Here is a 72,089-nt window from a genome sequence, read left to right on the forward strand (position 1 = left end):
GATACTATATCATATGATTTTTATGTTACATACTCCCCAGCTTTTGCTGCTGCTCATTATTGTTATATATCTACTGCTTTGTCACTTGCAACACTTTTGATCTTGTACCTTCTTTATGGAAGTATATTCTCTCTTCTTTTTTAAAATACCGCAGGGAAGCCCCGCCCTTTCACTCTGTGAAAACCTGAATCTAGGTCAGATTGCTCCTTTTCTGGAATCCCACAGTTCTCCGTAGTTTCCCAATCAAAGCTGTAACTTTGTAAGTGAAAGTGCTTGACAACAGAAATAAGAAAGTATGACTTTTTACTGACCAAAATCCATCATAATAACTTCTGTATAAAGTAATAGTCTACTTGATATATATTTCATATACTATAACAAATAGCTTACATCTGTTACTTTAATTTCTGTTCACAATATTATGAACATTTTTTCTTTCAATTAAAGCATTGACATAAACAATTCTTCCAATACTATAAAATTAGAAGAAAGAGTCTATAAGTGGGATGCTCATTTTGTTTGAAACCAGAGATGAAGTGTTAGTTACCATGTTACCCCTTGTATAAAAGGTTATTAAGTATGCAATATTATCAGTAATTCACATGACACATATAACATAACACCTCCACTATCAAGTACTTTCCATAATTTTAACCTACTATATTGTAGGGGGGTGTTTAATCAGAATTAGCATCTATTTCATGCCTTTGCTCTTAAAGTGCCTTCCTATTATCTTTGTCTCATTTGATTCTCAAATATACTTATACAACAGATGAGGAAATTGAGGGTCATATTGTCACAGTGATATCCTGAATGAATGGAGATAGGAAGGAAATAGCAGAATGAAGTTTCTCTCCTCATGTTACCTAAGCTAACTTCATGATATTTGGTCCACTCTTAAAACTTACTACAGAACAGTAAATCTTTTATACTAAACTACCTGGAGTTCTTGATGAAAATAATTTCCCAGATTCCATTCCCTTTCAACTACTCATCAAAAACCTCCAGGATAGAGTGATAGAAATAATACTGTTCTTTGGACAGTCCTCCAGTGATGAATCTTCCTGATTTAGCAACCATAGCTTTAACTTTTCTCCCCTTAGGGAAAAAAAAGCGTTCTTGAGAAGGCAGTCCTGGAACTTCAACTCAGATCATGGATGCTATCTTTGAGCTTTGTTGCTCAAGGCTAGCACTCTTCAACTTCACAACTCTACATTCAGTTCTTTGTTTGTTAAATGGACTCTCTTTTACAGGCTAACTTTGGATTATGATCCTCAGGTCTGAACCTCCTGAATAGCTAGGATTACAAGTGTGAGCCATCTGTGCCTGACAAAATAATTTTGCTTTACTTTTTTAAATATGTGGAATATATATTTGTATTCTTAGCAACTTCAAACATTGCATACTATAGTCCAGTATTCTATAAAATGGGAGTGTTTTGTTATGTTCCTAAATGCCATTAAATTATAAATTGACAAAAAACAGTGTAGCATAGCTCACTAAGTTTTTACACAATTCCTATACAATTGCATTAGTTTTTATTGTTTGAAGAAAATATATGAGCATTAGAAGGGCAAAGGGAAACCCTCATACTTGGAAGGTTCAGTGAGATATAGTGACAGAAAATAGAGTAAAAACACTCAAGAATAGCATATGCAAGAAGGAAATCACTGTGCTATTACCCGCCAGACCACCATGAGCCAGAAATTTATATGCCCTCTTTTCTATAGGGGAGAAGGAGAATGTGAGGTAACAAATATAAATGATTTAGAAAGCTCATTGGATTTGGAGAATATACAGTGTCCTGGGAAAAGTCTGTTTGTCCCCAGAAAAGACAATGGCTTGCAAATATTACCCTTTTGGGCATAAACAGTGGATAATGGTGTAACAAAAATCTATCTGGTGTACTCATTGACTTCTGTCTTCCTTCTCATGCTATGAGTTTAGTAATTTTCTGAGACACATTCTTATCAGGATGATTGATAATCTTTCATGAGTTCCTAGATAAAAGGAGAGTCCTGGGCTGGGAAGGTGGCTTAGTTGTAAGAGTGCTTGCCATGCATGCATGAGGCCCTGGGTTCGATTCCTCAGCACCACATAAGCAGAAAAAGCCGGAAGTAGCGCTGTGGCTCAAGTGGTAGAGTGCTAGCCTTGAGCTGAAGAGCTGAGGGACAGTGCCCAGACCCAGAGTTCAAGCCCCATGCCCCCAGCAAAAATAAAAAATAGAGAGAATCCTTGTTTATGGATGTGGAGGTGATCTAAATCTTCATTAAGACTCAAGGATGTCTGCCAGTTGGCTTTCTCTACCTAGAATGCACATCATTTAATTTTTAAGATTGCACAGAAGATAACTTTTGGAATATAACACAAAAATAATGAAGTTGTTCTCTTAGAAGCAACAACTCTATTATATATATATATATATATACATATATATATATAGTGTATATATTTTGTGCCATCAAAATCTGTTTTTAATTTCCAGATTTCAAAAGTCTCTATTGGTAGTATAATATTATGAAATTAGTCAGACCCAGAGAAACATGTTGCATGTTTTCCCTCATTTGTAATAACTAGAATGTGCCTACAAATCTACAAGTAAACACAATGGAGAATAAAAGACAAAAATTTACACTTGGACATGATAAGTTAAGCAGGACTGTAAACATTCAAACAGTGAGACCAAAGGAGGATATGTTTAGGAGAGGATCACAAATGCTCAATATCATATTTGCATATGATCATATCAAATGATGCTTATCAAAATGAATTCCAAGAAATGGAAACAAGATTTTTTTATTTTACTTTTTGTGTTTTTTTTTTCTGTTTTTCCCATTTTGCCACTGTATTTTTTTTTTCTGTGCCTTTGTCTTGTTTGTGAGTTTATTTGATTTGAGGAATGTAGGGGGAAGTATGTAAATTGTGAGACAAAAGGTAAACTAACTCAGCAGTGGTACTAGAAACTATGTTGAAAATGAATAATACAACTTGTGGAGGAGTGGAGTTGGGAGAGAAAAAACTGGGAGCAAACAAGGGAAGAGGGAACATTGTTCAAAAAGCAATGAACTCATTATCTGATCTATGTAACTGCAACCTCTCTGTCCATCACCTTTACAATAACATTATTTTTAAAAATCTAAAAAAAGAAAAAAATTAATGGATGTAAATCTATCCTTTGATTATAAAATGCAAAAAAATATTCACAAAATTGTTTGTTGAGAACAAATATATGTTGTAATGTCTTCAAGGTAAGTAGAAAGTACTTAAGTTTAAGTGATTTTTTTGAATTTTTAACACTAAGGAGTGATATAAGAAATAAAATACTAGCCATGTACTGATGGCCCATGCCTGTAGTCCTAGCTACTCAGGAGGCTGAAATCTGAGGACTACAGTTCAAAGCCAGCTGGGGCAGGAAAGTCCATGAGCCTATTGTCTCCAATAAACCACTCAGAAAACTGGAAGTTGAGCTGTGGCTCAAGTGGTAGAGTGCTTTCCTTGAGCTGAAGAGCTGAGGTACAGTGCCCAGGCCCAGAATTCAAGCCCCAGAACCAACAAAAAAGAAAAAAAGAAAAAAGAAAAGATATAAAATACTAGAGGCTAAAAAAATGTAACAAGTTGTTGGTATATATATATATATATATATATATATATATAATTTTTGTAATTTATCTCCATGGAAATATATATATATGCAAACTTAAAAAAAATTATCAGAATGACATTAACTATTAAATCTGCAGCCCTTGTGCTAGTATTAGTACTTAGGTATGTTATAAAATACATATTTATAGACTTCAGAAAAACATAAATCAGTAGCACTATAATAATTTAATAATTCTAGTTATAGACTTCAGAAAAACATAAATCAGTAGCACTATAATAATTTAATAATTCTAGTTAACATTACAAGGTCTGTAGAAGGAAAGAACATTTTTAGAAAACACTTTAAAGATTTAAATTACATATAAGTGATAATTTTTCTATGGTCATGCTAATCAAGACAAGATTAGCCCAGTCCTTACAGGGAAATGTGGCTGGAACAGAAAATTGTTCGAAAAATCATCATTTGAACCTGGTTTTTTTTTTTCTTTTCTATGTGTTTCTGCCTTCTCTAAAGTGAAGGAGTCAGCTAGTTGTTTTCTGGAGATCATTTACACCAAAAGTCTAAGCATTAATAGTGGATCATTTCTTTTTCTTGATGCAAGTACTTCATTTTTAAGCAGGGCTTCAAGGACAATAAGAAGCTTTATCTAAGGTTAGAATCAATAGTAAATGGAATGAGAAAACTGATTTCTGGAGAGGTAGACTATGAAGACCAATTTTCTACTTTTGTACTTATTAACTCTGCTTTTGAAAGAATGTGGTAAACAATCACATTAGCTCAGTATGAACCGTGCTTCCATGGCTAGTAACCTTGGACAATGTGCAGAAACCTAAATAGGTGATTTTTTTTAACTTTATTTTTTGTCTTTTCTTTTTCTTTTTTTTTTTTGGTACTGGGGATTGAACCCAGGACATTGCACTTTCTAGGCAAATGCTTTGCCACTGAGCTATATCTCAGTCCAATGATTTTTGACTCTGGGAAACTGATTCATTCTATGGTTCACTCCAGTTGCCAAGTGACCATTGGCTATACATCACTGTTAATATTTAGAACAGCTTTTGGGACTTTGGGTAAGTATAGTTTCAATGTCAATTATTTTATTTATGTATTTATTTATTTATGTATTTATTTATTTATTTTTACTTATTTTTGGTCAGATCTGGTACTTGAACTTCGAGCCTGAGTGCTGTCCCTGTGTCCCTGGGTTATTTTTTGCTTGAGGCTAGTGCTCTACCAATTGCTCTGCCAATTTAAGTCACAGCGCCATCTCTAGTTTTCTGGTGGTTAATTGGAGGTAGGAATCTCAGTTATTTTCCTGCTCTGGCTGGCTTTCAACCACCATCCTCAGATCTCAGCTTCTTGTGTAGCTTGAATTACAGGCATGAGCCACCAGCACCATATACCATTAATAATTTTCAGAAATAGAATGTAAATTCTTTCATAGGCACATATTGTAATGTAAGTTGTTTTTGTTTTTATTTTTTGTAATCAGATCCTGTATTTTTAGTACATTGTCCACATTGACATATGACATTCAATTCAGAAGACACAAAGCTTTTATCTTTAACATACAACATCATTTGCTGTTAGATTAGATAGAAATTTATAGAAGCTAACATCGTATGTCATGCTTTGAAAATAATTCTTTTCTTCTCTGGCCACATGTCTGACAAATTGCAGATCTGCAAGTGTTGATTTCCTGCCATTTGGTCTGTGTTTTGCTTGCATGTTTCTATAAAACTGTAAATTTTCTAATCATTTTAAGGAAGTGGGAGCTTTGAAAAGTTTCTTGGCAGCACTGATTCATATTTTGTTTCTTTTTTCATATTACTAGGTGTTTTGATCCATGTTTGGGGTTTATCAGTTTAATTAATCTAATCTCAGTCGTAGCATACACGCCAAATGAAATGATTTCCAGCAATGTTTTGTTGATCTCTGTGTTTGTGAGCTGCCTAAACACAAAGACGCTGCTTCCTACAGCTGCCTTCCTTATCTGTGAAGTATACATCTGATGTCTGAGATCACCCTCCTCCAACACGCCATCCACAGCACAATTTTAATTGGAGTTGCAATTCACCTTTATGATAAGGTCAGCATTGCATGTTCATTCCTTGACAAGAACATGCTTAAGAGATTCAGAGGAATCATTTCTTGTTATTAGAGACTGCTGGAGATACAGCTCTGTCTTTTAAAACTGATGATGAGGTTTATACTACTAGAAACTGACAGGTTGTGGCTGAAGTTGATCCAAGACAATCTCTCCCTGGAAGTCCAGGTGACCTTGTATTAAGGCGGGAAGCTCACAGCCCAAAATGTCAGCGATGATGAATGTATTTTTCCATATAAGGCTATGTTAATAGGATATTATATAGTACTGAAGCTTGGGGAAGAAAGTGTAATGGTCCTCTTAAAAGCTTTGTGCCTTTTGTTTTCTGTTCAAGATTTTCATTTATCTAGGCCAAAAATGAATTTCTTTGCAATGTCTTTTTTCCTCTGTTTTCAATAAAATGTGACCTTCATTCTGTGTGACCTGTTTAATGTTACTATAGTGCTTGAAAATATCACTACTTCTTTCCCAGAGAAAAGGTCAATTACTCACAACATCCCTCTTTCTTTAAAATGTCTTTCAAATTTCATTTACACAGCAAAAAGTCAAGTGCAGATTCAGCTTTCTTGGTTTATTGAATTGATGTCCATATAGCCAATAAAGATAAGGTACTGTCGAAATGTAGGTACCTTCACTAATATATTAGCAGTCACTTCTGTAGTCTTCATTCTTTTACAATTTAAATGAATGCTAAGACTTCTGGACATAACCTAGCTTTCATTCTCTTTTTGGTGTCACTGAGCTTTGAACTCAATGCTTTGTGTTTGCCAGTCAGGAGCTCCATCACTGGGCTATGTCCCAGCCCTCTCTCCCTTCATTATTTTTTTCTAGCAGATTCTACATTTGTGCTTTGGCTAGCCCCCTGGACTGTAATCCTCTTGTTCTACATTTCCTGACCAGCTGGGATGACAGATGAATACCACTGCACTTACCTTTTTATTGAATGAAATATACTACCATGAACTTTTTCCTGAGCTAGCTTCTAATTACAATATTCTTTCTTAGACCCCAAATCACGCACCGGAGTCACCATTGCTTCATTACCTTTCATTCTTTTGTGTCCTTTCACCTTTCTTTAGTTAGTTTCTACTAGTTTCCTTATCATTGGGCTGACACCACAGTTTACAATAGCTTTAAAATAGATCTTTAATCCTTATAGATCCTCTATATTCTTTTTCTTCAGCAGAGGATTGTCTATTTTGACATTGTTTTTCATGGAAATATTAAAGTCTGGGTACTAAGTTCCTCAAGCACTGTTAAAACAGAGACTCAACTGGGTATAGGTAGTTCATGTCTTCAATCATAGATGCTCAGAAAGCTGAGATGAGTGGATTGTAGTTGGAATCCAGCTGTGACAGGAAAGTCCACGAGAATTTAATCTCCAATTAACTAACAATAACATTAAAAGACTGGAAATAGACTTGTAGCTCAATTGGCACAGCACTAGCCTTGAGCAAACTGCTCAGTGAGGGTGCCCAGGGGCTGAGTTCAAACTCCAGGATAAGCACACACACACACACACACACACACACACACACACACACACACACACACACACACACACACACACACACACACACACACACACACACAGACAGAGACAGAGATAGAGAGACAGAGAAATATATGATAACTTGAAATAACATATTAGAATAATTTTAACGTGTCTAATATTAAGTTCTAATCAATGAAGTTTGCAAATATTCATGTATTTAAACCTTCTTTTAAAGTTTTTTTATCTCATTTAATCTTTTTCTCTGAAATGATCTTATATAGCTTCTAAAATATTTATTCTCAGTATTTGTTAACTATTTCACATGACACCTTCATATTATTCTGTTTTGTATTTATTAAATTGTTATCCTATACCCTTATTCATTAGTGAAATTGTTCTGTAATTTTTCCTTTAATATGTATGCTGACTATGATAGCAAGATAAATGCTAAACTTATAAGAGGAGGAAGATTTAATTCTCTTTGGAACAATTTATTTAGCTCAGAGTTGTCAGTTTATTTAATGTTTCCTACAAATTTCATGTAAAACTACTTGGGTGTGGTGAATTTTTAATGACTATATCAAATCTTTTAATGTCTTTAAATTTCCTTTTAAGCCAATTTTGCTGAGTCATAATCTTCTTGGCTATTCTTATTTCCTTGAACTTTCCAATTTAATCTTCTAAATTTCTTTATTTTTCATGTTGGCATGGTAAAACTCAACTTAAAGTTCAAATTGGATATTAGTATTACACAGATATACATAGTGTGGCATAGCTAACACTTCTTAGAAAGGGTAGGTCTGTCCTGGCACTGAGTTTGCTATATGGCATTCTGTGTGACAGACATCTCAACCGAGATTCAGTGGCTGTAATTTAAGTCCTAGCCTATTTCTTTGAACAATGAAATACATTTAACACAACGTTTTCAGTCAGGCACCAGTGGTTCATGTCAGTAATCTTCGCTACTAAGATGCTGAGATCTAAGGGTAAGGTTCGAACACAACCCAGGCAGAAAAATTCATGACACTCTTCTCTCTTCTCCCTAATTAACTACTAAAATGCTAGAAGTGGAGCTATGACTCAAGTGGTAGAGCACTTGCCTTGATCACAAAATCTCAGTAACAGCACCCTGGTCTAAGTCCAAACCCCAGCATGAGCACACACACACACACACACACACACACACACACTCATCTCTCTCTCTCTCTCTCTTTCTCACACACATACACACATACACACACACACACACACACACATACACACACACACACACACACACACACACACAAAGGCAAAATCTGTAGGTAGCTACCAGAAAATAAAACACGCACTAACATTTCTTTAAAAGATTTTTAAGGAGGTTTTAAGAATGTATTTTAGGTTATTGGTAAGCTTAGGTTAAAAGCAGAAGTAAATAAAACAGTGTATTAATAAATACATGCTAAGGATGTCTAAGGATAGGATTACATAGCACTTTCAAATTTACTCTTTTCTCCTTTGCTTCTCAATCATGTGTGCTGTGACTTGCTGCTCTATATGATTCGTTAAAAATTTTTTGTCTCCTTGTTGAATTTTTTACCTAAAATGGCACCCTGTAGATTTATTTGTGAGTTAACTCCACCTTGCTGTTATATATGAGTAGACAAATGGTTTTATTTGCTTACTTGTTGAGTACGATGTACACAGTGGCCCACAAAGTGGTGTGGCAGTTATAGAGGACACCCTACTTCTGAGAGTCTAGCTTCCCACTCTATCTGTCAGATCCCATCAATAGTTCAAGACTATGTACCCTAGAATCTTTCCTATAACCTGTAGCCTGACTAATACTTTTACATTTTATTAAAGTCATTTCAGCAGATTTTAGATTAGTATATGTAATATGAGTGAAGGCTCTAGACAAGAGAAAGTTGAATAGTGGCAAAAGAGCACATAAATACAAAACAAAACAAAACAAAAACCAGAGGCTATAAGCTGCATGACAGTACCAGAGTCCTTCAACTGTGTTTTACCCAGAGGGGGAAAATAAAAGAGAACCCAAAGTAAACAAACAAACAAAATCCCCTTATTTTGGACTTTTAGGAGAAACAAAACTCTATACGTTTTCCAATAAAAGGTAGATCACAAAACTTTAACATGACTCACACTCCAAATCCTTTTCAGTTTTGATATATTTCAGATAGGGTTTGGTGCTTTTGCCCAGGACAGGTCTTGAACCAGGATTATACCTTTGCTGCCACATAGCTGAGGTAGGTATGATATACCAGTCCGGGCAGATATATAATTTCTTGAATATTGACTTAAATTCTTTCTAACATCATTTTTTCTGAGGCAGACATGACTCATCACTTCTCTAAAGTCTCTCCTCTCTTTCAAACTGATGTGAAAACTAACTCCTTAGAATGTTCTCCATCTATTCTGGAAATCAATGTCATTCCTTGCAGATTAGCTCCATCTTGGAAAAAGAAACATCATCAGGTTGATAGATTGTTCATGGGAACTGATAATCCATGTATCTACATTGGAGATCTGGAACATCTGATAGAAAGCCTCAGGAATAGATGTCCATTTACTTGATGTTAGATGTCAAATACTTGTTAACTTAGAAAAAATGGATATTATTACTGTCCTTTATTTTATGTATTAGTCACCTGGTTAATGAAATATTTATAAAGGCTTTGTGTTTAGAAATGTATATGGACACAATATCTCAAAAGAAGATTCCATGTAGCTATTTATAACTTCTCAGTACCTTCTTTTAAAACATACAGTGCTCTACCTGTCTGACATATATTTATTTTTCTAAACTATGAAAGTTAAAGGAAAAAAAGGCCAACTGCGGTTTAAGTACACATGGCACTGGCACTTGTAGAAAATCTGTGGTTGCTTGGCAACCGAGGGTGCCTATTTAGAGAGCTCAGAGAAGCACACAATGTGACTTTGGGATAGATGAAGGGCAGCAGTGGGCACTGAGTCCCTGAAATGAATAGAACATGGAAACAGTAGTCAAATAACATACATCTTGGTATGTGATTATTCCCAAGAGATAATAATGTTGCTGTTCAGCTCCCCTCTGCAAATATAATAAGAACAGGAAGATTTCAGAAACAATATAATCTTGGTTTTTGAGTTTTATGCTCATGAATATGACTTGTGCAGTCAGGATGCCTTTGTAACCACTGAAATAGAATGCTAATAATCAGAGTGTTTAAACCTCCTTGGTCAATGACATGCCAGTAAGAAGGATTTGATTTTGAAAAGTCTTACCATCTCTAATAAAGATCAGCAATCATTAAAATTAACCACATGCTGATTTAATCAACATATAGTTTTGTTAATTACTAGTTTTTTCTCCATGTCCATCTGTTTTGAAGATTTTAGTAAACCTGCTCCAGATGTTCATGTAAATATAATGAACTGGTTTCCATGTAAATATAACATTTTCAAGTGTGTTACATAATAGTTTCTCAATTTCTGCATACTGTGGTCTATGACTTCTCTTTAATGGCTTAAATATAAAACTGATAGAATATAAAACAGTTGTGTGTGTATGTAAGGGGAGATGGAGGGTGATTGGTGGTTTGATACTCTTTAGATCCTTAAAATATAGTTAAGTATTTAACAGTGTATAAGAATATCAACAGTGTATAAGAATAGTGAATCAAAATTATTCCATTCTATCACAGTTAAGCAATACTTAAAAATCTTTCAAATTCCCAAGTGGAGTGTGATCAATTCACATTGAATGGTGGTGGTGCTCAGTGACTTCTACATGGAGATGCTTTGCTTAGTAACTCTCAGAACCATCCCAGTCCAGACTACAAGCAAAACTCACTTATTAAATCTGAGGTGGTCTTGTTTCTTAATAAAAATTACATGTTATTCTTAGAATTGTTCAAACTGAAAAAAAAATAATAGACTTGATTTATGAAAAGATTGTAAGGATGGCATTAAGGCAAAATTTGGACTTTCTGAAAAAGAAAGTGCATTTTAAAAATACTGCTGGACACTACAAGCTTAAAAATAAATTTAAGTAGCAAACATTTTTATAGCAACTAAAACATTTGAACCCAGCTTGTTATAGACATAACAATGAAATAGAATAGAAATTATGAAGTCTTCTGAAAAAGAATTCAATTTTAAGAGCTTTACATTAAAGAGAAATCACAAAATTAGTATTATTCCCCAGAAAATTCCTATTTTACCTGTTTTTCAGAGATGGGTGAATTAAATTCTCTATTAAATCTATTGGTAGATATTTTCTAGAAAATCAAAGAAATCTGGGCTGGGAATGTGGTAGAATGCTTGCCTAGCATGCATGAAGCCCTCACATAAACAGAAAAGGCCAGAAATTGTGCTGTGGGTCAAGTGGTAGAGTACTAGCCTTGAGCAGAAGAATCTCGGGGACAGTGCCCAGGCATTGAGTTCAAGCCCCAGGACTGGTAATAAAGAAAAAACAAAAGAAAAGAAAAATCAAAGAAATCAGATCTGTGGACTTTGTAAAAGGAAAATCCATATAGTTTTTTTAAAAACTTATGTTAAAGGAAAATAAAATGTAAGAAGAAAGACCATCGCTTTCTGATATTACAGAAATTAAGTCAAGTCACTCTTAGGTTGTTGCTTCTATAAATCAGAATAGTCAATATCATGGGCCTAGAATGAGAATTTAACATAGAAGTAAAAATAATTAGACTACTCAAAACAAAAAAAAAGCCAATAGCGGCACCGTGGCTCAAGTGGTAGGGCACTAGCCTTGAATTCAATGAGATGCAAGAACAGAGCCCAAACTGATCAGTTCCCAGGACCAGCAAAAAAATAAATAAAAAAATAGTGAACATGGATATTTGCTCACATATTTCTCACTATTATATTAGTTCTACCTATCTTTAATTTTAAAATGAGAAATGAATTCTTACAGCATAAATATGTAAAGAGATATTTTTCAAAAATTTCCCATCACCTTTATCTTTTCATCTCACATTCCTGGCTTTTAGCAACTGAACACATTTTACCACTGCTCTTATTTTCCCAGGTATTTTTCCAGACTGTATCTGTGTGCATAACAAATACAAATATTTGAATAAATATTTATTCTCGCCCCCAAACAACCATATTTGAATCACTAGAGTTTGTTATATTCCAAGGACAAATAGATGCTGACGATAGAATTCAGGCCACAAACCTACAAAAAGGGAAGATTGTCTTGGATTATTCTAATTGACCCAATATAATTACATGAAGTCTTAGAAAGCAAAGCAAAGGAAAGAGACAAAAGACATGTAACCAGGAAGAAGAGAAAACAAAGATTGAAAACATGTTAGGGATTTGACACACCATGGATGCTCTTGAGTAAGGGGGAAGCAGGCCATGAGTCAAGAAATCAAACAACCTCTAGAAACTAAGAGTGGCTTTCCAAGGATGGACAGAAAAGAAAATGTCCTACAAATACAGGAAAACAAATTTTGCCAGCAACCGGAAGAATATGAAAATCCTTTCTAGAGGTTCCAGCCTCCTGATAGCTTGACTTTAGCATAGTAGACTTCGTCAGATATGACTTATAATATTCTGAAACATATTTATATAACAGTAAGCTAGGTGAAATTGTGATAATTGTCAGAAAAAGAAAAAAAACTAAATGTATTCTTATAGATATAACATAATCTTTATCTTGCTTTTTAAATATTATCTTTAAGTAGTGGTACACAGGGGTTTCAATCTATGCATTACCTTTTAACTTGAAAATAGATTTTAACATGTTCCCATGTCAGTCTGTTAACAACATTCTTATTCTGCTTTTGGTCATCTTATTTAATAATTAAATGGCAGCAAGGTAGTGATGGATAGATACTGTTTCCAGACTATGGTGTTTACAGCAAATAGCATCAATATAGTAAATGCAACATGATAGTTGTGCAAGATTTCCATAAAGTGGAGTTTGCAGAATCAGAGGATATATATATATATATATATATATATATATATATATATATATATATATATATTTGATAGATATACAAAAATCATGCTAGAGGTGTTATGCTAATGTGAACTCATCAATGATGAGTGAAAACACTAATTTTGAAACTGACAATTTTACTAGTGTGGAAAATGGACTATAGTCTCTCTAAACTTGAATTTCTCATAATGTGTGTAATTAAACAGATGGTTCTGGTTTAAGCAATAATTTACATGGTTATTGTAAACATTTATGGAACTATTATATTTTCTATCACTTTCTCTACTTCTTATTACTTACTCCCTCCTTTCCTTTCCATCCTTCCTCCCTTCCTTCTCTCCCTCCTCCCTCCTTCTCTCACTACCTTCTTTCCATCTTTTTTTCCTTTTCATTCTTTTGAGACAATGTCTCAAAATTCGCAGGACCAATGTCTCAGGACCAGGCTGGTCCTGAATTAACAATTTAACCTAGTCTGGCTTGCCCTCTCACCCCCAATCACTTACATGGGCTGAGTTGCTGCAATTAAAGGCTTGTTTCACCACACCCAGCATTTGCTTCTGACAAAGAAAATACTACACGAAAAATGATGTCTGTTTTCAAGATCACATAATAAAAAAATTATGATTCTGTCATTACTCCCTCTGTGTATGTGTAAATTTGTGTGTGTCACACATGCGCAGGGACACACCAAGACACACATGAATATCACTCTCTTTAGGGAATCTAGCTGTCATTTTTTGTGAAGTGGCATTTTGAAGAGCACCATATGACTTGTATGGAAGTGATCTGAGTTCTGCTAACAACCACATAAGTGAGCTTTCTTGGAAATAGATTGCTATCAGTCAAGTTTTAAGATGGAATGCAGCCCTGGTTGACAACTTGATTATAGCCTCTTGAGAGACCCAGAACCAGAGCTACCCAGCTGCATGCTTACTGAATGCTTGACTCATAGAAACACTAGATAAATAATTCTTGACTTAAACTGCTAAATTTCAAAGTAAATTATTCTTAATCAATACACATTTCATAGAGATTACACATAATTTAACTATTTAGAGGGTAGGAATAAATCATTGCAGTCTTTAGAACTTGAAATACAAAAAGGAAAATAGCTAGAAAATGAAATTGTAGTATCTGTATCCCTATGTTTTGCAACAATGAGATATAGAAGACACTATGTTGAAAAACGAACTTTACAATTTAGGAGTGTAGTTGTGGAAGTAGGAGGGAAGGGATGGTAGGGGAAAAACAAAGGAGGAGGCAACAATGCTTGATAAGAAATGTACTCATGACCTTGCTCATGTAGTGTAACTCCTCTGTACAGTATTTTCACAATAAAAAACTTATTAAAAAAGAAATTGTAGCATCTTAGAATAAAATTGTATTCTTATTTTCTAGTTCCTTAACTTCAAAAATATTTTAATTGTAAAAATTCTTTATTATACAAGAATTATTATTATTTTAAATTTATGAAATTGAATGTAAATAAATAATTGGAGAAGATAATGCATTCATTTGTATTTGATAACTTTTCTTGTTTAGGATAGCTTAAGCAAATAGATTTCATGGTCAAATTTAAAGCTACTATGTAATCATCTCAGATTAAACTATCATTTTAATTGAAGCCATAGAAAATTCAACATTGCAACTGATTTTGAAAATTTTAATCCTTTATTAATTGATATAATAATTCAGAATTTAAAGCACTATCTTCTTCCAGGAGTAAACATAGGCCTGACATGATACCTTGCCAGAAGATCAACTTAGTAATATAAATATTGTATTTGCAAAATAGCTATGTAAACAAGAAGACTTTTTCAATGACTCTTCTCCCTGCTCCCTTACCTACTTTTATGGCACTGGTAAACTCAGATTTTCACCATGAATAGGCACTTGGGCCTATCTTAGCCTTCTTTTGTTTACCATTTTTTCAATAACATCTTACCCTTTTTTCCTGGGTTAACCTTAGACCAGAAGTCTCCTGATTAAGTCATGTACCTAGGAATTCAAGTATGTACCACCATGTCCACCCCATCTTTAAAAAACATTTTTAACTTGGAAGCAATTCTCCCTCCCTCCCTCTCTCTCTCTCTCTGTCTCTTTCTCTCTCTGTGTCTCTCTTTCAATCTCTCTTTCTGTCTCTCTCTCTTTCTGTCTCTCTCTCTCTTTGTCTCTCCCCTCCTCTTTTTGTCTCTCTCTGTCTCTGTCCCCCCCCTTTCTCTTTCCATCTTTCATCAGTGTTGGGCTTGAACTTAGGGCCTGTGCACTGTTCCTGAGCTGGCTTTGAACCACATTCCTCATATCTCAGCCTCCTGAGTAGTGCGAATTACAAGTGTGAGCCACCAGTACCAAAAGATAATAAAATTTTAAATATTGTTAGAACACCTATTATATGTACAGAGCAATAATTCTATACTGTAAAATATTTCAGAGTTCCCATAAGCTCCGCACATTTATTACCAATAGTTGTTTTGTCTCAATTGATAAAACAATATTGAGACTTGATTATTGGCTAATGCTGCCACAGATAAGGCAATACCTTGTACTTTATTTTTGAGGGTCTGGAATGTTTTGGGAAGTGCTTATCAGATATGTTTCAAGATGTTCCCTATTTTTTTCTTACACTTTTCCTGATGACTACAGTGTTTTCATGTATGCTTAGAAGGAAAAGCACAGGAGCAGTTTACCATTTTATGCAAAATATTCAGAACACAATTTATCCACATGACTATACAATATCAGTGTTTGGCACTAGCTGGATGATTCCAAGAGTACCTAGCTAAGGCTCTGTTTCTCAGGTTTCTCCATTCTACAGGTAATCTCTATGCTCAACCTCTATCCTGCACTTCCTAGGAGTGGTCTACATATGTAGTCCATGCTTCAGGCCAAGAGAGTTACCATGTGACAGAGAGAGAGAGAGAGAGACAGAGAGTCAGAAAGATAGAGAAACAAAGACAGAGACAGAGAGACAGAGACAGACAGAGAGATAGACAGAGAGACAGAGAAACAGAGAGAGACAGAGACAGAGAGACAAACAGAGAGAGAGGGGCCTTTATAAATAGTGTGTTTTTTTTCTGGTAAGAAGTTTGTCTATGTCTTTCATTTAATTACATATTTGAGCAATTATTTATATTTCTATGGATTCATAAATGCATTTCACAGAACTTCCAGTATTTATCACTATCCATATCTTGGAACAGAACTCAAGTACACAGTGAAGTTATGTGTAATGGAAATATTCTGTGGTTCCTGCTTTCCATTTGGTTCCTGTAGCCACTTCTGTTTGATATGATCTCCAAAACAGAGGTTTTGAAAGTATATTTGTTTTGCTGTTGTTCATATATGAGAATAACTTGTAGTTTTGGCCCACAAGGATATACTTCCCTTTCAAAAATTCCTAATAGAATTTCAGTAGAAATATGACACTATCATTCCTCACTTTACTCTCTAAGTATGGATAAGACTTTAACCTAAGAGTCATTCAGAGATTGTTTCTGAATAAGGAGTATATTATTAATTATTCAGGTCTCTTTAGAGAAATGATGTAAAGGTAAATTGTGATACTCTTCAATATATACTCTTGGACTCTCTTGGTCCAAAGAAATTTCAATTATTGAAAGCCGTGGTGGAGATATAGAATCTAGAATTTTGAGTAAGATGAATATGACATTTTAGAGTCTTTGAGTATAACAGAGTAATCTGTGAGAGGTTTGAAAAAGAAACAAGATAGTTAAAATTGTTTTGGTTTTGATGTCACAACTAATAAGTTTAAATCAAGAATTTCAGTGACATGCTCCCATGTGTTGAAATCATTTGTTCAGTCCCTGACACAGCTCAGCACTGGACAAATTTTCAATGGCTTTCCTTTTCTACTTGATTGCTTCCTTTGAAATCTTTGTAATTTATTCTTGACTAATTAGTATATAATTACAAATATGATAAGAAAACAAACAGTAACAAAAAGATTAAAAGTTAGCAAATTGATGCCTTAAATAGATTTCTGTGTTAAGAAACAAACATTAATATAATAGGATAAGGGATGTCATACTGCTTCATTTTCCAGTTATTGTAAATGTTAAAAATATATAACATCACAGATATGAGATTTATTCTTACTTTAGTGTTAGATTAATAAACAGGAGAGACCACTTTGGTGTTTGGCTCTACATAGAAGTGATGGGTAGCATGGTCTTTGCTTACACTAAGTTTTTCTTATAAGAACATTTGAAAGGGAACCAATTATATCTCCAGAATTCAAAAATTTCTCATATCGTTTGTTGCAAAAGGTCAGAGAACTACAAACTGAAATGCCTTACTGAATTCATCTTAAGATTTTTAAGCTGCCTTATATTCAATAGATTTACACAAAAATCTATTTACTTTTTCATGTTTAGAATCTAAAGTATTCTGGATGCTTAGAGAAATGAGTATATTATTAAATACTGTCCAAGCTTTCAGGGCATGCATTTAAAAAATGATTCTAATTCAAATTTATTTGTATTCACTTGTGATGACCAAAATAAATAGCAGTTAAGTCAAGTATGGCGGTAACTCACTCCTGTGAGGATTTGAAAAGAAGTGGTCACATTGAAAGGGAAAGCCATTTAAGGTTTGTCCAGTGCTGAGTCCAGTCAGGGATTGCATAGTTTCTACATATGGTAGAATTTCACTGAAATTCTTAGAATAATTCCAGTTATATGGCTGGCAGAGATAGGAGGATGTCAGTTTGAGGCTAGTCCAGATACAAAGTGAGTGAAGTCTGAGGCTGGCCTCTGGACAAAAGCACAATACTTTATCTGAAAAAATAACCAAAGCATAAAGGAGTAATATTTGGATTCAAGTGGTAGAGTAACTGCATAATAATCTATATAAGTGCAAGACAGTGACTTCAAAGCCAGAACTACAAAAGGGAAGGGACAAAACAAACCAAAACAAAAGCAGCAATCTAGTAAACACAGACAAGCTAATTTTGGTCATGGCCACAATAAATATATAGAATGTTTTTTTAGATTTATGTTCAAAGTACCTTGTTTTGATATATTCATCTGTAGAACTAAGCAGCAATTAATCAAAATTAATTAAATCTGTGTGTACATCCACTGAACATGACAAAGGCACATGAGTGAACCACACATCCATTATCCAAGTAGTAAAACACAGAGAGATTAAATGCAATTTTTAAAAGCCTAGTTAGTTTTTTTTAATTTACCCTATAAGACTGAATCCTTAAGAAGAAAGTTATTCTTCAACTTTATCTGACCAAGAATGAGAACATAATTTTTATGTCAGGATCTATAGCTTCCTGTCCACAGTTTGATAGAGTATGAATGAGCATAGAAAGGAAACTTTCACAACTCAGTGAACAAGTTAGGCAGGTATAAATATCCCTGTTAAAGAACTTGGGTGTGTATGTATTGATATGATGGTGAGAGATCACTTTAAAACCATGGGCGTCAGGAGTTATACTTGTTCCTGGAAACGGAAAGGTAGGCCTGTCTAAAACACTGATTCCTCTGTAAGCAATTGCTTTCATATTTGTAAAGCCATATGTGGTACACAGGGTTTATTTAAGGTAGGTTCAGATACAATTTCTTCAGTATTTCTAAAAGACTTAGAGGAATATTTGGAGCATCCATTTTCAAGAGGCCATGAAGCCAGGATTTATGGGAACCAAAAGTTTTCCTACTGGAAACTAGCAATAACAAAAGAGAACCTAAGTCATAACTCATTACTCAGAGACTGGGATGGGAATGTTATCATCTATTTAAGCTCACACATGCCTTATGTCTTATAGTTTTCTTTACTGAGCCTATGCCTGAGGACCTTGAGACTTATTCTGCTACAAGAAATGACCTGTTGAGACAGGCATTGTGGCCACCCCTGTAATGTAAGCTATCAGGATGGCTAAAATCAGGAAGTTCATTGATTTGAGAGCAACCTGGGTAATAAAATGTTGTGAGATCCTCAGCTCAAAAGAAGACATTCATTGTAGAGTGTGAGTGTCATGTCAGCTACAGAGGGAAGATTAAATATGATCGCAGCCCAGGCTGGCCATGCAAATGTTTGTTCATTTAAACAACCAATGCAAAATGGGCTAGAAGTGTAGCTCAATGGCTGCAGCATCTACCTGGCAAGTGAGAAGCCCTGAGCTCAAACCCCAGAGAAAATCCCTACTACCATACTTGAAGTTGACCTTTCACTCTCTTTGCCTGTTTTAACAGCTCCTAAAAGTGATATTCAGTCTGTAGTTTTATGTTAGGTAATAAAACTAGGTAACTGGCACCAAGGGTCAAAAGACTCATGGGTGAGATTATTTACACACTGGAATGTTGAGTATATGTTTGAAAATTTGAATACTTAAGCCAGATGCCAGTGGTAGTTCATGCTTGTAATCCTAGCTATTCAGAAGGCTGAGATCTGGGGATCATGGTTCAAAGCTAGCCCAGGCAGAAAAGTCTTTGTGAGACTCTTACCTCCAATTAACAATTCAAAACCTGGAAGTGGAGCTGTGGCTTAGAGTGGTAGAGTGCTAGCCTTGAGCTAAAAAAGCCCAGGGACAGCGCCCAGGCCCTGAGTTCATGACTGACAAAAAAAAAAAAAAGATTATCTTTAAAAGAATATACCTTAGCCTATTCATAAATGTGTGCCTTATCATGGAATTACACACACATATCTACAGAAGATAAATAGAAATAAAACTTATAATAATCATTAATTAAAATAAGACATATACAGCTTCGAGGAGCTTTTTACTCTAACAAAACAGTTTACTCTGTGGACATGCCAGAATTTATAGTTCTCTACAAGGTAAACCTTTGGAAGTTCTGCCAATTGTTGAAGAAAATGACACGAGTCTGCTTTTGTTTATTCTGCATTCCAAATTGTCTTTATCTCCTACACAAAGTTACTTAGTTGAATTAGAGGAGTAAGATGCATTAAAGAAAGTGTGATAACTGAATTTGAATTAGTATCCCAGATTTTTTAAATACTTCCTAGCTTTCATTACTCCATTTAACGCTGGAAACTTCAAACACAAGTTGAATGTGTTTATTTATTTTTTCTTAAGTTGCTGTAATTATCCACTGATTTTAAGCTCAGCTTCTGAGTAGTGCTTTAGGTATTTAGAGATCTCAATTATATTTTTATTTGTGATTTTTAGCGGAGTTTGAGGGACATGGAGGCTGGCATCAATCAGCCTTTTGGGAAATAATTATCTGAAATTGAAAATTTAAATACAAATCATAAATACAACCGGATTTTATCTGAAGCAGCTTTCCTTGATTTTTCTCTCTTTTTAACTGCATTGTGACATTATCTAGCAATCTGCACTTGCATTGTATTAACATTTATTCTAAATAAGTTCTTCCCTCAACTATGAATTTGTTGAGTGCTAGCACAGGTTCTAATTCTTTTCTGATGTCACATTGAGATGAAGCCAGCTATGATAAATTATTAGGACAATGAAAATTAAGCAAGAGAGAAGGCTACAATTTGAAAAAGAAAGAAATCTGCAACTTATAGAAAGAATTGTGGCTTCGAAGATTTATCCTTCCTTTTAGAGTTGCCTGTCACAGAATGGTAACAGGAGACAACAGATTTGAACAATGGCTTCCAAATCTCCTCAGAGACATTTCTAAGGGAACAACTTTTTAAGTGTCTCTGAAAGCGGCTCTTGTATAATATTAATTGCCATTATCTGAAGCATCTCCTCATAGTAGTTCTGGACTGGAAAGGTAGGAACAGACTAATTTGTCAGTTGTGTGACGACATAATGAGTAAAAAAGTGTGAAATACAGGTTGTGGGCTGGGAGTGCATATGGAGCAGTAAAGGGCAGGACAGGAAATCCCAAGTTCTACATAAAAGAGGCAATAATGTATTATTCCTCTTATATCTTTTCCTATAAAAAATTAACTGATTTTCAAAAAGTAAGTTTGAATATGAATTTCATAAAGAAATGATACATATTTGCAGAGATAAATATAATCTACTTATCTTGAACATTATACAGGTATCAAAATATCTCATGGTCCATTGTAATTATTTATTATAACTTATTTATTTTACATATTAGTTAAAATTTAGAATGCCAGATTTTGGTAGCTTGTACCTGTAGCCTAGCTACTCAGGAGGCTGAGATCTGAGGATCATGATTCAAAGCTAGCCTGGGCAGGAAAGACCTTGGCACTCTTATCTCCAGTAAACTACCAAAAAAAAAAAAAAAAAAACCCACCAGTAATTGAGCTGTAGATCAACTGGTAGAGCACTAAACTTGAGCATAAAAAAGCTCCAGGACAGTGCCCATGCCCAAAGTTCAAGCCCAAATATCAGCACAAAAATAAGTAATTAAATATAATAAAATAACAAGGCTACTCTCTCTACAATCATGACTTAGGTGGCAATTAAGAGAGTAGTTTCCAATAAAGATTAAAATCTCAAAATAAGATAACATAAACATATATGTATGTTCTAGTAAATTTGTTTTTGGTATTTGTTTGATCATATATATGCATGATGCATGCATACATGTACATATATAGATAGATAGATCTCTATCTATCTATCTATCTATCTATCTATCTATCTATCTATCTATCTGCATTGCTGTTACTATGGTTAAATTCAGAACCTCACAATTGCTCACCTTACTTGCTCATGGCTAGTGGTCTACCATTTGGACTATATCTCCAGTCTGGCTTTTGCTAATGGATGGAGTCTCCTGGAGTGTTCTGCTTGAAATGTGAACTTCCGGATCTAAGTCTCATGAGTGCCTATAATAATAACTGGGAGCCACTGGTACCTTGCTTACATTTATTTGTTAGTTAGTTAGTTAGTTTGTTTGTTTGCTGTTGGTTTGGGGGCTTGAACTCTGGGCTGGGCGCTGTTCTTGGGCTGGCTTTGAACCACAATCCTTAAATCTCAGCCTCCTGAATAGCTAGGAATACTGGCATGATCCACCAGCACCCATTAGATCTTAAGTCTCCTGAGTGTTTAGAAATAATAGGTGGGAGTCCACTGGTACCTAGCTTGCCTTTCCTTTTTTTGTAGTTTACATTTTATTTTTACTACCTTTGTCTTCTAATAGGTGAGTTCATAAATAGAGAATTTCAATTAAAAGCAGTGTGAGCCTAGGGAATTTTAACCCAAATGGAGGAGATGTACCTAGAGTGTCTTCTAAATAATCAGTCTTGTCCTAATCATTTGTAACTCATATATCAGCCTCCTCACTTCACAAATGAGAAAATGTAAGTTCTTGAGAACTTAAATAATATGATAACAATTCTGCCATTACAAAAAGATGCTATTATGATTAAACCCATGGTCATCTAATAATTTTCTTCTAATCCAATGTAGTGTTTTGCCACTCAGGCATAAAAACATTAATTTTGATTAATTATTGATAAGCACCAGAATTCCTTCATTTAAATTCTAGATTACAACATGAGAAATGTCTTAGTCATTCCATGCCCACTTTTTCTTGTAGTATAGGCCTTAGACATGTGTGCACTGATTTCCTGGGGAAGGGTATAGATAAAAAAGATAGGGAACAAATATGAAATCTGCAAACAAGATGAAGCCAGAACTTCTGTGAAGAAAAATAGAGCAGGGCTACTCTTTTTGGGCACGGTGGTTCTAATAGGCATAATTTAGTGTTATAGATTTAATATGACAGATCTCAACATAACAGAGAGGTGTTGCGTGCAATCATTTTTATCTCTGCAGAAACAAGGGCGGAACATAAGGACATAGGCTTGCTTGTAAAATGGAGTGAGTTGAGGATGTATGTGTGAGAGAAAGATAATAATGAATCACAGAACATAAGTTGAAAGAGAAGAAAAAAAAGGATGGTGACATGAAGGAAGGAGAATGATGGCTAAATTAATCCAAGCTCACAATGAAATTTAAGAGAGTTGGAATAGAGGGCTAGAGGGATTGATCTAGATGCCAAATAGCACTGAGCTGGAAACTGTCTAGGGCTTCAGCAAAGGAACAACAGTATAGAAAGTCCTGATATTCTTTTTTTTTTTTTGTCAGGCATGGGGCTTGGACTATGGGCCTGGGCACTATCTCTGAGCTCTTCAGCTCAAGAAGAGTGCTTTGCTACTTGAGCCAAAGTGCCACGTGCAGTTTTCTGGTGGTTTATTGGAGATGAGAGTCTCACTGACTTTCCTGCCTGGACTAGCTTTGAATCACAATCCTCAGATCTCACCCTCCTGTGTGTCTAGGGTTACAGGCATAAGCCAGCGGCGCCCAGAAAAATTCCTGATATTCTTAAAAAGAGATTCACATTTGTCAAAAATAAGTTGATAAAATACTGATGTAAATGTGGCTGTAGAAAACTTAATTCACAGGCTGGGAAGGTGGCTCAGTGGTAGAGTGTTTGCCTTGCATGCATGAGGCCCTGGGTTCGATTCCTCAGCATCACATAAGCAAAAAGAAAAAAGCCGGAAGTGGCGCTGTGGCTCAAGTGGTAGAGCGCTAGCCTTGAGCTGAAGAGCTGAGGGACAGCGCCCAGGCCCAGAGTTCAGGCCACATGACCGGAACCAAAAAAAAAAAAGAAAACTTAATTCACTTAATTACTTAATTGAGGAATAATAGAGAAAACAATGAACTCTATGGTTTTTATATTGTGACTCCATGAAAGGAAAATAAATTGGATCACAGTTTTCTTGTGTCTCATGGAGGCAATTTCAAATAAAATGAAAACTCATAGCAAATAATAATTAAACCTGTGCTCATGAGTAGTATTTTAGATTTCATTACTACTGGGAACAGATGAGAAGTTGGGAGTTTTTCTAACAATAGATGTTACAAAGATATTTTTGCCATATGTTACGCAGAATATTTAGAATTTAATTCAGCTATGTTTACTCAGGTGTTATCTCTGACCTAAATAATTTCACAATTTAATAAGGAAGAAAAATACATTCCAAAATTAACAAATTATACAGAGTTGAAGTCATCAAAAGATAAGTTTAAACATAGTACTAGAAACATACCAAGAGACATAACTAGTTTGATTTATGACTGAAGGAGGAATCTTTTTAGGTATGTTTTGGAAGCTAAGTATTATTTATAAAGACAGGTAGGGATACAGGAAACAGAGACATTTGGAAAAAATGTTCTAGGCTAAGGAAAGACAGAGCTAAAGTCCACTGGTGGACTTTATGATCAGACTCACGAATAGAATTGTATGGTTATCACAAAGTTACTGGGTGTGTAAACCAGTGCCCTACACTTTGTTATTGTTGAATGTATACAGTGCTGAGACAGGAGAGACAGCTAGCACTCCTGCAACACAATAACAACTTTATTTTTGAAAAATTCAAGGAATGTGTCAATGTTCTTTTCTGTCAGTGACCCTGAAATTTGTGTAATTTGAGTCTGTTAGAATCATTGGTTTGATATAAACATGGGAGTAACCCAGTTACAATAGTTTTTTCCACTATATGTTAGTTGTAATCTATATTATTTTTGAAAATTATACAAGATGTATTTGACAGAATTCTAAGATATTGGCTAAAAATAATGATCAGTTTATAATGCATAATGAATTGTTTTCAATATTTATTTTATTACAAATTTTCTATGATGAATCTATTTGAATCTTTCTTTCTGGTAGACATAAACCATATAAACAAACTTAATTTTATGTGTTTACATTATATGCTTATATTTATGTGGCTATATTAGGATAATTTTGGTTGTATCATTATAATATTGCTTATGTTGACTTAATAATGTTTATTTTTAGTGTTTTATTGATGGTTAATATTTTCTAGAGTACTGAAGAGAGACAACATTCTCAGTTTTATTCTAAAGGCATTTAAGTATGTAGTAATATCTGAAATCATACTATGATTATGAACTCTATTCCTACAAGTATTTGTTCAGTATATTTTTATCATTAGAATTTTTTTTGGTTGGTCCTGGGGCTTGAATTTTGGGCCTGGAGTTTGTACCTCACTTCTTTAGCTCAAAGCTAGAGCTTTACCACTTAGGCCACAGTGCCATTTCTAGTTTTCTGGTGGTTAATTGGAGATAAGAGTCTCACAGACTTTCCTGTCTGGGTTGGCTTTGAACTGCGATCTTCACATCGTGCCACCAGCACCCAGCCTATTTGAGTTTTGAAGTACATAGAAGGGCTTTTTTTTTTTATCATTTATGATTTTTATGAAGGTTCAAAGATAGACAAAATATAAGAACCTTGAGTTTTTATAATACAATAAATATAACCTTGGCTCTTCTGACATACATTTTGAATTCTACTTACTCACTAATCTCATCATCTTTCAGAACAGTTACAAAATAATGGTTAAAGTTTTTGGTTGAAAATTTGTGAAATAGCTGGGCACAGGTGGCTCATGCCTGTAATCCTCACAGTTCAAGGGGGTGAGATCTGAGGATCATGGTTTGAAGACAGGCCAGGCAGGAAAGTCAGTGAGACTCTTATCTCCAATAAACTACTTAAAAAAGCTGGAAGTGGAACTGTTGCTCAAGTGGTAGAGTGCTAGCTTTGAGCAAAAGAAACTTAAGGACAGTGTCAAGGCCCTGAGTTCAAGCCCCAAGGATAGGAATAATAATAAAAAAAAAGAGCACAATATTTGTCTCTTAGTGAATTCACAAAGGGAAAAACCTAGATATTTTTATTGTTTTTGTAGAGTGTGACAGAGCACCTGAATATTCGGATTGTTGATAAGTGTGCTGGTAGTAAGCTCATGAGCAGTTCTGTGTTGCTTAATCAGTTTTTTTTTCTTTCTGACATATACATAGACATGATATTCTTTCTGGTGATATGGCTTTGGCATTACTGAGGATCCACAAAGGAATTAATGCACAGAACTCTTGAAACTCTAAGGAGAGTTTCCCTTGATAGAAGTGCTTAATGTGTAGAGCAGAAATCTGAGACATGAAGTAAATCAGTAAGACCAAATATGTACATTTGGTTTATATCTATGGTAAGTAGTAAATATATACATGTATATGTATATTTACAACACAGGCTAAAATGCAGTACATTAGACTCTCCTTCCAATTCTCTTATGTGGCTATTAGGAAAATATTTTTCCACTGTGAAATAGAACTTTGAGATTTGATTGTACCACTCTCCCCTCTCTTCTGTACAATTTCAGTTGATGAACAATTGTGGTTTTTATTAGTTCTATGAAGAGAAATTTTCAATTGGGAATAACTTCTTTATGGTATTTATTACCACAGAGTAATTCTCTTTTGACTTATATCTATAATGAATGCTCATGTTAGTGCTTAAAACCTATCCATTCTTGAACTAAAGCAACTGCAAACAGATATGAAGAATTGAAAAAAAGATACAAACAACAAAATAAAATTATTTTTACAGCTTCTATCCTCTTTGATTAAAGTTCACCAGAAATTTGTATGAGAGACTAAATTATTATAATTAGTGCTGAGATCTATTAAGTGATTTTACTTGTCTGAACAGAACATTAAGTCTTTAAATACATATATATTCATACATACATATTCATTTATACATATATTTCCTTGCTTATGAAAACATATTTTACTGGCTAGACAGTGCCCTATATTCTCCTTATGTCTGGTTGTTTTCACATAGATAGCATTAATCTGCTATTTGTGAATGTTTTCAACATCTTAATTTTTTCCATATATATTTTTTATTGTAAAACTACTGCACAGAGGGGTTACAGTTACATGAGTAGGGAAATGAGTACATTTCCTATGGAACATTGCTACCTCCTCCTTTTTTCCCTGCCAACCCTTCCCTCCCCAGCCCCCCAACTCCTTCCCCGCCCTCCCTGAAATTGTAGAGTTCGTTTTCAACATAACGTCTTGTACATCTCATTGTTACAGTGGGTCATCCTGTTTCAGCATTTTGCTATTTCCCTTCCCCTCCCCAAATTAGAAAAATGTATATACAAGATGCAGGGAACCAGAGTCAAATACAGTGGAAACATGGTAACACCATGGAGGAAGAACATACAAAAGAAACAAAAATATCACATGATATTTTATAAATATATTAAAAACAACAGTAAGAAAAATAAAACCACTTGTGTTCCTATCTTGGGGTTCATTTCACTTAGCATCACCTTATATGGTCATATGTACATAGATATATACTACTTGTCCTAGACATACACTTTGTTATTACTAATAAGGGAAACCATGGGACATATGTTTCTTTGGGCTTGGCTTACTTCACTTAATATAATTTTTCCAAGTCTTTCCATTTCCTAACAAATGGGGTGATGTCATTCTTTCTGATGGAGGCATAGAATTCCATTTTATAAATACACCACATTTTCTTGATCCATTCATCTACAGAGGGGCATCTGGGTTGTTTCCATATCTTAGCTATGGTAAATAATGCTGTGATAAACATAGTTGTGCTGGTAGCCTTAGTATGGCCATGTTTGTGATCGTTTGGGTAAATGCCCAAAAGTGGCATTGCTGGATCATAGGGGAGCTCTATGTGGAGTCTTTTGAGGAACCTCCATACTGCTTTCCAAAGGGGTTGAACAAGTTTACATTCCCACCAGCAATGCAGTAGGGTTCCCTTTTGGCCACATCCCCTACAGCATCTGTTGTTACTAGATTTCCTTTTTAATAAGTTTTTTATTGTGAAAATAGTGTACAGAAGGGTTACAGTTACATGAGCAAGGTAATGAGTACATTTCTTATCAAGCATTTTTGCCTCCTCTTTTGTTTTTCCCCTACCATTCCTTCCTTCCCACTTCCACAACTACACTCACATCCCTATTTAAACATTTTCTTTTACCCTTCCCCTTCCCAATTATACCAGCATCAAATACAGTGAAAACAGGGGTTATACCGTGGGGGAGGAACATACAAAGCAACAAAAAAATCACATGGTATCTTATAAATGTTTTAGAAACAATAGCAAGTAAAAAAAAAAACAAAAATATCACATAGTGTATTACAAATACATTAAAAACAACAGTAAGAAAAATAAAACCACTTGTGTCCCTATCTTGGGGTTCATTTCGCTTAATCTCATCTGTTGACCTTTTCTGCTTTTCCCTGACATATACTAGTTATTGCAAATAAGGAAAACCATAGGTAAGGTGGAATCTCAATGTTGTCTTGATTTGCATTTCTTTTATGGCTAGAGAAGAGTAGCATTTCTTTATGTTTAATAGCCATTCTTATTTCCTCTTCAGAGAAGTCTGTTTTTAGCCCACTTATTAATAGGGCAGTTGTTTCTTTAAGGATTTGCTGTTGGAGGATTTAATTTTTTGAGTTCTAAGTATATTTTAGATATGAGACCCTTGTATGTTGTATCTCTAGTGAAGAACTTCTCCCAGTTTGTGGGCTTACTATTAATCTTGCTTGCTATGTCCTTTCCCATGCAGAAGCTCTGCATTTTCGTGCAATCCCATTTGTCCAACCTTTCTTTGATTTGTTGTGTTTCTGGGTCTTTATTAAGAAAATTTCTGCCTGTGCTAAGGGGCCCTAGAGATTCTCCTAATATTTTCAGGGTGTCTTCTTTTATTTCAAGATCTTTGATCCATTTGGAGTTGATTCTGGTGCAGGGTGATAAATGCAGATCTAGCTCTAGTTTTCTACAGGTGTTTAGCCAATTTTGCCAGCACCATTTACTGAAAAGGCTCTCTTTCTTCCATTCTATTTTTTTAGCTTCCTTGTCAAAGATTAGGTGACTGTAGGTTTGTGGGTTCATTTCTGGGTCTTCAATCCTATTCCATTGGTCCTCTGGTCTGTTTTTGTGCCAAGCTGTTTTGATTACTATGGCTTTGTAGTAGTTTGAAATTTGGTATTGATATTCCTCCAGCAGTGTTCCTTCTGCTAAGGATCGTTTTTGCTATTCAGGGTCTTTTAATGTTCCATATGAATTTTTTGATTGCTTCTTCTATTTCATTGAAAAATGAGGTTGATATATTGATAGGTATCTCATTGACTTTTTATATAGCCTTTGACAATATCGCCATATTCAAGATATTAATCCTTCCAATCCAGGAACCTGGGAGGGTTTTCCACTTCCTTAGTTATACTTTAATTTTCTTTTCCAGGATTTTAGTGTTTTAATCATAGAGGTCCTTCACCTCATCAGTTAAGTTAACTCCTAGGTATTTAATTTTTGTGGGCTATTACAAAAGGAGTTGCTTTCCTAATTTCAGTTCCACTCTTCTCGTTATTGGCATACAGGAAAACCTTCATTTCTGAGGGTTAATTTTATACCCTGCTACTTTGCCAAAGTTTCCAATCAGCTCAAGTAACTTGGAAGTGGATTCCATGAAGTTCTTTAAATACAACCATGTCATCCGCAAAGAGGAAGAGTTTTACTTCATCTTTCCCAATTTGGATGCCCTTTATGTTTGTATCTTGTTTTATTGCTCTAGCTAGGCATTCTAATACTAAGTTGAAGAGGAGTGGAGAGAGCGGACATCTTTGTCTCATTCCTGAATTTATAGAAAATGACTAGCTTTTCACCTTAAGTATAATGTTGGCTGTAGGTTTGTCATACCCAGACTTTATTACATTGAGGAATGTTGTATGGATTCCTAGATTTTCCAGAGCTTTCTTCATAAAGGGGTGTTGGATCTTGTCAAATTCTTTTTCTGCATCTATTGAGGTAATCATGTGGTTCTTATCCTTGCTCTTGTTGATGTGATGAATTACATTAATTGATTTACATATATTGAACCAAATTTGCAACCCTGAAATTAATCCTGATTGATCCTAGTGTATGATTTTTTTTATGAGTTGTTGAAGTTGATTGCACAAAATTTTGTTGAGAAGTTTTGCATCAAATTCATCAAAGAAATGGGTCTATCATTTTTTTCTTTGATGAGTCCCTGCCTAATTTGGGGATGAGGGTTATGATAGCTTCATAGCAAGAGTTTGGTAATAAATTTTCGCTTTCAATTTCATTGAAGAGTTGGAGAAATATTGATGTGTGTTCTGCTTTGAAGTCCTTATAGATTTCAGCTGTAAATCCATCTGACCTGGGCTTTTCTTGGGTGGGAGGTCTTTTATTGCTGTTTCTATTTTGATGCTTGATATGGGTCTGTTAATTTGGTTTAAATAATTTTGGTTTAATTTGTGCACGTCAATATTTGCTAGAAATTCATCTATGCCTTTCAGATGTTCAAACTTATTAGCATAAAGGTTTGAGAAGTATCTTGGCTGTTTCTGTAGTGATGTTTCCCTTCTCATCTCTGATTTTGTTTATTTTGGTGTGTTCTCTTTTTTTCTGTAAAGATCATTAATGTTTTCAAATAACCAACTCTTTGTTTTATTGATTCTTTCCATACTTTTTTTGGACTCTAATTCATTTAATTCTGATTTAATTTCAATTATTTCCTTCCATCCACTATATTGGGGTTTAGTCTGTTACTCTTTTTCAAGGAGCTTTGAGTGCTTCATTAAATTGTTGGTTTCAGATCTCTCTAATTTGTTGATGTAGGAACTCAGAGCTATAAACTTGCTTCTGAATACTGCCTTTGCTGTGTCCCAGAGAAGTTGATCGTTTGTATTTTTTTTTTTGTCAGTCGTGAACTCTGGGCCTGAGTGCTGTCCCTCAGCTCTTCAGCTCAAGGCTAGTGCTCTACCACTTGAGCTACAGTGCTACTTCTGGTTTTCTGGTGGTTTATTGGAGATAAGACTTTCACAGACTTTCCTGCCCGGGCTGGCTTTGAACTGTGATGCTCAGATCTCAGCCTCCTAAATAGCTAGGATTACAGGCATGAGTCACTGGCTCCCGGCTGTGTGTTTATTTTTGTTAAATATCATGAACATTTATTTCCTTTCTAATCTCTGCCAGGACCCTCTGGTAGTTCAACAGTATGTTTTTCAGCCTCCATGTGTTACAGGTTTTCCTTTGGTGGCTTTTGGTGTTGAATTCCAATTTTATTCCCTTATGATCTGAGAGAATATAGGGCATGATTTCAATGTTTCTGAATTTGGGCAAATTTGCTTTGTGACATAAACGCAGTCTATTTTGGAAAACATTCTATGTGCTACTGAGAAGAATGTGTATTCTGATGTTGCTCGGTGAAATAGTCCATTGATGTCTGTTAAGTGTACTTGGTCTATGCAGTTGTTTACATCTGAGGTTTCTCTGTTGAATTTTTCCTGGGTTGACCTATCCAGCAAAAAGATTGGCGTGTTAAAGTCCCCAACAATTAATGTCTTTAGATAGATCTGTGATTTTTGGGAAAGTAGTGTTTCTTGGATAAATTTGGTCACTCCATTATTTGTTGAATAGATATTTAGAATTGTAATATCCTTCTGAAGGACAGATCCCTTAATTAGTATGTAATGACCTTCTTTATTCCTTCTTTCTAATTTTCATTTGAATTCTATTTTATCTGATATTAGGATTACAACTCCTGCCTGTTTATGGGGGACGTTTGCTTCATAGATTTTATTCTAGCCTTTCACTTTCAGCATGTTTATTTTTGTGGGCAAGGTGTGTCTCTTGAAGGCAGAAGATAGAACGATCTTGCTTTTGATCCAATTAGCTAGACTATGTCGCTTACTTGGAGAGTTAATTTCATTAATATTGAGAGTTAGGACTGAGAGGTGTTTGGTAGTTCCTGCCACATTATACACCTTCTTTGTAGCTGTGCCAAGTGGGTTCTTCTTATGCTTCTTGGATTCTTTGGAGGCTGTTTCTTGGCCTTTATTGTACTCTGGTTGGTTTTCTATAGGACATCTTTAAGTATCTTTTGTAGGGATGGTTTGGTGGAGATATATTGTTTCAATTTTTCTTTGCTGTGGAAAGTTTTTTATTTGACCTTCCATTATGAAGGAAAGTTTTGCTGCATACAGTATTCTTGGTTGATAATTGTTTGTCTTTAGGCCATGGCATACATTATTCCAGGTTCTTCTTGCTTTAATTGTCTCTGCTGAGTAATCTGAAGTTATTCTGATTGTTTTTCCTTTATAGGTGATTGATCTTTTCTCCTTGACAGCTTTCAGGATCCTTTCTTTGGTCTGAATTAATCCTGTGCAGATTACAGTGTGAAAGTGGGATGTCCTGTTCTGGTCTGGTCTATTTGGGGTTCTAAATGCTTCTTGTATTTAAATAGGCCTATCTTTTTGCATGTTTGGGTAGTTCTCTGCTAGGATCCTGTTCAATAAATTTCCTAGACCCTTAACATCTGTCTCTAGGTGCTCCTCTATACCCGTTATCTTCAAATTAGGCCTTCTGATGGTGTCTTCTAGATGTTGAATAGATCTATCATATTTCTTGGATTTGTCTTGAATAGTTTGTTTTTTCTTTATAATATCTAGGCTGTCTTCAATCCTAGAGATTCGGTGTTCTTCATGATCTAACCTACTGTCAAGACTTTCTACTTTGATTTTTATTTCTTTTCCTTTTAATTGGTCAGATTTAATGGCTTCAAATTCTTTGTTGGAGTTTTATTTTAGATCTTGTATGGACTTCTTTACTTCCTTAATTTGGTTTTCAGTGTTCATCCTAAAATCCCTTAGTTGATTGGTTATGGTTTCATTGGATTCCCATTCCTTCTGTTGGGCTTCATTCAGCATTCCTTTTGTGTCCTCCCTGGATTCCTCCAGCTGTCTGTCTGTAGATTCCATGAATGCCTCAATTAATTTTGTCTATTCTCATCCCGCTCATGCAATTCCTCTACTAATCTTAGATTAGCCTCCACATGCTTGTGATATTCTTGTATTAATCTTTTGTTAGCCTCATCACACTCACAATATTCCTGTATTAATCTTTGGTTAGCTTCAGCATGCTCACACATTTCCCTATCATGCTCAAGTGAGCTTTACAGGCCTTCAAACTTTTCATTCAGCATGTTTACCAGTAGTGTTTGTAGAGCATTTAGGAACTCTCTGGGTCATTCATTGACTGCTCTGTTGCCTGATTGTCATGAGCAGGAATTGAAATACCTGGACTTGCCCTTTTTCTTTTGTTTCTGCTTGTTCTTCCCATTTGGGTATGATAGCTAAACTGATTCTGAGCTAGAACACTATTTTCAGGCAAGCATCAAACAGAGCCCTGTCGTTGCACAGATTGTTTGATCCAGTCAAAATGGGTACAGATACGATCTAGTTTAACAGATACAATCTAGTTGAACAACAAACAGCTAGGGATCAATGGACCAAGAAAAATCAAGTAAGGGTTCTGCAGATCAAAAATTAATACGTTTAGGGAGAATTATGAGGAGAAAATAAGATTGGAGGAATGTAGGGGGAAAAGTAAGAGAGTGATTCAGAGAAAGGGCAGGGGTACCAGCAAAAGAGAAGAGAGATAAAGAGGAAAAATAAAAAATAAAAAATTTAAAATGAAACACTTAAAAATTATATAAGTATAAAGTAATAATTCTACAATTAATGGAGTTAAGGCTGGAAATTTGTGAATTGAGTAATCAATATCTGAATTAAGTATGCACACAATAAAAGATAAGGTCTAATAATCAAAGACAGGTATATATCTGGGGATGAATGGAGCAGCAATTAAGTAATGAAAAAAAAAACTCAAACCTAAAAGGACCAAAAGGGAAAGTAATATAAAGAGAATATATATATATATATATGAAACAACAAAAATAACAAAAAACAAAACCAAAAAAATCCTAAAATAAAAATGAGAAAAATAGACAAAAGTTTAAAAAAATTAGGTAGAAAAAGGTTCTTAGGAAAAAAGCTGGGGTATGGGGGTAGGGGTAAGCAGGGGTGGTTCTTGTTCTCCCCTGTGTCCATAGCCAGCCTCTTGGTGGTGGAGTCTCTGGTTTGCTTGTGGTGTTTGGATGTCCTGTAGCTTGGTTGGTTTCTTAAACTAATTTGAGAAGGCTGAAGGAAGCTCTGACTCACCTGTGAGTTTATGTCCCTCTTCCCAGGCTAGTTCAATTGGAGGGTGATCTACTTTGAGTATCACAAAAGAGCAAAGTGTCTGTTTCCTCTAGCTTGGAGTTGCTGTGAGTGGTGCTAGTTTGTAGGTTGGGCTGTGGCCTGTCAGCAATCAGTAGCTTTACCCTGATGGACTAGCTCCTGAAACACTCTATCAGCCCAGCCTGGAGCCAATCTCAGGATTTATGTGTAACAAGTTTCCAATTGCTCCATAGCTGGCATTATTTCCCATGCAGCAGCTGGGTAAGGGAGCCTCTGGCTCTGTTTACCCACAAAGGAGATTCCATAGAATATGTTGTGACTCTTATGATATGAAGTATTAGGCCAGGTCTCAAGTATTAATTGAAATACTATTTTAAATGCCTATTACATATTATGCATTTTTTATTATTTCTAATTCTTACTTCAAGCTTAAAAAATACTTAGGATTGCTATGTTTTCTATACAAGAAAATTAAGGCTCAATGAGAATAAAATTTGCTTAAAATTGAGTATGTAATATTGATGGATCTCTGCCTTTCATTTGGGAATAGCTGTTCTTTTCTGTCAGGTTGAGGAATTTCATCTCTTGGATTAATATAACAACACCACAGGCTTGAAATTTTTAATTGTGAAAATACTGTACAGAGGGGTTACAATTACAAGGGCAAGATAATGAGTACATTTCTTATCAAGCATTGTAGCCTCTTCCTTTGTTTCCTTATTGAGTATAAATTTCTTGGTTTACAGCTTTGGAGATTTGAGAAGTCTAAGATCAGGATGACTGAGTCTAGGGAGGATGTTCTTGCTTATCATCACATGATAGAAGGTGGTAGGGCAAGCAGGTAAGACAGAAGTCCTATTCTATTGAGCCCTGGTTCTAATGACATTAATCTGTTCTCATAGGATGAATACCTTGCACTGAGTCATATTGGAAATTAAATTTTAATGTAGTAGAAATTCAAACCATGTCAGAAATTTTTTCTCAATTTGCCCTCAAATGCAAAGCATAGTATTGTATTGCCAACATGGATCACTAGCTTCTCATTTTGAAAAGACTTTAAATCATTTTATTGATTATAGTAATCTGATTTGGTGAGAGACCATGGGCAATATATACTAAATACAGATCATCTAATCTTACACATTTTTGATACATAGTTCTTCTTTCTCTTGTTATACATGTTTTTTAAATAAGTTTTTTTTATTTTGAAAATACTGTACTGGGGGTTACAGTTACATGAGCAAGGTAATGAGTACATTTCTTTTCCAGCATTGTTGCCTCCTCCTTTGTTTTTCCCCTACCATCCTATCCCTCCCACCTCCTCAACTAAACCCTCCAACCCCCAACCCCTCCACCCCCGCCTAAATTGTAAAGTTCGTTTTTTTCAACATAGCATCTTGTACATTTCATTGTTGCAATGGGTCAATCTGTATCCCTATTTAAACATTTTATTTTTTTCCCTTCCCCTCCCCATATTATACCAACATCAAATACAGTGAAAACAGGGGTTATACTATGGGGTGGGACATACAAAGCAACAAATAAATCATGGTTGCTTTGTATTATACATATTTTGTCTTTGTGGTAGAGGAGAGAACTTATGTATGCCTCTAGGTCATTGCTCTTATTTATAATTTCAATATTAAAATAACAGAATTTTATTTTAGGTGGTACTTCATTATTAAAATAACAGAATTTTATAGTTAGGTGGTACTTTATGCTTTCCATATATATATTTGTATATAATGTATCATTTGATGTCAAAATCACTCTAGCAGTGGAAACGTAGACTTTGGTGATTTGTAAATAAAAGAATTGCTTTATCGCTTTATAAAATAAAAGCAATCATTTTATGAGTGCTTAATATGACATAAATGTTGTCTTAAGCATTTTGTAAGTATACAATATTTTCTTTTAATAATCATGCACACATCTGGTCATATATTTTGTTATTTTTCTAATTTAATTCAGGAGAAAACTAAGTCTTAATGAAGTGAAAAATTTGCTTGGGGACATAGCAAGAATGAATGATAGAACTGGCCAAGAATAACATCTATCTGACTTAAAAGATCTTGCTTTTTTCCAACAATATGTTTTGTAGTACTACTTTCTGACTACAGAAAGGTGTTCTGCATTAAGAGTACTCTGCTAGGATTAAATTCTTTGGCTCTAGGAATAGAATTCACTCTAGGGTTCTTTAATGTATTGAAATAATCTCAATATTGTAATAGGAAAAATAGTATGTTTTGTAGAAAACTAAATTAGTCTTTTACTTGAAAAGCAATTTAATATGATCAACTTACCTTTTCTTCTAACAATACTGTTTTATACATAATGTCCTCTTTGATGGTATTATAAGCTCTATGACTAACATGCATTTAACAAGATACATACATTCAGGTAAAAGGATATTGATAGGATTCAAATGGCTAAAATAGCAACTATGATGACGCAACTCTTCTTTGGGTGTTTTATTCTGATTGGCAAGCATGTCTTTTCCTTGTATTTGACAATAAAAATTAACAATGGATGTTTTTCACTGGACTGTTGTTCTTTGATAGTGTAACTTCCTTCTTTCTAAGTACTAGAAGGAGCCTTTTCCTTTTAGTGAAAAAATTGGATGTAGAAGCAGAAAACAGAAGGGTTCATGCCCTGGATCTACAAGTACTACTTGAGATGAGGAGAGTTCTTTCATCTTTCTTTTAGGTCACAGTGCTTCTTTGAGCACAATTGAACAAATAACTGGTAGTCCAAACAGGCAGAAAGAAGTCAAGACACAAAGAGATTCTGTAAGTGAACTTGTTTACCTGGTTAATCTGTGTTGAGCAACAGAATTTTTATTGTAATAGTCACTGATATATACAGTAGTCTTAGATTCACAATTGAACATGAAAAACAAGAACTTAAATGTGTCTATATGTACAATGATTTTCAAGAATATTCTTGAATAATTATTAAAGAGTCTTGTGTTAATACTCGCAAACTTAGAACATGACACATCTTTCCCACTAACTCCAAAATGCACCTTATCATTAGCCTTAGCTTTTTGGATAATAGAAGGAAATGACTTTACTTACCTTTATTCATTTCCTGACCTGTTCATGGATTAGAAAGATAAAGGCAGAAAAATCTTGTTTAAAGGATATACTTTAATTTTGAATGTTATTTTGATATAAGATACTTAAACATCCTTAAGGTTTTCCAATGTTAAATCATCACTGTATTCTCTTGAAAGTTAAATAACAGATAGTCTCTAGTTGTTGAAATTTGTCTGAATCCCTCTAGAAAACTGTAGAGAACTTTTCTTGTATTCACAAATAATGTAATACACTAACAGGGAGGTAAGATATAAGCAGAAATTTTAGAATAGCTAACTATGATAAATACATCTGAGGCTCTTCTTGTCCAAGTTAATAGCATAAAATGATAGACAAAGGACTAAAACCAGTAACAGTCCACCTAAAATAAGGACACAATTTCATAATAAATTCTAAAGGGGAGAGTTTTTAATTAAGGCTTTATCCTAGGAAATAAAACAGATGATAAAAGTAACTTTATATCATATTTAAAAATTCTGTGTTACAAATTGCATTAATCATTAGTTACTTAAATAGAATGCTATAAGCATTATATATAAATATGTATATATGCACATGTATGCATATCTATTTATGTGCATATGTAACATTATGCAAAATAATAGTATGATTGTTGCATTGATCGTATAAACTCTAACACTGAAAGCAACTAATGAAAACTATTAATTTTACAACCAAAAACTTAGTTTTGTAAGTACTGCTCAGTCATGTTTAATCTTTTTTTTTTTTTTTGGTTAGTCGTGAGGCCTGAACTCTGGGCCTGGGCACTGTCCCTTGGCTCTTCAGCTCAAGGCTAGCACTCTACCACTAGAGTCACAGCTCCACTTCCGGCTTTTTCTGCTTATATGGTGCTGAGGAATCGAATCCAGGGCCTCATGCATGCAAGGCAAGCACTCTACCACTGAGCCACCTTCCCAGCCCCGTCATGTTTAATCTTTAGAACTCACAGCTTTATCATTTGATGTACCTTGGAAATCAACAAGCTTTTCTTCCATTGTTAATGGAAATCCAGCAGTTGTCCCAAGACCACACACACTAATTCTCTGAACTTTTTCTTCTCCTAATTTATTTTTGGAGGTCCAGTCATGGGGCCTGAACTCTGGGCCTGGGCACTGTCCCTCAGCTCTTCAGCTCAAGGCTAGCACTCTACCACTTGAGCCACAGCGCCACTTCTGGCTTTTTTCTTTTTTGCTTATGTGGTGCTGAGGAATCGAACCCAGGGCCTCATGCATGCAAGGCAAGCGATCTACCACTGAGCCACCTTCCCAGCCCCTCTTCTCCTAATTTTTAAAACACTTAATATTCTTATATAATATATATTTATTTACATTTATTTTATTACAAATAAATAGCTGATGTGATGTCGAATAGAGTTTTTATTTATATCATGAGGGACAGATACTTGAATGCTAGAAACTGTAGAGATTCATGGGACAGGTAGAAAATACTCCATTTTAACATATTGAAAAGCATCAGGATTTAATTTTGGATTACTTTTAGTCATTGAGTGATGTTTCACACAGGTCAAAGGAAACAGAATATCCTGAGCTTATATTGGTAGTCATTCTTTGAAACTGCCAAGTCTCACCATTAATGAAAAGGCAAATACGTAGATCAACAACTAAAAATGCCATAACAAAATACCTCCTAATTTCCATTCCCAACTCTCAGCAATATGTCTTCCTTAATACAGGATTTGGGGGAGGGGGTGTCTCAGCTGTCACTGAAGGATTTTGACAATGAAACTTCAAAATCTTACTTTTACCCCTGTAGACAATTATGGAATGGAATGATTTTTTTTAACCACTCCCTTGAGTAGGATAAAATAAGAAAATCGGTGAACAAGCTTCTAAAATGTGTCATATAGCTTCAAAACCATAGCTTTTCTGTATATTGGTTGTTGGCAAATCCAATGTCTAGAAATCCTAATTAAATGGTTCCTTTTGGCTTCTGAGGGAAGGCATAATTTATCTGATCCTTGAAGAGTTAGTGGTTAGTTATACACTGAATTGTGTTATGCATGTATTCCACTAAGGGTTTTGAATTTAGATTTACATAGACTAATTCATCTAAAGGTAGACAGGAAGTGCCTGTATAAATTCAACAGAAAGGAGCAGAGAATAAAATAATGTGACATGATGAACACTTTTATTGCCATCACTTTCTTCTTTCTCAAGAATATTATTGTGTCTTCTTTTTTTTTAAATGCACACATAATGCAACTTAGCTGTATCTTACTCTTTCTCTTCTCCTTTTTTTCCCTTCTCCATCTTTCCTCTTTACTGCTCCCTGCGCATTTGTATTATAATATTTGCATGTTTTCTTATTTTAGTAATGATCAATACGGGATCATCTCTGAGGCAATTTCTTGTAGTAAATTATACTACTACAAATTCCAGTCCAACTCTTCCCACTTTTTGCTTGTAGTTCCCCTGAAAATTTAATGCGTATGTTAAGAATGCAATATCCAGACTGGCTACAATAGCCATGTTTTTTTGGTAGCCTCCAGTTAAAACAGGATATCTTATAGTATTTTATGCCAGTATGTCACGTGACACCTTGGAGATTAAAATATAGTGCATGCTACATTCTGAGATTCCTCAATTTTGGTGCAAATAAGGAATATGCAGGTACTGAAAGACGTACTGGAAAACTTTGTGAGCCTTCTGAGGATCAGCTTTCGATAAACCCATGTGTTGTTGTTGTTGTTGTTGTCCCTTGATTATCTATAAGCATGATAATCACTGTCAGTGATCAGTGTGTTTGTGTGTGTGTGTGTGTGTGTGTGTATTGTTACCAGAGTTAGATAATCTGTAACCAGTGCACAGAGCACATACTTCACACAACATAGGAAGTGGGTTTTGTAATAAGCAACCCATATTGTATCAGTGAGAAATGGGTATAAGCCTGGGTCATACAGATTTAATGGTGTGAAAGCAGATTTCAAGATAAGGTAATGTGGCCCCAAAATATTAACAGTTACATCATACATTCTCTCCCAGACTAAAAAAGTACTGTCATGTCTTTTACCCAAAGACGTTCACATATGGGCACAATCTTGAAAAAATATTATTTCCCATAAATTTTAGGTGATTAGGAAAGCTTAGGAATTGGTCTCCTAGGTTTAGTTCTGTTCATTGATAATTACAGCAAAGTAGCTAATCTTTACTTATTTACACATTAGTATAAACTCTTTATAGGAATCCTCAAACCAGTCATTTCATTTATGCGGACAAAAGTGCAGCTGAGAAATCTAAATATGTATCTAATTTCCTGAAAATTATTATTATTTTTTCCACTAAATAAGCCTTCTATTATTCCTCAGGAATTTCTCTTTTTTCATATAACAGCTCTTTTGTTGATGAGATTTTCCTGAGTTATTCATTGACATCTGCAAAACTGCTTTGCCAAGTTAAAAATGAAATCTGTATTTTGCAAGACACTTATTTGTTAAACATGAGCTGATTCATTTAGTTGCCTATTTATAATAGTTCTTTAGAAGTATAAGTTTAGGAATATATTTTTATCTGAAATGTCTCTTATATGTTCATAATAGCTTTCCATGTTTAGGATTCTATTCTTTTCATTTCTGAAATATCTTCTGCAATTACAAACCAGAATTGACTCATTTCTAATTTTTATTGTTTTTGTATATTGTGTTGTCCATATCTTTACAGAATTCTCCCCTGACTATAGTGACATAATCAAATGAAAATTATCTACTACAAGCCAATTAGAAGTTCAGCACGATGGTTAAAACCCAAAACATAGCATTTCTCAAGCACTGCAGTCCTGCCCTAACATGCCGCTTTCATTTTGTGTTTTTCCTTCCTTCTTGAAATAAGTCTTTCTACTCTAATCACCAGCACTACTTCTCAATATTCTCATATTGAATTTCAAAAGAAATTCAATATGAATATGCTTAATACAGGGTGGGCATATTTATAAATGAATTAATGATTAATAATGACATTTACCACTTAGTAAACTTTTGTTTATTGAAGCTACTTTCATATTCTTCCTTTCTTTTCCCTTTCTCTCCTCCTTAAAACCGTGACTAGAATAATTTTTACACCTATGCATGTACACATATGAATATATAAAAGGTTTATACACATATATATGTTTATATATAACCTGATCATATTTAATATTTCTTACTAATATGTAAATATATTGTGTTCATTTGTATGTTAAAATATTCAAATGCAACACAGAATCAATAAAATTATTACATTAAGAAAACCATCTATGTGTGACATAAAGACAAGGTAGAAACATTTAATACAGTATCTGTTTCTTTGGTAGGATTAGAAGTGTGCATGCTAAACAGCCAAGTAGAATCTGAAAAGAATCATTATTGTGTTTTTTCTCTTTACTGGTTTATATCAATTACACTGGGGAAGGGAAGATTTCATTGTTACATTGCCACACATGAAAACAGTATTTTCCAGTTGATCCCATCCCTCCATGCTGTTTCTATAGCATCCCCAACAGAGTTTATTTTCCATTTTCATTGCTAAATAGTCTATTTTTGATAGTCTTTTTTTAATAAGTTTGTTATTGTGAAAATACTGTACTGAGGGGTTACAATTACATGAGCAAGGTAATGAGTACATTTCTTATCCAGCATTGTTGCCTCCTCCTTTGTTTTCCCCCTACCATCCCTTCCCTCCCACTTCCACAACTACACTCCCTCCTCTCGCCCAACATAAATTGTAAAGTTCGTTTTTCAAAACAGTGTCTTGTACATTTCATTGTTACAATGGGTCAACCTGTATCCTTATTTAAACATTTTGTTTTTTCCCTTCCCCTACCAAATTATACCAACATCAAATACAGTGAAAACAGGGGTTACACCATGGGGAAGGAACATACAAAGCAACAAAAAAATCACATGGTGCCTTATAAATACGTTAGAAACAATAGCAAGCAAGAACACAAAACACTCGAGTCCCTATCTTGGGGTTCATTTCGCTTAACATCATCTTATCTGGTCATATGCACATAGCTTTTGACCTTTTCTACTTGTCCCAGACATATACTAGTTTTTGCAAATAAGGGAAACCATGGGACCTATGTTCCTTTGGGCCTGGCTTACTTCACTTAATATAATTTTTTCCAAGTTTTGATAAATATACTTGTCAAGATTTAGATTTATTTAAACTGGATACATTTGTGAAATGGTCTGAGAAAAACATACCAAACTTAATTTAGTTATTGTCTGCTGTAGAATTTCTGTCTTCCTTGTCCTCTAATTATATCAAAGTCAGAATGAGTAAATGATTGCTTTTATGCCAGTGGAAGTACTGGAGATATGGACTGGCTTAGAAGGGCAAAGATGTTGTCCATAAGGTGGATTATCAATCTTTGGGTCACTAATCTTAGATTGATCTTGGGGCCTACAGTGATCAATGACTCCAAATTATCTTACAAGAGTACATTAAGTTTTGTTGGATTTACAGTATTTTGTGAGAGCCTGAGTATGTAAATCATTGTTGTAACCACAGTGGCTGCCCTCTTTGCACTTTAATACATCTGAGTAGGATCAAGTTGTTTTTATCATGCTGTTATATTTAGATAGAAAATTTGAGTGACATTCTTGAGTATGTCTAGTAATGCTGTTAGCTTGACAAGACTCTGGATTAATTGAAATATTGACCATTCCAAAAAGTTTCTTCTTGATCTCTGCATAAAATTCTGTCTTTGTTAAAATGATACTTTAAAGTTAATTAAGGCTTCAGTAAAATCCATTATTTATATATGGAAGGAGATGTAGTCAGGCTTCTAGAAGATTGAAGGCTTTGAGTCTAATGATCTATCCCTTCTCCCAAACCATCTCACTTATCTAATTAATTCAATAGTGACCAATCTCCTTTCTTCTGATCCCAAGAACTAAGGTTTGGGACAAGAAATAGGTCCAGACAAAAAAGAAATCATAGCCATGTCTCAGTTTATCCATGTGATTTTGACCTACCTTAATCCTTCTCACATCCTCTACCTCTGTTTCTAACCCCATGACGATCATTTGTTCAGAAGTGATACACTTGCCTTTATGATGACAAATCTTACCTCCTAACTAGCCTAATATTGGTACTGAGGTAGAATAACTCAGTAGAGATTGTTAAGCACTGTAAGCTCAATAGGTGAAGAAAGTTAATGTGGATTTGAATCCCTGTTTCCTGTCTAATTGATTTACTGTAAAGAAAAAAAATGTCTGAAGCTGAATCTCCTCTTTTGTAAAGTGAAGAGAGTAGAAATTCTGAGTAAACTTACATTCCTAGACATAGGGGATGTTTTGCGACCAAGCCACTGGAAGAGAGAAGGTAGGGCATCTATGGCTTGTTCCTGATAGAAGGAAACCACTCAGGAATTTATTCCCAAAGGAGCTTGTAAAACAGAATCCAAGACCCTTGAAGGCTTGGAGACATGGAAGATTCTACAGATCTTCTGGCCTATAGAGATCTTAACTGTTTGAAATGGTGTTGGGAGATGGATACTAATGTGCTTGTGGTTTTAGTCCTTATGCTTCATTAAGAACAAAAGCAAGAAATTGAAATGTGGGCTGAGTTAATCCTTGTAAGTTGGATTACTTCATAGTAAATGAAAATTTCCAAACTAATTAACTTCTATGTTTAAGTCACTGAGATTTCTGAGTTTGTCTCTCACCAAATGTGAGCCAAGCCACCCTGGCAAATGTTGACATTCTCTCTTTGAATTTGAGCAGGCTTACTAGATAGACTGTTTTCTTTCTACTATTCACTTGAGAACCAGGGAGCGATATCCATGAACAAAACTTAAGGAGTTTTATAGAAGGATGATATTACTTGACCTGTCAAAGCTTGAATGTAGTTAAGGGTTCACAAAGTTAAGCTTCTGTTGTTACACTGAAATTAACTTGCAGGTAGAGGCTAGTTCATGGTAGAGGCAATCTGTCATTTCCTCTTCTCCTCTCTCCAACTTCATCTCTCTTCCTGTCTGTCGGTCTGTCTGTCTGTCTCTCTTTCTCTTTCTGTCTCTCTCAGTGCTAGCCTCATTAGTGATAAGAACAAGTTAGGAGCAGTGTGTAGTGTTGTCTGCACTGTTGTTTTGAAACTTTGCTGTCCAAGGAGCAGAGCATGCCATTCCACCTTCCATGCCTTCAAACTGGTCTTGACACACTAACAACCTTCCTAGGATGTTCTAGAGAGCAGCATCATTTGAAACAAAGGTCTGGTTTGTCTGAAGTATTACTCACACTTGTAAATTCTAAGAATTAATTCCAAGATACTTAGTTTTTTAATCACAATCAATTAATTATTATTATTTTCTTTTGATAAGTCTTGGGGCTTGAACTCTGTGTCTGGGCATTGTCCTTGATCTGAGCTCAAGGTGAGCACTCTACCGCTTGAGCCACAGCACCACTTCTGGTTTTCTGGTGGTTAATAGGAGATAGGAGTTTCATTGACGTTCCTGCCCAGGCTGGCTTTGAGCTGTGATCCTTAGATCTCAGCCTCCTGGAGTAGCTAAGATTACAAGCGTGAGCTACCTGCAACAAGCTTAAGTATTTTTAACTCTACATAAAGGACCACAGTTTAGAAAATTAGACATTTTAGTAGTTGCTTTTAGATTTAACACCACTGAGTGTACCATTTATGAATTATTCTTCAGTCCTGGCAGCCACCCTATTTCTAAAAGACATCCTATTTGGGTGTAATTATTACTTTTTAATAAGCAAAGTAAACTTTCCAACTCACATCCAGAATTTTATGTTTAGTTCAGAAATTGTAAGAAAAAAAAAGAGCATTTTTTAAAAAATGAGTCAAGAACAACTGTCAGTTGGGAAAATTGAAGTCAATTAGATCCATTGTTTAAACAGTTGGTGAAAGATCACTTTTAAATTTCTTCTTACATAGGAGATGGAACAGAAATTAATCTTTTCAAATAACTGTAACAAATAAGCATTCAGACTCTTGCCCTTTTTGAAAATTCTTACCTTTTGGTATCCCATAACTACATAAGGTTTATAAAAGTATTTTAATGCATTGTCTCAACTTAGACCTGGTTAATAATGAATTTTTTGGTCTCTCATTAATTTTATATATTAGATACCATGTAACTCATGGACATTTCATGAAATGTTACCCAAAGTTATAGGATTTTTAATCTGTCTGAGTTGCCATTATCTGATCCATGATAAATTTTAATCATCATAGATATTGTCCTATTTATATAGCAGTTATGAATTTTCACTTAGATTAGAAATGTCACATTGGTTTACTTTTTCTAATCAAATTAAATCTTACTGTGAAATTACACTGACCAAGGTGATGTAAATTTCAGATTTGAATTTGGAGTTATTCTTTCTTTCTTCCTAGCATTAGATAGATATCCAAAGACATATAAGAGGTGACCAGAAAAATGGAAAAGAATGAATAACTAATTTTTAGCTTATCATAGTTAGTACTTATTTTCTGAAATCATATAGTACATTTCACAGAAAAAAATCAGAATGTCTATTCCAGCATTGAGAATGGCTAATCTTTAGTAAGGTGGAATGTTTGATGAACAGAAATTTCATACTGGAAAGCTGGTTTCCTTGAAGTATTTTGAAGAATGACAATGATAAGTTTCATTAAGGAAGTCTAAGGCTCAAAGATATGTTTTCCTTTCTGGCTTGAGGAATGAAACTTTTATTCTTTAAGAACCACTCTAGCCTTAGTAACCTCTACTTTTATTCATTTGAACAGTTCTCTTTATCTTCTTTCTCACTAGGGAAAGAGAGAAGAGAAAAAAGGGTAACAGTTTGCTGGTACTTGGGATAATAAAGTAAGAGTCTGGTGCTATCCATAGCTTCAAGTGCTGAAGCAGAAGGCATGTGTAAGAATGGTGAAAGCAACCAGGTGTCATACTTTGTGTGAAGAAAAACTTGAAAACTTGTCAATAGAATTGAGAGTACAATGTTTAGCTCAGAGTTGAGATATGAGGAGAAAACAGAGGGCTATAAATACTTATTTAGAAGAGTGCTAGAGTAAATGGACAATGTACCACATGTTTTCCTGGGAGAATTGTTTTGTGGGTCCAGTTATGGTTCCTTTTTCCTTACTCTTACTACGTTCACTTTAAAAGAAGAGATATTAAGAAGGAAGAAAGACAAATACAGATTTAAGAGTATGAAAAATACAGAAGCAAGGCACTCAAAAGCATACATACCATGACTGGTTACAGTACTGAGAGTTCTCAGAAGATGTTTGTATTTGTATGTATCTATGTTTGTATTTATGAAACACATATGTACATATGTCTTCATGTATCTTTTCTATCTATCTATCTACCTATCTACTTACCTGCCTACAGAAAGAAGTATTGCACACACACACACACACACACACACACACACACACACACACACACACACACACAGTCCTAAGGAATTGACTAACATAATTGTATATTTTTGTTATCTATCTATCTATCTATCTATCTATCTATCTATCTATCTATCTATCTATCTATCTGCTCACCTGCCTATATGGAAAGAAGGATTGCACACACACAATTGTTAGGAATTGACTAACATAATTGTATATCTACCTATTGATAATTCTATCATCATAATTTTACTTATCTACCAAAGGAAGGAAGAAATACACACACACACACACACACACACACACAGAGTTGTACACAATTGACTTACATGGTTATGGAGGCTGAAAAGACCGGGATCTATAGGATGACTAGGCAAGAAGATGACCCAGGATAATCAGTCTTTTAGTTTGAGTCTTATCAGACAAGAGTTGTGGCTATTGCAATTGGATGAGATCCATCACTTTACAGAATGAAATATACTTTGCTTCATTTACCAATTTAAATGTTAATCTCATCCAAACAACTCTCACAGGTCCTGTGCACTCCATGGACCAATTAAGTTCACACATAAAATTTAACAACTATGTATAATGAAAAATGTAAAATTGATACTATAAAAATCATGTTAGGATTAATGTATTCAAAGGAGATATATATATATATCTATATCTATATATAGATATAGATATATATATAATGTATTCAAAGGTATTTGTAGAAAGAGATGGTTGTCCAGAAAAAAGGCAAGAGATAATTGTCAAATTGGACACACAAATTATTTTACCATCATTTATTTTTCAGCTATATGTGATCACCACATTGATATAGAAAGGAGGACTGCATTTCTTGATAATAAGATTCAACAATGATGAGGAGCTTCACCTAAGAAAAACCGTAGAAAGAATTAACTATCTAGAACTACATTATTCAGCCAGTAGCCATTAGTCACATATGGCTACTTGAAATTAAATCTGAAATGAGAAAACAGAATATACACATCATAAAATCAATCTAGTAAAACTTAATATTGGAAGGCTTCTTAGAGTCTTCTTTATTTTCCTGTTATGAGTTTCATTTGAACCATTACTTAAAACTCATATATCTCTTAGTATGTAAAATAAAGAGTCTTCAAGTTTTGTCACTTCCTACATAAATTATATTTTAATTGCACATTGAGTTGCTTTAAAATTATGTCATAATGGAATAACTCATTTATTTTCTGCAAATAAAAATATTTAGTACCAATCTAGAATTAAAAGTCCCTTATAGATTTCCAGGACTATAAGAAGCCACCACAAGACTAGATCTCTAAAAATGGTATACACATAAAAATACAAACTTTTTATCATTACTCACTCAGAAAAAGTCTTTCAAAGAGAAATGATGTCTATGTCATATCTATATTAGTAGATTGTGTTAACATGATTCATGTTATTTATTTCTATCAAAATTATTTATTTTGATTACTTCTGAAAAATTAAGTAAAATATTAAACTATTTCCACTTGATTTTATTTATTTATTTACTTACAAATATCTATAAATTTAAAGATGTATTTCAATGTAAATTGAAGATATAAAAGACCAATTTGAGTATTATTTGAGATAAATACCCTCAGTAGGTTCTAATTTCATATTTAATTATGGCAGAATAAATACTTAGGAAATATAAAACATGTGACAGAGAAATGGTTGTAGAATGCCCAAAGAGTTTTGAGAAATGAATGAATTAGATTGTCAATGAGAAAAAATTCTATTTACAAAAAGATAACAGATGAACTTAAAGAAATGATCAAACTATGTTCTGTATAGAAATAGTATATAATTACATGTCATAATTTGTTTAAATATAATTATACTAGAATTAAAATATTATTTTTCATATGTGTTATCTGTAGTTATAGAAAATAATATTGTTTAAACATAAATATGAGTTGCCACTAAGCTTATTTATTCATCTTGGTTTCTAATAATTTAAAATTGAATTTAAAATTGTTAATATTCACATAAATTATGCAAGATATGATATGTTTATCCTATATAATATGTATATAAAATGGATATATGTGATGTATATATGTAATTTGTTAATGATTTTACAAGATAAAGTATGTGAAAATGTCTAAGTTATTTGGTATGTTAATTGTTGGTTAACATTTCTTAGTTTCAGTTTCCTTTCCATTCTTTTCTGCTCACCATATCTGAGACCTATTAATTTTATGACTACATTAAAGTCTGAACAATATGAATGATTGTACATTTCAGGGAACTAGATATGGAAATTCTACTGTGACATTCAGTCATTTTAAATAAGCTAAAGCATTTTATTCTATGTGTTAAATTATGCATTATTGTTTTTCACATTAGACTTATAAACAGTATGAAAAGTATTCTACATTTTGTAAAGCTTGTGTACAGTCTTGTGCAAGGATTCAGTGACAGATATGCAATCTGCCTTTTGTAAGAGTATGTGCTATCCTTACGTCCTTGCTCTTCATTGTTTATTAATCCAGAGGAAGCTGTATGAGGCCACCCCCATAAATCATAAAGTTGAATCTCCATCAGATCTAGGTTGACTGGATGGAGCTCAGGAATTTCAGATACCTTTTTCATTTAATCCTCCTGGAATGAAAGGAAGAAGGCTCATTAATCCTAAGTTCATTAAACCTCAAGGACATGTTTAATCTGTCCAAATTTCAGGGGACAGAAGAAAAAGAAGGATAAGTAATTCACCTTTCTCTACCTTCTACCTTATATATGAAATAATCCCTGGATAGTTCAGTTTAAAACTTCTTAAAATATTATTTTTGGCCATACTTGGAGCCTTGATCATTTTTTTTTTGGTACCATCAAACATATCTCATCCCAAAACACTGGCTCTTTTCTATAGTTAGTACCCAGAGTATCAAGTACACATTCCTATTGACACTCATTCTTTGGCCAAGGACTTCCAATTTTTCCATGTGTTTCATCAATGACATAGGTGTATGTTGTCAATTAGTCTTTTACATACTTAGGATTAGAGATTCCTTTAAAACTGGGAATGGTGAAATGATTAATGAAGTTGTGCACAGATTTACACAGTATTCTATTTTTTAATTTCAACCTCTCTAGGAAAAGGCCAAATGCTGGTTCTATTTTTCTATTTTCTTTGCAATGTTGGTCCTAAATAAAGTTTGCCATATGCTGACCAAATGTTTTTCTACATATTTTCTCTGTCCTGGATCCCATATCCTCACAATTTGTTACCCTATAGGAAAATGTATTACTTTATGTCCTTAGAAATAACTGATTCCCCACGTCACCACTCAATATATGTCAACATTTCCTTTTAATGAACTATTTGCTTTCACATTGAACTTTTCCAGCTGCTGGCTTATCTTTCCCAGGATCTGTCTCCTAAGAGGATGTCCATTTATCCTATTAAGGGAAAAGTTAACTAACGAGCTCTGACTCTAACAATGTTTCTAGAAAAAAATTTGGTATTTTGAAATTAATATCATTCTATTATTTCCAAAATGAAAATCCTGAAAAAATAAATATAACAGAATAACCTATGAAAGGCTCTGTGAAAAAATTTGGAAATCTACAATTCTGATTGTATTTTCTACTCTACTTTGTATACCTTGTTGACTTTCCATATTGCATTCTTTATGTCCTTGCCCTAGACAAACTAATGATTATTAAAAGTCCAATTTAAATGGCACTTTCACATGAAATTGTCTTGTTAAAATATTGTAGAAGATATTTTATTTTCCCATCCTACAAACTCCAACAATATTTTCTATTTCTCTTTCTATGAACTTTTATGAACGTTCATTTCTATTGCGAGAAATAATCTATAATTAAATCATCAATGTATCCTAACTTAACTGGACAGAGTAAGTACTCAATAAATATTTGCCAACTATGCATATTTTTCTCAATTCATTTTCAAACTGAGTTAAGTGAAAGACTGAGACATCATTATTCACAATGTTTTCAATATCAACTTCTCAACCTAACAGTATTTTGGTCCTAAATAACTTAAATTAAAAGAGGTATTCCCCTCGCCAGGTATTGGCAGCTCATTCATGTAACCTAGACACTCAGGAAACTGAGATCTGACGGCTATAGTTTGATGCCAGTGGAGTCAGAACAGTCTGTAACATCGTCTCTCTAATTAACCTCCCAAACTTCAGAATCTGAATTGTGGCTCAAGTGGTAGAGTACTAATTTGAGCACAAAAGGTCAGTTATAGCTCCTAGGCCTTGAGTTCAAGTTCCAGGTCTTGCAAAAATATGTATTTGCCTCTACTAATAAAGTTATATTTGTATTAATCATCATAATATTTTCTGTATTAACCTTTAATTCAAAGAGGAGTTGTAAATATTGCACACAGAATTTCCATATGCATCTCTCTAGGCTTCAACTTTATTATTCTGATGTGTTTATTAAAACTAATAATTCAATATTGTTTTAGTTCTATAAACTATGCTTCAGACATTTTTTCAGATTCCATTAATGCTTATTATTAATTATTATTTCTCTTCTTCAGACGTGAATGAAGAAAGATTTTGAGCTATGAATTTCTGGCAGTACAGAAGCAACACAAAACTAAATTGGAATATGACAACCTAAGAATTACAAAAACCTAGGAAACATGGTAAAGAAACTGGGTCACTGGGACATCATATTTAGTCTTTTTAGTTTCTATAGACAGGTTGCTTGTGAAGTATGTTGTGGGAAATAGTTGGATTTTTTTCTTATTTTGTATTTGAATGTGAATCTAGAACCTAAGTGTTTTCCTATCAGGTTATCAGAGCTGCTTTATTTTTGTTTTAATCAGAAAAAATAATTGCAGCAAAATTATTTTGTGGACATATAAGTAGTAAAAGTTTAGCTGGGCACTTAGAACAAGGTTGACTTTCTATCCACAGTATCAGGTTGTGCAAACAAAACAAAACAAAACAACCAAACAAATAAAACAAACCCTTTATTTTCCAAATAATCATACATTCCTTCTAAGTTTTCATTTAGTTGATATGGAAATCTGAGGCAAACATTTGTAAACTTCTTTTTTGTTGGGTATACATTCCTGATAGAATTGAGTCAAATTCTGAGACTCACATATTATAAACTTGGTTGGTCTTTGCTCATTAGTCTACTGTGTCAGATTTCTGTTGAAGAAGGCACTGCTCTGTTCCATGGTCCTCTCTGATGTGGAGGCTCTCCAATAATTTTCTGCACTGATAAGAACAGAGAAAGCTTTTGGAATGTTGCCAAATACCCCTGGCATACGCTTTGTTCCCCTGACGCTCCAGTTTCTCCACCTGCAGTCCTGCGGGAGACCACTGTATTGCTTAATTGGACAAAATGTTATTTTTTGTGGCTTACCTTTTTCTTTTGAGACAAGATATGGCTATGTAGCGTAAGTGAGTTTCAAACACATGATCATTCAGCCTCAGCCTTCCTACTACAGGAGTTACAGGCATGTGTTACCACACCTGGCTTGAGTTTCTTCAAGGTGCTCCTTTTTTATTCACTAATTTTTCCTACTTTTTCTTCCCTAATCTCCATATTAGCATATTAGTTATAACAATGAAGCAAAAATCACAGTGTTACCAGCTTGAGTGGAGAATAGTTGTATATTTGCACAAAACAATGCAATGAAACGACATCTTTCTAATTTAAAAAAATGATGAGAAAATTCAGATAGTTGCAGTTTCATCAAATAGCACAACACAATACATGTCAGTAATCCTAATATGTTGATTTTCTGAGAATCAACCAAAAAACTTAGGTAAGTTAAATTAGGCTATGTTTGAAATGATAGATAATGTTACATGCAACATATAGAGTTTTAACATTTAAAGTTCAATAAATGTCTAGAGAACAATTAGCTTCTAAATCATGGGACTGCTGATTACACTTGATTTTGGAATTCTGTGCAGAACACATGCCTTTACTTGAACAGAATGTAATAACAGATGCCTTTACTAACTTCTAGTGGGAATCAAGAACTTTGATTCATAAATACAAGGCTACTTGCCAGTGTACATAATGAGCTTTCATGTTCTCTCACTCTGACACTTCCAGGGATCAGACTGTGTCTTTCTGTTTTAGTACTTCATACATCATGAATCCTATTAGCTAATAAAGCTTGGAGTGAGGCTGTTACTGTGTGGGTCAGTGGTCATAAAACATAAGAGAATACTTTTCTATTGACAATGACATACTGGATTTATGCTTCCGAAATGTTCATGTATTCACAATAGCCAAGATATGTGAATCACCTAAGTAGCTGCCAATAAAAGAATAGATTAAAGGTATCATATATAAAGTGGACTATTATTTGGTCATTAAAAGAAAATTTGGTATTTGTGAGAAGGGTGATGAATGTGAGAGCCATGACATAATGTCAAGTGATATATTCCAGAAGCAGAAAGAAAAATACAGAATGATTTCAATTGTGTGTAGACTGCAAAAATGTTGAATTCACAGAAAAAGAGTAGTCTGATGTTGGTCAGGGTCTAAAGTATGGGAAAAAATGAGAAAATAGTGTTCCAAATGCACATTCTTTTTTATTTTAAGATGAATAAGTTCTGTCTATATAACTCATAGTGTGGTAAATATGGTTACAGTATTCTGTAATCTGTAGTTACAATTTTCCCAATTGGTATATTAAAGAATTCTTTTTGAAATACTGGAATTTGAACTGAATCTCATTCATGCTATGCAAATATTTTGCTACAAAACAACTTTAGTCCTGTTTTCACTGGTTATTTTTGAGAAAGGGGTCTCACTTCCTATTTGAGGTGTGCTTGGTCTTTGCATCATCTATATTAGACTTATCATGGCTGAAATGACAGATTTACACCATCCCATCCAGTTTTCAGGCTTCCTTCCCTTTAGGTGGAGTTTTGAGGATTATTCTGCAATGGATTAACTGGAACTATAATCTTCCCAATCTCAGCATCCTACATAATTTAGGGTGACAGGTGCCTGCCACTGTGGCCAACTATAGGATGAGAAAATATCTACTGAAATTTACAGGTCTTCTCCTCAATTCATGATCTTCACAGTCTAGCTTCACAATTGGCTAAACTTATAGACTTATGCCACCAGCATCGTGGTTATCTTGATGTATATAACATATTACAGAAAACTATAACCATGTAATAGTTTAACTAGATTAATTACTTTGATATATACATAGATATAATCTCATGTACTATACCATATACACACATATATAGAAATATACATATGCACCTCTCTATATATATGAAACTTTGCCACTTGAACCTCAATAAATCTATATAAACACTAATTTGAATTTCAAAAAAATTATTTTTAAACATTTTCAAAAGAAAAGAAAGCCATTTAATTACAAGAAAAATAATTTGTTTACACAAAGTGTAAGTTTTTAAATGTGTTTTTATTGTTAAAAATACTGTACACAGGAGTTACAATTACAGGTGTAAGGTAATGAATACATTTCCTATCGAGCATTGTTGCCTCCTCCTTTGTTTTTCCCCTATCATCCCTTCCTGTCCCACCTCCCCAACTCCTCCCTCCCCTCTCCCCCAAAGTTGTAAAGTTCCTTTATAACATAGTGTCTTGTAAATCTCATTGTTACAATGGGTCAACCTGTATCCTTATTTCAGCATTTTGTTATTTCCCTCCCCCTCCCCAAATTAGAAAAAAATGTATCTCCAAGATACAGGGCAACCAAATCAAATACAGTGAAAACAGGAAGAACATACAAAAGAAACAAAAAAAAAAATCACATAGCATGTTTTAAATAAGTTAAACAATAGCAAGAAAGAAAAAAAAAACACTTGTGTCCCTGTCTTGGGGTTCATTTCCCTTAATATCATCTTATATGGTCATATATACATAGCTTTTGAACTTTTCTGCTTGTCTTAGACATATAATAGTTATTGCAAATAAGGTAAATGATGGGAAATACATTTCTTTGAGCCTGGCTTACTTACTTAATATAATTATTTCCAAGTCTTTCCATTCCCTAAGAGATTGGGCGATGTCATTCTTTCTGATGGAGGCATAGAATTCCATTGTATAAATATATCACATTTTCTTGATCCATCCATCTACAGAGGGATATCTGGTTTGGTTCCATATCTTAGCTATGGCAATAAACATAGTTGTGCTGGTAACTTTAGTAGGGTCTTGTTTGTGATCATTTGGGTAAATGCCAAAAGTGGGATTGCTGGGTCATAGGGGAGCTCTATGTGGAGTCTTTTGAGGAACCTCCATAATGTTTTCCAAAGTGGCTGAACAAGTTTCCACTCCCACCAATAATGCAGTAGGGTTCCCTTTTGGCCACCACCCCTCCATCTGTTGTTACTAAATTTCATGATTATAGCGATTCTAACTGGGGTGAGGTGGAATCTCAATGTTGTTTTGATTTGCATTTCTTTTTTTTTCAGTTGTTTTGTCAGAGTGTTTTTTGTATGTTTTTTATTGTAAAAATATTGTACAGAGGGGTTACAGTTACATGAGCAAGGTAATGAGTACATTTCCTATGGAGCATTTTTGCCTCCTCCTTTGTTTTTCCCCTACCATCCCTTCCTTCCCACCTCCATAACTCCTCCCCATCCCTCACACCCCCTCCCCCGCAGTTATAAAGTTCCATTTCAACATTGTGTCTTATACATCTCATTGTTACAATGGGTCAACCTTAAGTCCTATTTAAGCATTTGTTTCTTCCCTTCCCCTCCCTGAATTAGAGACGTGTATATACAAGATGGAGGGCACAGACATCAAATACAGTGAAAACAGGTGTTATACCATCCAGGAGGAACATACAAAGCAACAAGAACAAAAAAAAATCACATGGTACATTAAAAATACCTTAGAAACAATAACAAGAAAGAAAAAAAAATATTTGCGTCCCTACCTTGGGGTTCATTTTGCTTAACGTCATCTAATATGGTCCTATGTACATAGCTTTAGGGTCTCATATTTAAAATATACTTGGAACTCAAAAAATTAAATCCCCCAAGCACAAATACTCAAAGAAACAACTGCCCAATAAATAACTGGGATAACAATTTAAAGAGAAACTTATCTGAAGAGGAAAGAAGGATGGCCAATAGACACATGAAGAAATGCTCAACCTCTCTAGCCATAAAAGAAATGCAAATCAAAACAACATTGAGATTCCACCTCTCCCCAGTTAGAATGGCTATAATCAAGAATTCTAATAACAGCAGATGCTGGAGGGGATGTGGACAGAAGGGAACCCTACTGCATTGTTGATGGGAGTGTAAACTTGTTCAGCCACTTTGTAAAACATTATGGATGTTCCTCAAAAGACTCTACATAGAGCTCCCCTATGACCCAGCAATCCCACTTTTGGGCATTTACCCAAAGAATCACAAACAAGACCATACTAACGCTACCAGCAATAAACTATGTTTATTGCAGCGTTATTTACCATAGCTAAGATATGGAACCAACCCAGATACCCCTCAGTAGAGGGATGGATCAAGAAAATGTGATATATATATATGCACATATATATATTTATATATATATATATATATATAAACACAATGGAATTCTATGCTTCCATCAAAAAGAATGACATTGATTCATTTGTTAGGAAATGGAAAGACTTGGAAAAAATTATATTGAATGAAGTAAGACAGGCCCAAAGAAACATAAGTCCCATGGTTTCCCTTATTTGAAATTACAAGTACGTGTGTAGGGCACGTTGATTTGCATTTCTTTTATGGCCTGTGAAGTTGACTATTTCTTCATGTGTCTAATGGCCATTCTTATTTCCTCTTCAGAGAAGTTTCTCTTTAAGTTTTTAGTCCACTTATTTATTGGGCAGTGGTTTCTTTGAGGATTTGTTGTTGGGGGATTTAGTTTTTTGTGTTCTAAGTACATTTTAGATGAGACCCTTGTCCATTGTAAGGCTAGTGAAGATCTTCTTCCAATCCCTAGGCTGTGTATTGATCCTGCTAGCTATGTCCTTTGCCATGAAGAGACTCTGCAGTTTAATGCAAGCCAATTTGTGCAAACACAAAGTGAAAGTTTTTATTGAAGTTATTTCAATATGTTTCTTTAAAAATCTGCTGGACTAATTCTATATATTCTATGCATCTGAAATACATATTGTTAAGTTATTTTTCAAATGATGTAAGGATATAAATGCATATGATACTCAAAAATCATTTATATTAACTTTTGTAGATCATTAACTTATGTGGAATTATTCTAAATTAACTAGACTAGGATTGCAATATTTATTTTTGTTCTTTTTTATTTCAGTTCTTCTTTGAAAATATATGAAATTTCTATAAATGATGTGCTATATTAAAATATCAATATAGTAATTTTAAGTTAAACCTAGTTATAAAATAAAGTATATATAAGTATAAAGTATATATAAGTATAAGCTTAGGGTTCAGGTTTGAGCTGAAATTAAGGCTATTTTTCATTATTTTAAGTTTCAGCAAACTCTAATTCTAGCTCTGACTTTTCTGCTGTCATGAAGTAAAAGGGTAAAGCAAGGGCTAATAATTGTTATGAAGAAAAGAGGAATTACCTTCTGTGCCATTCATATAAAAGCTTATTTCAGAATCAAACATGTTTTCTAGTTGCAAACAATTCCAAAACAGATTTTCTCTTGTGTGTATTAGAAAAGTTATTGTATACTGTTTTCCACAGATGTTTTGTAGAGTTAAAATGTGTCTCATGTAGCAACAACAAATGGAGGTAGAGTTGTTAGAGGACATGAAGAAATGAGGTCACTGGGTAAAATTGGAAAGTTCTGAGTTTTACACAGGATTTACAGCTGATTTTTTGTTTATTTGTTACAATTTTTCTAGAGTGTTTTAAGCAAATCTTAAGAATAATAGAAGCATGAGAAATTTAATTACTTAAAAACTGTGAATTGCTGCTGTTTAGAAATAATGTAGATTAATGAGTGACAGTGATAATCACGGAAGGGCCTCAGGGAGCTATGTTAGTAAGATTGTTCACTGTGCAGCTTCAAAAACACACTTCTGTGTGGAATAGGATAAAGGTCATTGAGACATAATCCACTCTCCATATTTAAAGAGTAAGATAATACTAAATGCCAATATTTTACCATTTCTGACCTATGAAAATGGCAATTGTTTTATTATTTAACTTAATTTATCCCATGAGATTAACAGAAAGCTATAATAACATATGTACACACACAATGGAGAAAGAAACTAGATTCAATATTCATATGTATTGTGCATCATTATTGCACAATTATGCATATAATTGCATTATTGCAATCACACCAAGGTGTGATTGCAGAAAGAATATATCTCAGAATATTTCAATCTAAATAAGATGCATTTAACAGTAAACCTAAAGATTTAACTTAAAGTGATAAATGTGAAATTATGTAGGATGTGCAAGAAAACCCCACAAAACAATGTAACAGCAATAGAGCTAGTACTTTATTACACTAGGAAGACCTTAAACTATAAAAATAGTGTTCCAGGTCCAAAATAATTCTAGTAATTGTGTACTCTGTCTAATCTTCCCAAGAACTCAAGTATAGCAATTTCTATGATCAGTTACTAAGATTTACCTACGTAATCTATCAAGAGAAGCCATGACTGCTTTAGATAATTGTGCTATTAGGAGCTATCTCATAGGTTCTAGATCCCATCCTAACTTGTGGCCTGGCCCAAAGACTGTGTAACATTAGACTAACATGGTGATGTGTAACAAAAGAAACTCTCTAAGAAAGGAGTGGTCTTGGAAAGTGCTGTGGTTCATTGTCTGAGGAAAGAAAGTAGTTAAGATGTTACAGGGCCAGATCTATCTATGTAGGAAGATGTGCACAGGACATCAAATTACAATCAAAAGAGTGCCAAGGAAATTTTATCTCACTTTGGGAATCATGGATAAATATTTGGGGCTAGAAATTTGGAAAAAAACCTCATTTCTTACATTGATCTTTAAAAATGAATAGAAGATAAACACAAAACAGCATGTTTAGATGTACTTTTACGCTTACAGCAAACCATTTCCATTTATTATTCCTAAAAGTAAAAATGATAGACAATGTCAACATGTTTGTCATTGCTTTTCAGTGGGCACACTGGTACCAACATTAATGTTTCAGGTCATCATGTTCTGTGATTAACATAAAAATATTCATCCGAGCAATAAAACACAAATGGACCAATTTATTGTATATGTTGATGGAAAAATATAAAAGGTGGTTTCTCATTGTTCAATAAAGTAGGAAAATATATAATATTTTTGGAAGACATCTCTAAAGGAGGTCAAAGAAAATATGTATGTCTCTTTAAGGAAATTACTTTGAAGTGTAGGAGAAAAGTGCTGTTAAAAAAAAATCAATCCACACTGCTTCCACTGAATCAGAGCACTGGGAACAAAAAGAGAGGACAGAAGAGCTGAAAGATGAATACAGCTTCTGAAGTTGTTCATTTTGTGGACTACAGATAAAAAGACACCCCCAGGGCCATCACTGGAGGAGATAGCTTTGTGATTCCATTGTTTTCTCAAGCCTCCAGCAAGGTAGAAGACATAGGAATACTCTCCTCTGAGAAATTACTTTGACCAAAAAAGGACCATAGCAAATAAAGGCAACTATATAGGAAAGAAGAATTTAGGACCCCAGTATAACAGGAAAGCCTGTGAACCATGATTGCATGTCACTGAAACCTCAGGTAATACAACAAAACCTGTACTCACTGACGGTAGTATTGCAAGAACTAGCTTTTCCTTTTCTTCTGTAATGGAGCAGTGTCAGTTTCTCAATAACAAAGGTCAGAAGTCCTAAGCCTGAACATCAGCCCTCTCTACAACCCCCAGGTGGCTGTGGTGAGGGCATGCATTAGCAGCCGTGCTCATGTGAGTGCTGTTCTTTATGAACTTGACTCGGTTCATAGTTTCACAGACACTGAGTAAGTCCTCACTGAAACAACTCACCACTCATCATTGTGGAGTTAACTCTCATGGGGAGATTTGTGAGTAAACTCGTTCTTCCACAGGAAAGCAGTTCTGAGTAATTTCTCTCGACTAAAGTACTGATGTCTTCCATCTGAAATACATACCTTAGACAGGCAAAATCATAGTTCAACAAAATAAACACAAAGAAATGGATACTTACAAGGGGTGGGAGGAGGTCAAGGAAATGGCAATAGACAAAGGAAAAGAAAGAGTGTGGGGTGAAGTAAAAACTTCAAGGCATAAACTACAAAATTTAAGAAATGTGGGCTGGGAAGGTAGCTCGGTGGTAGAGTGCTTGCCTTGTATGGATGAGGCCCTGGGTTCGACTCCTCAGCATCACATAAAAGCCAGAAGTGGTGCTGTGGCTCAAGTGGTAGAGTTCTAGCCTTGAGCTGAAGGGCTGAGGGACAGCGCTCAGGCCCAGAATTCAGGCTCCACAACCGACAAAAAAAAAAAAAATGTGAGAAAAGAAGGGCTGGCAGGGATGGGTGAGAATGCTGACGGGGTGACATTGATCAAGACATTGTATTGATACACTGCTTTGTTGAAAGGCATCTTCTTTGATAGACCCACTTAATAGAAATATTTTTTAAAGAAAACGTTTACACTCCATTTAACAAGGGCCAGTTCTTTTCCAATCCATTTGGCAATAACTTCTACTTTCTCTATAATTACATTACAGTCATAGCTAACTATTAAGGAGTTCATAGACTTCTAAATAATGTTTGGTATATACATACAATAATATATACAATATACATAATATATATTATATTAATACAGTATTGTTATCAAGAACATGAATAATTGTAACATTAAGTTAATAATACTCTGAATTTAGTATATTAATTTGTTTATTAGCCATAAAAGTCTAATGACCTATTCTTCACTGTTAGTAATTTTAAAGTAACTTGTGTCAACACCTTGAATCATCTCCATTTATTTTAACTGAGGAAAGCGTTTACTGAGCACTTTTTTATTCCATATAATAAATAATAATAATATATACATCATGTGTGATAACGTATAAATGACTATATACAACATATGTTTATATGTGTATATGTGTGTATATATATGTATATATACATATATACATATATATATATATACACAAAGGGTATGATATTTCCAAGTCATTTGTAAGATGCTATTGATTTATTTAAATTGAAATAAGGAGGTCAGGTCTGGCCAGAGCCATATTGGCCACCTGGTGGATAGTAGGGTTTGTCTATCTTGTTTTCATGCTGGGGGAAGGAAATGCCCCTATCACTTGCCCATTGGGTGATGGGCGTGCCTGGAGGCAGGGGCGGGCCCTTGGCTGATAGGTAACTGCAGTGCCTGGGACTGGGAACTTCCTGTGGACCTGTCCCCTGCTCGGACCCTATTTATGCCCGGACCAGCCAGCCGCCCTTACCCCATGCCATGTGTATCCATGATCCTGTCCGGTGTTCTCTCTTCCTGGCTCATCTGTGGTCATCATGGCATCCCAATTCATCTCTCCATTGGAGCTAAATTGGTTTGTTGGAATTGTTTTTGTTCTTTCTTTCCTCTCTAGCCTTTTTCTAACCGTGTTACGTATATTTAGGGGCTGCAGGGCTTTCTAACAATGGGCTGCTTGAAGATTGCTAGTGTATAATAAAGACTCCAATATTCAATCTTCCAAAATGTGGTTTCTGCGATGATTCACCTTACAACAAAATCGCTCATAATTGACAACGAATTGTATGTTTAAATTTCGGGGAGATTATTTTCCTAAAAATAACTCTAAAGCATTTCCAAAGTATAAGATTTTCATTTTCTCCTTTCCTATCTTTTCTGTACTTTGTTTATCTTGCTTCTCCCCCTTTCTCTCCCTCTCTCCTCCCTCTCTCTCTCATACACAAATTCTCTCTCTGCCCTTATCTTTTTTTCTCTCTTTTACGCAAGGTCTTACTCTGTACAGCAGGTAGCCTGGCACTTGCATTCTTGATTCAAATTCTCAAGTGCTGGAATTAGTGTGTGCCACCATGGTGTGAACCACAATACAATATTGGTTTTGTGAAGCCTTCGGTATCATGGGTACACTAAAGGAACCTGTACTTACTGAAGTACTACTCCTACAACAGTGTCAACCTCAATATGAGAATATCCCCTCAACCAAATTGTAATTCATTTATATGTTTTTTCCCTGTTAAAAATCTATTTCATACATTTTTGACCCCTCCCCCTTTTGCTTGCTGTTATTTTCATTGCATTTGGGTTGTTTTCATTTTTAACCACACTGCCTTGTGTAGTGTAATCAGGTGCATTCTTTTTCTCATTGTTTCAGAATTTTCTTTCTATTCCTGTTGTTTTGTTTATAGGGAAGTCTAAAATAGTTTCTTTTTTTTTTGTTTGAAATTTCAGCCTTCGAGGGGAGCTATTTGAGATGAATATTTCCATATATCTTAGCTGCATGTCTTTGTTTATAAGCCATTCTGAAACAATTGAAGTTTCAACTTGAGTAAAACTTTTAATTCCCAACTTAGTGACCTTGGACAAATTGAGATGGCTAATGTTTATCAGAGGGTTACAATGTAGGCTAACGGATCAATCATAATGTCTATAGAACATATCCATTTAAGAAATAAAACAACAGAAGAAAGCCTAATGAAAGCATGAGCACCAAGCAAATGGGAGGTGAGCAGGGCTACATACAGAGACTGGAAATGTCTTATATATAAAAGAATAGTTACTATGCTTTTATCTTTCTAGATAGGAACTAATCCAAATGAATTCCAACAGTATTTTAGCAAAAGTAGTTTGTCTTTGCTTTTATCTTTAAGTGGTATTTTATAAAATAGCATCTCTTGCTGCCAGTTGGCATTTTCATAACTTTCCTTGAGTGCAGACTATTTTAGATGAAATTGTAGTGTAGGAAATCAAAATTGATCCCTATGGACTCCTTGTTTCTCAAAACTGTGTCCCTATGATGAAATTTGCTCTCTTGCCAAAAGGAGAATGCATCCAGAATCGGAACTATGCAGGTCAGTACCAAAGTGTTCGGTCTCTTTGTGCACAATACCTTTGTAGCATGGCTCCTTTGTTCCTAAGTCTCACCAATGTATATGCAAGATCCCATGCTTATGTAAGTCTGGGTAGACTGCTAATTTGCATGCTTAATTCCTTTGGAAAACTGAGAAAAAAAAATGCTGAGTGTTGGTGGATCACACCTATAATCCTAACTGCTCAGGAGGCTGAAATCTGAGGGTTGAATATCAAAGCTCAAGTAAGCAGGAAACTCCTAAGACTGTTATCTGTAATTAACCGCAGAAAAAGCTGGAAGTGGAGCATTGGCTTAACTGATGAGAGCTCGCACACAGAAAGATAAAAAGAAAATACTCAGATACATTGCTCAGGCTCTGAGTTCCAGCACCAAAACTGCTGGCCCCCACCAAAGGAGGGAAAAAAAGACACTTTAATAAAATTGAAGAATGCAAGGTTACATGCTAAAAGTAAAGTTAAAACATATGACAAAAAGAGCCACAGAGTTTTGACAGCAAATCCCAATAATCATAATAACTTCAATTTATAGAATTCTTTTGTCTGGTGAACTCAAGTGCCCTACCTCTCTTCAGTTGGTTCTGTATAATAGTTCTGTTTTATTTATTTAGTGATAGTATTCCAGCAATAGGGAAAAAGAATAAGAAAATGTATTGAAAGAAACTGATTAGAAAGCAGATTATAAAAAGTTTGACTTTTTTATCTTTCTCTCACAATACCTATATATTTATGACATCCAGTGTTTAAAAATATGGGCACTTTTTTAGAAGTCACAATTTGGAAAAAAACAATAGTAATGATATAGTTTCATATAATTTAGTATTTTGTTAAAAATTGCTTAATATATAGTTTAATATAGTTTAGTATTTCCGAACATGCATTTGATGCTAGACATATGTGTCTTTGACACTTTATCTTTTGGTTGGGTTCACATTGTCTTTTTTTCTTTTAAATTTTATTGTAAAGGTGATGTATGTGGGGTTACAATTACATAAGTTAGGTAATGAGTACATTTCTTTTTGGACAGAGTCACCTCCTCCCTCATTTTCTCCCAGTTTTTTCCCTCCTGGTTCCCCTCTCCCCCAATTTGTAAGCATTGTCTTATTTTAACTCCTTGAGCTATAATTCTTTATTTGTAAAAATGAGAAAGAAAACATTTATGCTTATATAGTCACTCAGAGCTATAAATATTATCATTATTTCCATAGAGATTCCAAATATATTAATCTAAATATATTAAAGGAAAAGGAAAGAAGGAAAGATAGAAAAACTGACACACGCATATGGAACTTTCAAATATCCCCCCCTCTGTTGTTATTTTACTTGTGTAGAATAGAAATTAAGTCAGTAGTTATGCTTATTATTTTGTATTATCTACTATTGACTAGAGATTTAAATATTTAAAAAAATATGACTGATGTTCTTAGAAGAGAAAGTTGTTTATAGCAGCTTTTCACAAAAGCCAACCTATGGAATTAACCTAAGAACCCATCAAATGATGAATATATAAAGATAGTGAAGTCTATACTTTTTTAAAAAAATAGAGTATTACTCAGCCATAAAGAAGAGTGAGAATATATAATTTATAGGAAAATGAATGGAACTGGAGATTATCATGCTGGCTAAGTAAGCCAGACTTATTTTATCTTATTTTTTTATTGTGAAAATATTGTACAGAGGGGTTACAATTACATGGGTAAGATAATGAGTACATTTCTTATCAAGCATTGTAGCCTCCTCCTTTACTTATAAAGGTAACTACAGTATTCTTTCATATGTATAAAGAATAATAAAAATATAAAATAAATAGAATATAAAGGAACACTATTTGGTGGGGAAAGCCAGAGGGGAGAAATGAAGGGAGAGTATGTCAAAGGGGTAGATATGATTGAAATACTTTATATTTGTGAAAATAGATTAATGAGACCCATTGAAATTATAAAAGAAAAAGAAAGAAGAGTAGAGAAAAATCAAAATTAATATATTTGATCAAAGTATTTTGTGTATAGAAACATAGAAACATCACATTTAAGCTTTTCTATACAATTAGTGTATACTATTTAAAAATAAAATGGCAAAAAAACACAGATGGAAAAATATTACTACCTTTTGGGAAGCTTCCTTCTAGGGACAGTATTTGGTTTAATTTAAATATAAGTATTATTTGAAAAGCCAATAGTCAGAAATGCAATCTGAGATAAAGCACAGTCAGTTTTCATATACTAAATGACACCATCTAGCTATTTGTCTAGACACAGAGAGAGAAACACAGAGAGAGAGAGAGAGACTGACTTAGATAAATATATATATGTATATGTGTGAGTGTCAGTCTTTCTAGCTCTATAGGAATAATGACAATATTTATAGCTCTGAGTGAACATGATTATAAGCATATACATTTCCCCAGGTACAACACCTAGAGCTGTGTCCAGTGAGCTAAGTGTAGTATAACAAAACACTATATTACTTAGCAAGTTCTTAAAATGAAGGTATTTAATAAATGCTTGTTATGTTATCTATTAGTATATAAAAGAAGGAAAATTCTTGTTAATTTAAAGCATCCAAATAATTCAAAATTATTTCTATTGGAGTATTCCTAGAAAAACAGAAATAAATATTATGATCCCCAATAGTCCTTAATAGAGCTTTATAGGAAATATCTATTGAAACTCTAATTTCTGCTTATCTGAGATTCCTGATCAGTCCCTTCATTTATCCCAATAGAACATTTACACAATAGAACAAACACCAGTTAATGCCCTTGAGATCCCATGGGATCTACTGGAAAGAAAATACAAGTAGCAGATGAATATATGAATGAAGCTGTGGCAGTTTCTTGTTTCTGTGAGTGCACAGAGGAAGTACTTGTCTCTCAAAGAGATTTGGACTTCAATAAGATGGCGATTAGCTGCTTCTGAAACTCCACAACCAAACAGTACAGCTGGGCAACAAGAATTTGGTGCTTAAAAATATTGTGCCTCTAGGACTAATTATGCTTTTGCGAACTTAGTAAAAACATTGCTGTTTATTTAAACTTCGGCTGTACCAGATCTTCCTCAAATGAATGCTAGCTATTCTGAAGCCTGCACATAAACATCTATTTTGTACAGAAACTAGCAATTAAGGACTTGTAATGAATTCTAGTCTTTTTCACTCTCTTTAAAAGAACACCATGGAATTGGAGAACATAAAATATGAGAATTCCTTAAAAACCTGCCCTATCTTTATCTGATCATTTAAAATACCAAGAAATAGCTTATTTTATTCTATCATATGCATTTATATATCCATTTCTTATTACAAATCCAATGAAAGTTATACTTTAAGATTCTCCAGGACTTCATATATAGACACACTTAAATCTCTTTAAGACTATTTGAGTGGGTGAGCATTTCTAGACATATTTCTCTGTTGATACTCTAGCTATATGCTACAGATTTGTTTTCTAGATTTATTGCATTTAAGTTTACATTTTTATAATATTTAGCACATATAAGAGTGTGTAGTTTTGTAAATACTGAATTTACTTTATTATATATAAATGAATTCTCAAACTTTAAACTCCTATACATTAAGGCTTATTAGCATAATATGATAAGGCCCAGTTGAGAGTATAGTTATTATCATTTCTCTGTCAACTCCTGGGATAAAGTCAAAGGATATATGACTGATCAGATTGTAAGGTTCACGTTGTATATGTAACAACTCAATCATGTATGAGGTAAAGATGGAAATATTTTAGGTAGATGGATATTGACCAAGACAGATTCAAATATTTGCAAGTTGAGGTGCTTTGTGATGAAACTGAAACTGCTACTATAGAATCTGGCCTTACCACATGGTGTGAATGTATTGAGAAAGGTCACCCTGCTCCTTAGGTCTCCAATGGCATTCTCCCCATGGATTGCACATGGTAGAGTTTCTTTTATCTACTGCAACTGTTGATGCATTTTTGATATTCTTAGTCATAAAGAATTCATAGGGCAAAGAAAAGTAAACAATTACAAGACTACAGAAGGCTAAAACCTTAGTGTTGTTTCATGATAGATTCTCCTTCTTTGAACTTCATGAGTGTCTAAGGTTGAATTGGAATATCATGCAAGTTTCAAGGCAATTATTTAGACTTCAGGTGTATCTGCCTGGTCCCAAATGCTTCTCATTCTATAAAAACAAAGCCAATAAACTAAAACAAGAATAAAAGGAAGTTGCTTATCTCTCATAGAATGGTTTTCCAAAATCAAGAATGAGTTTTCTATGTAGAGTCATTCATGGACTTATTCTATATAGCAGTGTATTGTTGTTATTGTTATTATTATTATTATTAATTAGTGAATATGCATAACTTCTTGTATTTGCTTGACTAAGATAGCAGTAAATTAGTGACATCATATTCTGTCTTCTCTTACATTACTGTGATATTTATTTTGGGTCACTTTTTTTCCAATTGTCATGGACAAGTTCATTGCTGTTATGGGATTAACGTTTAAGATTAACTTTTCACCCATAAAATAGGAGGTTATAGGAAGGATTAAATGTTATTTTGAAAATCTCTATTACTTTTCACATAGTAATTGAACCATAAATCTTGGATGAACTCAAATACCATTCTCTGTGGGGTGTTTTCAGTCCATCTAGAATGTCCTTTAAGATCTTTGTTTTGGGTATTTGGCAATAATGCTGCTGCTATGTTAATGATAGAAATGAAATGGTTAAAAATAGTGTTTGAATCTTCCCTCTGTTGCCGTTGTATATTAGCTGATTATAAGACTGATTCTAGTTAGATTAACTGGGTGTTGTGCATATGGATATTAGCCAAAACAACTGGATTCACTCTCCTTGCATAGTAATGTTGTGCATAGCATGACAGCATGATTTTGTTACCAGCCCGTCTTCCTAAAATATATTCTCCAGGTCCATGAGTAGTTCCTACTTAAATTTACCAAGGTGTTATTGCTAAGTAAGTACCTTAGTGTCTAGGACATAGGATTCATTCCATTAATTTCTCTTGAAAGGGAGTATTATAGATTACAGTGAGAGAAATGTTGAGAAGATGAAGACATAATCCATTGATGTTAATGGAAGGTTTAGAGAGGGGTTAAAACGTCATGCACTATGTTCATTAGAACTGGGCTTTAAGGAGAGGAGTAAGTTATATGGAAGGTAGTCCAGTGAATAAAGAACCCAGCTTACTAGAGACTAACTGAAGGGAGAGTAAGGAAAGGTAGTAAGAAGTTGTTAAAAATAAATTTCAAACTAGGAGTGGTAGCTCAAGACTACCATCCTTGACACCTACAGGACAACTTTCACAAAATGTGAGACCTCATCTCAACCTGTAGCACAGAATAGTGGCCTTCCACCTACTAGTAAAATGTTTATAAGATCAGGGTCCAGGGTGAGCTGAGTGTAAATGTGAGACCCTAGGGAGTCAATATGATTAAAATACTGTATATGTGAGATATCACAATGAAACCCCTCAGAACAACTGACATACTAAAAAACAAAAGAGATTGAGAGAATGATAGGAAATGCTAAACATGTCCTGCAAAATGTGTGGCTACTAATTGGAGCTGGGACAAAAAAGGATGGGGTCTAGTAGGAGGAATAGAGTCCAAATAGATGAAAGCAGAATAATGAAGCTTGTTGAAACACATTTTGGGGAAGGGGAGGAAGAATAAGGAAAAATAATGGAGTGGAAATTAATGTTGTTAAAGTTTGCTGTATGCACATATGGACAGGTCAGAATGGCTACCCCTTACTATTCAACCAATTGACACTAAAAATGTTGGGGAAAGAATTCAGAGATGTGCAAGCTGGTTCTTAAACATAATCCTTATTAAAAATTAAATTTTACAAAAATGGTATTTTTAAAAGTCAGTAATCACTTAAAACCTGTCATTAAAAAAAAAACAAAACAAGTTAAGAAAAAATGGCTGGGGCATGACTTAAACAGTGGAGTGGCTCAATAGGACATACAGGGCCCTGAATTCAGAGATGTGCAAGCTGGTTCTTAAACATAATCCTTATTAAATATTAAATTTTATAAAAATCGTATTTTTAAAAGTCAGTAATCACTTAACCTGTCATTAAAAAAAGAAACAAGTTAAGAAAAAATGGCTGGGGCATGACTTAAACAGTGGAATGGCTCAATAGGACATACAGGGCCCTGACTTTGCCTACACTACCACCAAAGAAATGCCAAAACTAAACAATCAAAACCAATTCTTCCTCATTCTCAAAGCTTTGTCATTCTTACTCATTCTCACAGTACTGAACATTGTTAGGGAGGCCTTTCTTTGTGGATACCAGTGTTCTGATGCTTGTTCATGTATTAAATGAGCCTTGTGTTCTAACTTTAAGAGGAGTATGGCATTGTAAAAGTAGTTATCCTAGAGATAGGATTAAAATAATTAGGGCTAATTAATGTGCAAGATCCATTAAATTTATTTTCAAGAATTGTGCAAGTCAATTATAGAACACGGCCATCTTTAAAATTTAAACATGCTGATTAAATCATCATTAATTATTAGATTATTTGGCATATATTTTATATCAGTAATATTTGCACTAAAATTGTGCATGTACATGCATATGAACTTTCATTTCTCAGAGGGTAGGCTGTATGTATTTCAATACTGTCAGGCATCTCACTGAGTAGACAGACTTAGCATCTCACCCCTGTGGACGTCAGTTTTCTTATTCGATAACTGTAAGAAATAATGTTGCATATGCATACTTCTTCAGGTTAAAAATATAATACAAATCTCAACAAATGGCACATGTTATCTTTTATTATTTTTCAAAACAACAAAAATTAGTTTTTTCATAAATACGTATTAGCCAACTCATAAGTGTGCAGTATTTTAAGTAGTTTTGTTACACAATTCATTTTCTAATCAGAAATGATGTTTTTGCATATTTATTAGAAAGAGCTGTTGGCTCCATTAGAAAGCCTATCTGAAGACTCGCTCAGGAAAAAAAAAAAGCAAGTTTTGAGATTTGCAGCCTATTAAAGGAGTTGCTAAGGCAACCACTGCTTGATAATAATGTGGTGATAGAAAAGAAAAGGCAATTTGAGGAACAATGCTTCTCAAAATGCAGAGAAATACAGCTGAAGAAAAAAAATAACAACCCTTGACTGAGGAGGAGAAATACAACACTGGCCATAGACTGTTTCTCTCTTGAATTAGTAGAAGGTGCAGCGACATTCTGCAGCATGGAAACCAACAGCTTTGAGGATGTTTTGATCTCTTTGACCATTTCACAGTTTCTCATTATTGGTTTGTTGTGATTTTAGAAATGAAAGAATTAGAGACTCATCTCAATAACCTGAAAGAAACATTCTAACACTTTGAGCATACTACTAAGTTACCTGCGTCTGTGGTTGCAATAGGCAACCATGATCAAGTATTGTCTTCTAAGAAGATGATAAATATTTTAGGGGATAAATTTGGAACCATAAACTGCTATCCTAGTAGTAGCAACTATAACATGATCAGATGCTATGGCATCCCTAGAGGTCAGTTTACTCAGTTCACTGCTTTTTTGAATTATAAGGATTCAGAAGTTCTGCTGAATTAATATGAATTTTGGATCAAAACCTTTAGGAAGGAAAAGGTATTGAATATACCTTTGTAATGTTGTAATTTTAATATTGTCCATTTAAATCTAATTAGTAAGGTGCTACTACAACTTTTTTCTAATGACATGACGAAGTTGCTAAAAATCAAATTCTGTAAATTGGTAAATACAACAGGCTGGATGGTATTCTTCTCTAATTATAACTATCTACTCATTTTTTCTAGTTAAATAATAATAATAGGTTTTTTTAGATATAGACAGAACAGTTTTTTCTTACTTTTTTAGGACCATTTCTGAATCATTCTGCTTGACCTGATTCCTCAGATTTTCACTTTCATTCTCTCTCTCTCTCTCTCTCCCTCTCTCTCTCTCTCTTACATTTCTGATATGTAAATTCTCATTATTATAGTTGGATAAAGTTAAAGGAGCTGTTACTTTTCCTGAAACACAATTATTTTAATTTCAGCTGTTCACCAGCTACAAATCACCTTGCAAATATATGGAAAACATGACATCATAAGCAGATACTCAGATTTAGTCCAAATAGATATGCTCCACACCATTTCTTTAATTGTTAGGGCTGTATCTGAAAATACCGAACAAAAAATTAGCAAGACAAAAAGTCTCTATTTATAAGTTTGATGGCAGCACTTTATCAACTGATCTGGATATAGGCTGTGTTGAAGTGGTAGCAGCAAACAAACTTAAAATATCTTTAATTCAAGCTGGGCACTGTTGGCTCATGCCTGTAAGCCTACCTACTCAGGAGGCCAAGATCTGAGTATCTCAATCCAAAACCAGCCAAGGCAGTAAATTTTGTGAAATTTTTTATCTCTAATAAACTACTCAAAAAGCTGGAAATAGACCTGTGGCTCAAATGACAGGTAGAGTACTTGTCTGCAGCATAAGGAGATTACAGACAGGTCACGCCCTGAGTTCAAGCCCCAGAACCTGAACACACACATACACACACACACACACACACACACACACACACACATGCACACACATGTACATGCCCAATTTCTCTCTTCCCCTCTATCTCTATATATTCAGATCAATAGATATACATAATGCAATGTAATATAATTATAGTTAATATATGCTTATATTTAATTATATTTAACAAGTATATTTAACATATATACAAATCAATATATATTACTTTAACATATTTAATATATGAATATATACAAATCAATATTGATTTAATATATATATAATTAAATCTAGAAATTAATCTTATATATCTATCTATATATGCATATATATACTTAAAATCAAATCTACAACTTAATCTTATAGAAAAAGGAATATAAGTATGCAACAGATGAGGAAATTAAAACTATTTTTGTGTAGGCTTTCTTTTCCATTTTGTTGGCTATTTATAGTATGTATAATCTCTGTGTTGCTATCATCATATATTTGTAATTTCCAATTGTCACATTCTGCATCATTGTTTTCTTTATTTCTTTTATTTATTTATGCTTATTATAAAGTAGGAGGATTTCAGTTACGTAAGTCAGGTAATGAGGACAGTTTTTTTTTTTTTTTTAACAGTATCACCTCTCGCCTTGTTTCATCATTTTCAATAATTTATTTAAAATGTACATACATAAAACTGGTCAATATGAAAAATTGATGCTTCTTGCCAGCTTATCAAAAGCAAGTAGGAATTCGTGGGCACAATGATATCAATATTCTTAGGAACTTGTTTCATTTGGAAACATGCTGAAAGGCCAGCTGAAAAAAAATTGATTACAAAAATCCTAATTCCAAGAGACTTCCCTGAATAATGAGTTCTAACTAGCCATGGAAATTTGCTCACATATTATGCAGTTAATTTAGGAGAGAATGAAGAATGGTCTGCTGTAGAAGACACACATTATTTCCTCTGGAAACGCTTTAAGCAGTTTGCAAAGTCAAATTTAAGATGTTTTTAATTGCAGTCCTTTAGAGTTGCCATGTAAAAATGTGGTTGAAGTCTGCTGAGCAGTTCAGATCTTAAAAGAGATGAATGCCAGTCAACAAAAACCGACCTGTACGCT

The sequence above is a fragment of the Dipodomys spectabilis genome, unplaced genomic scaffold (genome assembly GCF_019054845.1).
Source record: "Dipodomys spectabilis isolate Male_0828 unplaced genomic scaffold, ASM1905484v1 ptg000002l, whole genome shotgun sequence".
Taxonomy (NCBI): Eukaryota; Metazoa; Chordata; class Mammalia; order Rodentia; family Heteromyidae; genus Dipodomys; species Dipodomys spectabilis.